The 72089-nt window shown below is 44.1% G+C and overlaps 2 protein-coding genes and 1 pseudogene across 2 annotated transcripts; all 3 read right to left on the bottom strand.

Annotated features, from left to right (window-relative positions):
* Positions 1–25333: 25333 nt before the first annotated feature.
* LOC123107803 (BTB/POZ and MATH domain-containing protein 3-like) lies at positions 25334–26338 on the bottom strand (annotated as a pseudogene).
* A 4891-nt stretch (positions 26339–31229) lies between these two features.
* On the bottom strand, positions 31230–63320 carry LOC123101587 (BTB/POZ and MATH domain-containing protein 2-like). Its single transcript, XM_044522968.1, has 5 exons — positions 62996–63320; positions 58262–58285; positions 45657–45661; positions 43905–44032; positions 31230–31809 (listed from the first exon to the last, which is right to left on the bottom strand). Exons 1-5 carry the CDS (start codon positions 63318–63320, stop codon positions 31230–31232), a joined length of 1062 nt encoding a protein of 353 aa, XP_044378903.1.
* LOC123104971 (uncharacterized) lies at positions 40482–42859 on the bottom strand. The gene is made up of 2 exons (XM_044526929.1): positions 42447–42859; positions 40482–42361 (listed from the first exon to the last, which is right to left on the bottom strand). Coding segments are annotated over exons 1-2 (684 nt in total). The 5' UTR covers positions 42449–42859; the 3' UTR covers positions 40482–41679.
* Positions 63321–72089: the final 8769 nt, after the last annotated feature.

Raw genomic sequence — 72089 nt, 5'->3', positions numbered from 1 at the left:
GAAGAAGATGGGGAACTTCAAAAAGAACTGCAAACAAGTTGTTGCTCAGGAGAAGAAACCCAAGTCTGGACCTAAGCCTGAGACTGAGTGCTTCTACTTCAAACAGACTGGTCACTGGAAGCGGAACTTCCCCAAGTATTTGGTGGATAAGAAGGATGGCAAGGTGAACAAAGGTATATGTGATATACATGTTATTGATGTGTACCTTACTAGAGCTCGCAGTAGCACCTGGGTATTTGATACTGGTTATGTTGCTAATATTTGCAAATCGAAACAGGGACTACGGATTGAGCGAAGATTAGCTAAGGATGAGGTGACGATGCGTGTGGGAAATGGTTCCAAAGTCGATGTGATCGCCGTCGACACGCTACCTCTACATCTACCTTCGGGATTAATTTTAGACCTGAATAATTGTTATTTGGTGCCAGCGTTAGGCATGAACATTATATCTGGATCTTGTTTGATGCGAGACGGTTATTCATTTAAATCTAAGAATAATGGTTGTTCTATTTATATGAGTAATATCTTTTATGGTCATGCACCCTTGAAGAGTGGTCTATTTGTGTTGAATCTCATTAGTAGTAATACACATATTCATAATATTGAGGCCAAAAGATGTAGAGTTGATAATGACAGTGCAACTTATTTGTGGCACTGCCGTTTAGGTTATATTGGTGTAAAGCGCATGAAGAAACTCCATACTGATGGACTTCTGGAATCACTTGATTATGAATCACCTGGTACTTGCGAACCATGCCTCATGGGCAAGATGACTAAAACGCCGTTCTCTGGAACAATGGAGCGAGCAACAGATTTATTGGAAATCATACATACTGATGTATGTGGTCCAATGAATATTGAGGCTCGCGGCGGGTATCGTTATTTTCTCACCTTCACAGATGATTTGAGCAGATATGTGTATATCTACTTAATGAAACATAAATCTAAAATATTTGAAAAGCTCAAAGAATTTCAGAGTGAAGTGGAAAAGCATCCTAACAATAAAATAAAGTTTCTACGATCTGATCGTGGAGGAGAATATTTGAGTTACGAGTTTGGTCTACATTTAAAACAATGCGGAATAGTTTTGCAACTCACGCCACCCGGAACACCACAGCGTAATGGTGTGTCCAAACGTTGTAATCGTACTTTACTAGATATGATGCGATCTATGATATCTCTTACTGATTTACCGCTATCGTTTTGGGGTTATGCTTTAGAGATGGCTACATTCACGTTAAATAGGGCACCATCGAAATCCGTTGAGATGACGCCTTATGAACTGTGGTTTGGCAAGAAACCAAAGTTGTCGCTTCTTAAAGTTTGGGGCTGCGATGCTTATGTGAAAAAGCTTCAACCTGATAAGCTCAAACCCAAATCGGAGAAATGTGTCTTCATAGGATACCCAAAGGAAACTATTGGGTACACCTTCTATCACAGATCTAAAGGCAAGACAATTGTTGCTAAGAACGGATCCTTTCTAGAGAAGGAGTTTTTCTCGAAAGAAGTGAGTGGGAGGAAAGTAGAACTTGATGAGGTAACTGTACCTGCTCCATTATTGGAAAGTACTTCATCACAAAAACCGGTTCCTGTGACACCTACACCAATTAGTGAGGAAGCTAATGATGATGATCATGAAATTTCAGGTCAAGTTACTATCGAACCTCGTAGGTCAACCAGAGTAAGATCCGCACCAGAGTGGTACGGTAATCCTGTTCTCGAAAACATGTTACTTGACCATGGTGAACCTACGAACTATGAAGAAGTGATGGTGAGCCCAGATTCCGCAAAATGGCTTGAGGCCATGAAATGTGAGATGGGATCCATGTATGAGAACAAAGTGTGGACTTTGGTTGACATGCCCGATGATCAGCAAGCCATCAAGAATAAATGGATCTTCAAGAAGAAGACTGACGCTGACAGTAATGTTACTGTCTACAAAGCTCGACTTGTTGCAAAAGGTTTTCGACAAGTTTAAGGGGTTGACTATGATGAGACTTTCTCACCCGTAGCGATGCTTAAGTCTGTCCGAATCACGTTAGCAATTGCTACATTTTATGATTATGAAATTTGGCAAATGGATGTCAAAACTGCATTCCTGAATGGATTTCTGGAAGAAGAGTTGTATATGATGCAACAAGAAGGTTTTGTCGATCCAAAGGGTGCTAACAAAGTGTGCAAACTCTAGCGATCCATTTATGGACTGGTGCAAGCCTCTCGGAGTTGGAATAAACATTTTGATAGTGTGATCAAAGCATATGGTTTTATACAGACTTTTGGAGAAGCCTGTATTTACAAGAAAGTGAGTGAGAGCTCTGTAGCATTTCTAATATTATATGTGGATGACATATTGTTAATTGGAAATGATATAGAATTTCTGGATAGCATAAAAGGATACTTGAATAAGAGTTTTTCAATGAAAGACCTCGGAGAAGGTGCTTATATATTGGGCATCAAGATCTATGGAGATAGATTAAGACGCTTAATTGGACTTTCACAAAGCACATACCTTGATAAAGTTTTGAAGAAGTTCAAAATGGATCAAGCAAAGAAAGGGTTCTTGCCTGTGTTACAAGGTGTGAAGTTGAGTAAGACTCAATGCCCGACCACTGCAGAAGATAGAGAGAAAATGAGAAGTGTTCCCTATGCTTCAGCCATAGGCTCTATCATGTATGCAATGTTGTGTACCAGACCTGATGTGTGCCTTGCTATTAGTTTAGCAGGGAGGTACCAAAGTAATCCAGGAGTGGATCACTGGACAGCGGTCAAGAACATCTTGAAATACCTGAAAAGGACTAAGGATATGTTTCTCGTTTATGGAGGTGACAAAGAGCTTGTCGTAAATGGTTACGTTGATGCAAGCTTTGACATTTATCTGGACGATTCTAAATCGCAAACCGGATACGTGTTTATATTGAACGGTGGGGCTGTTAGTTGGAGCAGTTCTAAACAAAGCGTCATGGCGGGATCTATGTGTGAAGCGGAATACATAGCTGCTTCGGAAGAAGCAAATGAAGGAGTCTGGATGAAGGAGTTCATATCCGATCTAGGTGTCATACCTAGTGCATCGGGTCCAACAAAAATCTTTTGTGACAATACTGGTGCAATTGACTAGGCAAAGGAATCCAGATTTCACAAGAGAACCAAGCACATCAAGAGATGCTTCAATTCCATCCGAGACCAAGTCCAGGTGGCAGACATAGAGATTTGCAAGATACATATGGATCTGAATGTTGCAGACCCGTTGACTAAGCCTCTTCCATGAGCAAAACATGATCAGGACCAAGACTCCATGGGTGTTAGAATCATTACTGTGTAATCTAGATTATTGACTCTAGTGCAAGTGGGAGACTAAAGGAAATATGCCCTAGAGGCAATAATAAAGTTATTATTTATTTCCTCATATCATGATAAATGTTTATTATTCATGCTAAAATTGTATTAACCGGAAACATAATACATATGTGAATACATAGACAAACAGAGTGTCACTAGTATGCCTCTAGTTGACTAGCTCGTTGATCAAAGATGGTTGAGTTTCCTAGCCATAGACATGAGTTGTCATTTGATTAATGGGATCACATCATTAGGAGAATGATGTGATTGACATGACCCATTCCGTTAGCTTAGCGCTTGATCGTTTAGTTTACTGCTATTGCTTTCTTAATGACTTATACATGTTCCTATGACTATGAGATTATCAAACTCCCGATTACCGGAAGAACACTTTGTGTTCTACCAAACATCAGAACGTCACTTGGTGATTATAAAGGTGCTCTACAGGTGTCTCCGATGGTGTTCGTTGAGTTGGCATAGATCGAGAATAGGATTTGTCACTCCGATTGTCGGAGAGGTATGTCTGGGCCCTCTCAGTAATGCACATCACTACAAGCCTTGCAAACAATGTGACTAATGAGTTAGTTACGGGATGATGCATTGCGGAACGAGTAAAGAGACTTGCCGGTAATGAGATTGAACTAGGTATTGAGATACCGACGATCGAATCTCGGGCAAGTAACATACCAATGACAAAGGGAACAACGTATGTTGTTATGCGGTTTGACCGATAAAGATCTTCGTAGAATATGTAGGAACCAATATGAGCATCCAGGTTCCTCTATTGGTTATTGACCGGAGACGTGTCTCGGTCATGTCTACATAGTTCTCAAACCCGTAGGGTCCGCACGCTTAAAGTTCTATGACAATCGGTATTATGAGTTTTTGTGTTTTGATGCACCGAAGGTAGTTCGGAGTCCCGGATATGATCACGGACATGACGAGGAGTCTCGAAATGGTCGAGACGTAAAGATCGATATATTGGACGACTATGCTCGGACACCGGAAGTGTTTCGGGAGGTTTCAGACATATACCGGGGAGTATATTGGGCCTAATGGGCCTTAGTGGGAGAAGAGGAGGGGCGCCCCCCTTTCCTTCTCTCCTTCTCTCCTTCTCTCCCTTCCTTCTCCTCTCCTACTCCTACTTGTAAGGGGGAGTCCTACTCCCGGTGGGAGTAGGACTCCTCATGGGGCGCGTGATATGTCTCCAACGTATCTATAATTTTTGATTGCTCCATGCTATTATATTATCTATTTTGGATGTTAATGGGCTTATTTTTACACTTTTATATTATTTTTGGGACTAACCTATTAATCGGAGGCCCAGCCCAAATTGTTGTGTTTTTTGCCTATTTTAGAGTTTCGTCGAAAAGGAATATCAAACGGAGTCCAAACGGAATGAAACATTCGGGAGCGTTATTTTTGGAACAAACGTGATCCAGGAGACTTGGAGTGGACGTCAAGAATAAATCGAGGAGGCCACGAGGCAGGGGGCGTGCCCACCCCCCTGGGCGTGCCCTCCACCCTCGTGGGCCCCTTGTTGCTCCACCGACCTACTTCTTAATCCTATATATATCCACGTACCCCGCAAACATCCAGGAGCACAACAAAAACCTAATTCCACCGCCGCAACCTTCTGTACCCAAGAGATCCCATCTTGGGGCCTTTTCCGGAGCTCCGCCGGAGGGGGCATTGATCACGGAGGGCCTCTACATTAACTCATGGCCTCTCCGATGATGTGTGAGTAGTTTACTTCAGACCTTCGGGTCCATAGCTAGTAGCTAGATGGCTTCTTCTCTCTCTTTGGATCTCAATACAAAGTTCTCCTCAATTCTCTTGGAGATCTATTCGATGTAACCTTCTTTGCGGTGTGTTTGTCGAGATTCGATGAATTGTGGGTTTATGATCAAGTTTATCTATGAACAATATTTGAATCTTCTCTGAATTCTTTTATGTATGATTGGTTTATCTTTGCAAGTCTCTTCGAATTATCAGTTTGGTTTGGACTACTAGATTGATCTTTCTTGCAATGGGAGAAGTGCTTAGCTTTGGGTTCAATCTTGCGGTGCTCGATCCCAGTGACAGAAAGGGCAACGACACGTATTGTATTGTTTCCATCGAGGATAAAAAGTTGGGGTTTATATCATATTGCACGAGTTTATCCCTCTACATCATGTCATCTTGCTTAAGGCGTTACTCTGTTCTTATGAACTCAATACTCTAGATGCATGCTAGATAGCGGTCGATGTGTGGAGTAATAGTAGTAGATGCAGGCAGGAGTCGGTCTACTTGTCACGGACATGATGCCTATATACATGATCATGCCTAGATATTCTCATAATTATTCACTTTTCTATCAATTGGTCGACAATAATTTGTTCACCCACCGTAATACTTATGCTATCTTGAGAGAAGCCACTAGTGAAACCTATGGCCCCGGGGTCTATTTTCCATCATACAAGTTTCCCATCTACCTTATTTTGCTATCTTTTACTTTCAATCTATATCATAAAAACACCAAAAATATTTATCTTATTATCATCATCTCTATCAGATCTCACTCTTGCAAGTGGTCGTGAAGGGATTGACAACCCCTTTATCGCGTTGGTTGCGAGGTTCTTATTTGTTTGTGTAGGTACGAGGTGACTCACGCGTGGTCTCCTAGTGGGTTGATACCTTGGTTCTCAAAAACTAAGGGAAATACTTACGCTGCTTTACTGCATCACCCTTTCCTCTTCAAGGGAAAACCAACGCAGTGCTCAAGAGGTATCAAGAAGGATTTCTAGCGCCATTGCCGGGGAGATCTACGCCATGTCAAGACATACCAAGTACCCATCACAACTATTATCCTTCGCATTACATTATTTGCCATTTGCCTCTCGTTTTCCTCTCTCCCACTTCACCCTTGCCGTTTTATTCGCCCTCTTTTTCATTCGCCCTTTCTTTTGCTTGCTTTGTCGTTATGGCTAGTCCTTTATCTACTCCTTTATCTCCCGAGAATGAGGTCCTTAATTTTAAACAAAGGGAGGGAGAAAATCTAAAAGATGCTTGGTTCAGAATTTGCAATGCACAAAATAGATCTATTAGGAAGCAATCTTCTTCCGTTCTTCTTCGCAATTTTTATGTAGGCATCAGTCCTTGGAATAGATATATTCTTGATACCATTACCGGAGGAAATTTCTTGGGTAGCCATACTTTTGATTCTTATAATGCTATGATAGATTTGTTTGGCCCACCACCTCTTTTGGTTAATGGAACTATTTTAACTTTGGAACACATGATGCAACGGCTTGAAATTATTGAAAATAAAGTTGCCACCGTAGAGTTGATTGAAAATTTGGATATAAAGATCCATAACCAAATTACCCAATACGGATCTAAGATAGGAGTTGCTCTTAAATTTTTTAAAGAAAAGGAACCTATGGTTAATGAAAAGATAGATAAAGAGTCCACTAGAATTGATAAAATTGAGGATATTATTACCAACCTAGGGTCTGCCTTTTCTTCTGTGAAAAATACTCCTCCTAATGCTAAGATTGACAAATTGATGTATGTTCCTAAAAATAAGGGTGAAACCTCTAGTAAGGGAAGTGCGGATCTCAAATCCATAAGTGTTCACCCCAACATTCTCACTATCCTTAAGGAACCTTTTGCTACAAATGATTTTCTTGATTTCGTGCCTAGGAGTTTGATAATTAATAAAAAGAAAGAAAGTCGTAAGAGTTATAGGTGTCTTCTTGAAGAATTGTCTACCAAAGATGGCAATACCTAGATCTATCCTCGCTTTTATGCCTAGCTAGGGCCGTTAAACGATAGCGCTTGTTGGGAGGCAACCCAATTTTATTTTTATTCTTTGCTTTTTTCTCCTGTTTAGTAATTAATAATTTATCTAGCCTCTGTTTTGGTTGTGTTTTTTGTGCTTAATTAGTGTTTGTTCCAAGTAGAACCGTTGGGAAGACTTGGGGAAAGTCTTTTTGATCCTGCTGTAAAAAACAGAAACTTTAGCGCTCACGAGAATTTCTGCCACTTTTTATTGGAGAGTGATATTTAGTTAATTTGTTTTGCATATGATTAATAGATAAATTCCTCACGTCCATAAATTTGTTTTAGAATTTTTGGGGTTACAGAAGTTTGCGTTAGCTACAGATTACTACAGACTGTTCTGTTTTTGACAGATTCTATTTTTGTGTGTTGTTTGCTTATTTTGATGAATCTATGGCTAGTAAAAGAGTTTATAAACCATAGAGTAGTTGGAATACAGTAGGTTTAACACCAATATAAATAAATAATGAGTTCAATACAGTACCTTGAAGTGGTGTTTTGTTTTCTTTCGCTAACGGAGCTCACGAGATTCTCTTGTTAAGTTTTGTGTTGTGAAGTTTTCAAGTTTTGCGTAAAGATTCGATGGATTATGGAACAAGGAGTGGCAAGAGCCTCAGCTTGGGGATGTCCATGGCACCCCAAGGTAAAATACAAGGACACCAAAAAGCCTAAGCTTGGGGATGCCCCGGAAGGCATCCCCTCTTTTGTCTTCGTTCATCGGTAACTTTACTTGGAACTATATTTTTATTCGCCACATGATATGTGTTTTGCTTGGAGCGTCTTGTATGATTTGAGTCTTTGATTTTTAGTTTACCACAATAATCCTTGCTGTACACACCTTTTGAGAGAGACACACATGAATTGGAATTTATTAGAATACTCTATGTGCTTCACTTATATCTTTTGAGCTATATAGTTTTTGCTCTAGTGCTTCACTTATATCTTTTAGAGCACGGCGGTGTTTCTATTTTATAGAAATAATTGATCTCTCATGCTTCACTTATATTATTTTGAGAGTCCTTTAGAACAACATGGAAATTTTCTTTTAGGCATTATAAAAACTTTCATATAAGTGCATTGAATACTAAGAGAAGTTTGATACTTGATGATTGTTTTGAGATATGGAGATGGTGATATTAGAGTCATGCTAGTTGAGTAGTTGTGAATTTGAGAAATACTTGTGTTGAAGTTTGTGATTCCCGTAGCATGCACGTATGGTGAACCGTTATGTGATGAAGTCGGAGCATGATTTATTTATTGATTGCCTTCCTTATGAGTGGCGGTGGGGGACGAGCGATGGTCTTTTCCTACCAATCTATCCCCTAGGAGCATGCGCGTAGTACTTTGTTTCGATAACTAATAGATTTTTGCAATAAGTATGTGAGTTCTTTATGACTAATGTTGAGTCCATGGATTATATGCACCCTCACCCTTCCATAATTGCTAGCCTCTCTAGTACCACGCAACTTTCGCCGGTACCATAAACCCACCATATACCTTCCTGAAAACAGCCACCATACCTACCTATTATGTCATTTCCATAGCCATTCCGAGATATATTGCCATGCAACTTTCCACCGTTCCGTTTTCTATGACACGCTTCATCATTGCCATATTGCTTTGCATGATTATGTAGTTGACATCGTATTTGTGGCAAAGTCACCGTTCATTTCATACATGTCACTCTTGATTCATTGCATATCCCGGTACACCGCCGGAGGCATTCACATAGAGTCATATTTTGTTCTAAGTATTGAGTTGTAATTCTTGAGTTGAAGTAAAAAGAAGTGTGATGATCATCATTATTAGAGCATTGTCCCAGTGAGGAAAGGATGATGGAGACCATGATTCCCCCACAAGTCGGGATGAGACTCTGGACGAAAAATAAAAAAAATAAAAAAAGAGGCCAAAAAAGAAAAAGAAAAGAAAGAAGGCCCAAATAATAAAAAGGAAAAAAATGAAATGAGAGAAAAAGAGAGAAGGGATAATGTTACTATCCTTTTTCCACACTTGTGCTTCAGAGTAGCACCATGATCTTCATGATAGAGAGTCTCTTATGTTGTCACTTTCATAAACTAGTGGGAATTTTACATTATATAACTTGGCTTGTATATTCCAATGATGGGCTTCCTCAAATTGCCCTAGGTCTTCGTGAGCAAGCAAGTTGGATGCACACCCACTTAGTTTATTTTCTTGAGCTTTCATACACTTATAGCTCTAGTGCAACCGTTGCATGGCAATCCCTACTCACTCACATTGATATCTATTAATGGGCCTCTTCATAGCCCGTTGATACGCCTAGTTGATGTGAGACTATCTTCTCCTTTTTTGTCTTCTTCACAACCACCATTCTATCCCACCATAGTGCTACATCCATGGATCACGCTCATATATTGCGTGAAGATTGAAAAAGTTTGAGAACATCAAAAGTATGAAACAATTGCTTGGCTTGTCATCGGGGTTGTGAATGATTTAATATTTTGTGTGATGAAGATAGAGCATAGCCAGACTATATGATTTTGTAGGGATAACTTTCTTTGACCATGTTATTTTGAGAAGACATGATTGCTTTGTTAGTATGCTTGAAGTATTATTATTTCTATGTAAATATTAAACTTTTATGTTGAATCTTTTGGATCTGAACATTCATGCCACATTAAAGAAAAAATACATTGAGAAATATGTTAGGAAGCATTCCACATCAAAAATTCTGTTTTTATCATTTACCTACTCGAGGACAAGCAGGAATTAAGCTTGGGGATGCTGATACGTCTCCAACGTATCTATAATTTTTTATTGCTCCATGCTATTATATTATCTATTTTGGATGTTAACGGGCTTATTTTTACACTTTTATATTATTTTTGGGACTAACCTATTAACCGAAGGCCCAGCCCAAATTGCTGTTTTTTTGCCTATTTAAGAGTTTCGCCGAAAAGGAATATCAAACGGAGTCCAAACGGAATGAAACCTTCGGGAGCGTTATTTTTGGAACAAACGTGATCCAGGAGACTTGGAGTGGACGTCAAGAATCAATCGAGGAGGCCACGAGGCAGGGGGGCGCGCCCACCCCCTGGGCTCGCCCTCCACCCTCGTGGGCCCCTCGTTGCTCCCCCGACCTACTTCTTCCTCCTATATATATCCACGTACCCCGCAAACATCCAGGAGCACCACGAAAACCTAATTCCACCGCCGCAACCTTCTGTACCAAAGAGATACCATCTTGGGGCCTTTCCCGGAGCTCCGCTGGAGGGGGCATTGATCAAGAAGGGCGTCTACATCAAATCCATGGCCTCCCCGATGATGTGTGAGTAGTTTACTTCAGACCTTTGGGTCCATAGCTAGTAGCTAGATGACTTCTTCTCTCTCTTCGGATCTCAAATACAAAGTTCTCCTCAATTCTCTTGGAGATCTATTCGATGTAATCTTCTTTTGCGGTGTGTTTGTCGAGATCCCAAGAATTGTGGGTTTATGATCAAGTTTATCTATGAATAATATTTGAATCTTATCTGAATTATTTTATGTATGATTGGTTTATCTTTGCAAGTCTCTTCGAATTATCAGTTTGGTTTGGCCTACTAGATTGATCTTTCTTGCAATGGGAGAAGTTCTTAGCTTTGGGTTCAATCTTGCGGTGCTCGATCCCAGTGACAGAAAGGGAAACGACACGTATTGTATTGTTGTCATCGAGGATAAAAAGATGAGGTTTATAACATATTGCATGAGTTTATCCCTCTACATCATGTCATCTTGCTTAAGGCGTTACTCTGTTCTTATGAACTCAATACTCTAGATGCATGCTGGATAGCGGTCGATGTGTGGAGTAATAGTAGTAGATGCAGGCAGGAGTCGGTCTAATTGTCGCGGACGTGATGCCTATATACATGATCATGCCTAGATATTCTCATAATTATTCTCTTTTCTATCAATTGCTCGACAGTAATTTGTTCATCCACCGTAATACTTATGCTATCTTGAGAGAGGCCACTAGTGAAACCTATGGCCCCCGGGTCTATTTTCCATCATACAAGTTTCCCATCTACCTTATTTTGCTATCTTTTACTTTCAATCTATATCATAAAAATACCAAAAATATTTATCTTATTATTATCATCTCTATCAGATCTCACTCTTGCAAGCGGTCGTGAAGGGATTGACAACCCCTTGATCGCGTTGGTTGCGAGGTTCTTATTTGTTTGTGTAGGTACGAGGTGACTCGCGCGTGGTCTCCTACTGAATTGATACCTTGGTTCCCAAAAACTGAGGGAAATACTTACGCTGCTTTACTACATCACCCTTTCCTCTTCAAGGGAAAACCAACACAGTGCTCAAGAGGTAGCAGCGCGCCATAGGAGGCTGGCCCCCTCCCCCTCCTCCACTCCTTTATATACGGGGAGGGGGGCACCCCTTGGAGACACAACAATTGATCATTGATCTCTTAGCCGTGTGTGGTGCCCCCCTCCACCATAATCCACCTCGGTCATATTGTAGCAGTTCTTAGGCAAAGCTCTGCGTCGGTAGCTTCATCAACACCGTCACCACGCCGTCGTGCTGAAGAAACTCTTCCCGGAAGCTCTACTGGATCATGAGTTCACGGGACGTCGCCGGGCTGAATGTGTGCTGAACGCGGAGGTGCCGTATGTTCGGTACTGAGGATCGGTCGATCGTGAAGACGTACGACTACATCAACCGCGTTGTCATAACGCTTCCGCTTACGGTCTATGAGGGTACGTAGACGACACTCTCCCCTCTCATTGCTATGCATCACCATGATCTTGCGTGTGCGTAAGATTTTTTTTTGAAATTACTATGTTCCCCAACATGGTTGGGGGTGATTTCAACATTATTAGAAGGCGAGAGGAAAAGAATAATGATAATTTCGAAGGGAGGTGGTCGTTCATGTTTAATACCATTATTGAAAGCTTGGATCTAAGAGAGATATAGCTTTTGGGTAGAAAATTCACCTGGGCCAACGCGTTGCCAAATCCGACGTTTGAAAAGCTGGATCGAGTCCTAGCGAGTGTCGAATGGGAACAGAAGTTTCCCTTTGTAACGGTCCGGGCACTTTCGCATGGTATTTCGGACCACGCACCTTTATTTGTGGACTCTGGTGAGGCAACTAACATGGGGAACAAAAACTCTTTTTCGTTCGAACTAGCTTGGTTTGAATGAGAAGGCTTCTTGGATCTCGTAGCCAGGGAATGGGCTAAGGATGCAGGAGGCAGAACTGCGGTTGAGCGATGGCAGAATAAGATAAGGCACTTGAGAAGTTTCTTGCGTGGGTAGGCTAAGCATCTTAGTGGGATTTATAAGGTTGAAAAGGAAAGGCTTCTTACACTTATTCAGTCCCTAGATTTAAAAGCCGAATCCACAATTCTGCCAGCCTCGGAGCTTCATGCTAAGCTTGAGGCGGAGATGAGATTGAAAGAGCTTCTCCATGAAGAGGAATTAAAGTGGGCGCTGTGGGCTAAGGTTCGCAAAGTTGTCCAGGGGGACGCGAACACTCGATTCTTTCACATGATTGCCAATGGCAAGCACAGAAAGAAGAGGATCTTTCAGCTTGAACAAGATGAAGGAACGATTTTAGGAAAGGAAAACCTAAAATTATACATAACCGAATACTACAAGCAGTTGTTCGGGCCTCCAGAGGATAATTGTGTATCTCTGGATGAGTCTAGGATTCAGGATATTCCTCAACTTGCTGCTGATGAGAATGATATTTTGATTGCCCCTTTTTCTGAGAAAGAGGTGTTTGAGGCCATTTCACAGATGAAAAACAATAAGGCTCCAGGACCGGATGGATTTCCAGTGGAGTTCTATAAAAAATGCTGGCATATTATTAAGGGGGACTTGTTACCGATGTTCCATGATTTATTCTCGGGACAGCTTCAGTTATCACCTGAACTTTGGAGCGATAACCCTGCTTCCTAAGAAAACAGAGGTTGTGAGAATTGAGCAGTTCAGGCCCATCTATCTTCTTAATGTTAGTTTCAAAAAAATTACCAAGGTTGGGACCAATAGGCTCACGCAGATTGCACATTCTGTGGTGCAGCATTCCCAAACTACTTTCACGCCGGACAGAAACATCCTAGAAGGGGTTGTGGTCCTTCATGAAACGCTCCACGAGATTCACACGAAAAAACTAGATGGAGTGGTTTTCAAGGTGGATTTCGAAAAAGTCAAATGGCCTTTCCTTCAACAGGCCTTACGGATGAAAGGTTTTGATGAATCCTGGCGACGCCAGGTAGAATCTTTCATGCAAAAAGGGAGTGTTGAAATTAAAGTGAATGACGACATATGTCATTACTTCCAGACACATAAGGGCCTGAGACAAGGTGATCCAATGTCTCCTATTTTGTTTAACATTGTGGTTGATATGTTGGCAATTCTAATAGGAAGGGCTAAGGAGGCTGGTCAGGTGGGTGGCTTGGTGCCTCATCTAGTTGATGGAGGTGTGTCTATCCTACAGTACGCTGATGATACGATCATCTTTATGGAGCACGACTTGACAAAAGCGAGAAATATGAAGCTGCTGTTATTCTTATTTGAACAATTGACCTGGTTAAAGATTAACTTTCATAAAAGCGAATTATTCTATTTTGGTAGAGCCAATGAGGAACAAGAGGCTTATAGGAAATTGTTCGGGTGCGAATTGGGAATTTTACCTTTTACTTACTTAGGTATACCCATTCACCATCGTAAGCTGACAAACCGAGAATGGAAGTGTATCGAGGATCGCTTTGAGAAGAAACTGAGTTGCTGGGAGGGCAAGCTCATGTCATACGGAGGCTGATTAATTCTTATTAATTCGGTGCTCACGAGTATGCCTATGTTTCTCTTGTCTTTCTTCAAAGTCCCAGTTGGAGTTAGGAAAAGGCTGGACTTCTATCGATCCCGATTCTTCTGGCAGAGTGATGAACTAAAAAAAATATAGACTCACCAAATGGGATATTATTTGTCGACCAAAAGACCAAGGGGCTCTTTGTTGGGGAACGTAACAATAATTCAAAATTTTCCTACGTTTCATCAAGATCAATCTAGGGAGTCATCTAGCAATGAGGGAGGAGTGGATCTACATACCCTTGTAGATCGCGCGCGGAAGCGTTCAAGAGAACGGGGTTGATGGATTCGTACTCGTCGTGATCCAAATCACCGATGATCCTAGCGCCGAACGGACGGCACCTCCGCGTTCAACACACGTACGGAGCAGCGACGTCTCCTCCTTCTTGATCCAGCAAGGGGGAAGGAGAGGTTGATGGAGATCCAGCAGCACGACGGCGTGGTGGAAGTAGCGGGATTCCAACAGGGCTTCGCCAAGCGCTGCGGGAGGAGGGAGATGTGTCATGGGAGGGAGAGGGAGGCGCCAGGGCTTGGGTTTGGTTGCCATCCCTTCCCCCCACTATATATAGGGCCAAGGGAGAGGGGGAGGGCGCAGCCTTGCCCCTTCCTCCAAGGAAGGGTGCGGCCAAGGGGGGGAGGAGTCCATCCTCCCTAAGGCACCTCGGAGGTGCCTTCCCCCTTTAGGTCTCTCCCCTCCTCTTGTCCCTTTGGCGCATGGGCCTCTAGGGGCTGGTGTCCTTGGCCCATGTAGGCCAAGGCGCACCCCCTACAGCCCATGTGGCCCCCAGGGCAGGTGGCCCCACCCGGTGGACCCCCGGGACCCTTCCGGTGGTCCCGGTACAATACCGGTGACCCCGAAACTTGTCCCGGTGGCCGAAATAGCACTTCCTATATATAATTCTTTACCTCCGGACCATTCCGGAACTCCTCGTGACGTCCGGGATCTCATCCGGGACTCCGAACAACTTTCGGGTTACCGCATACTTATATCTCTATAACCCTAGCGTCACCGAACCTTAAGTGTGTAGACCCTACGGGTTCGGGAGACATGCAGACATGACCGAGATGACTCTCCGGTCAATAACCAACAGCGGGATCTGGATACCCATGTTGGCTCCCACATGTTCCACGATGATCTCATCGGATGAACCACGATGTCAAGGACTTAATCAATCCCGTATACAATTCCCTTTGTCTAGCGGTATGATACTTGCCCGAGATTCGATCGTCGGTATCCCGATACCTTATTCAATCTCGTTACCAGCAAGTCTCTTTACTCGTTCCGTAACACATCATCCCGTGATCAACTCCTTGATCACATTGTGCACATTATGATGATGTCCTACCGAGTGGGCCCAGAGATACGTCTCCGTTTACACGGAGTGACAAATCCCAGTCTCGATTCGCGCCAACCCAACAGACACTTTCGGAGATACCCGTAGTGCACCTTTATAGTCACCCAGTTATGTTGTGACGTTTGGTACACCCAAAGCACTCCTACGGTATCCGGGAGTTGCACAATCTCATGGTCTAAGGAAATGATACTTGACATTAGAAAAGCTTTAGCACACAAACTACACGATCTAGTGCTATGCTTAGGATTGGGTCTTGTCCATCACATCATTCTCCTAATGATGTGATCCCGTTATCAACGACATCCAATGTCCATGGTCAGGAAACCGTAACGATCTATTGATCAACGAGCTAGTCAACTAGAGGCTTACTAGGGACATTGTGTTGTCTATGTATCCACACATGTATCTGAGTTCCCTATCAATACAATTCTAGCATGGATAATAAACGATTATCATGAACAAGGAAATATAATAATAATCAATTTATTATTGCCTCTAGGGCATATTTCCAACAGTCTCCCACTTTCACTAGAGTCAATAATCTAGTTCACATCACTATGTGATTAACACTCAATGAGTTCTGGGTTTGATCATGTTGCTTGTGAGAGAGGTTTTAGTCAACGGGTCTGAACCTTTCAGATCCGTGTGTGCTTTACAAATCTTTATGTCATCTCCTAGATGCAGCTACCACGCTCTATTTGGAGCCATTTCAAATAACTGTTCTACTTGGAGTTATTCTAAATTGTTGCTCCATTATACGTATCTGGTATCTCTACTCAGAGCTATCCGGATAGGTGTTAAGCTTGCATCGTTGTAACTCTTTACGTCGAACTCTTTATCACCTCCATAACCGAGAAAATTCCTTAGTCCACTAGTTACTAAGGATAACTTTGACCGATGTACTGTGATCCATTCTTGGATCACTCTTGTACCCCTTGACTGACTCATGGCAAGGCACACTTCAGGTGCGGTACACAGCATAGCATACTGTAGAGCCTATGTCTTAAGCATAGGGGACAACCTTCGTCCTTTCTCTCTATTCTGTTGTGGTCGAGCTTTGAGTCTTAACTTCATACCTTACAACTCAGGCAAGAACTCCTTCTTTGACTGATCCATCTTGAACACCTTCAAGATCATGTCAAGGAATGTGCTCATTTGAAAGTACCATTAAGCGTTTTTGATCTATCCTTATAGATCTTGATGCTCAATGCTCAAGTAGCTTAATCCAGGCTTTCCATTGAAAAACACTTTCCAAATAACCCTATATGCTTTCCAGAAATTCTACGTCATTTCTGATCAACAATATGTCAACAACATATATTCATCAGAAATTCTATAGTGCTCCCACTCACTTCTTTGGAAATACAAGTTTCTCATAAACTTTGTATACACCAAAATCTTTGATCATCATCAAAGCATACATTCCAACTCCGAGATGCTTACTCCAGTCCTTAGAAGGATTGCTGGAGCTTTGCATACTTACTAGCATCTTTCAGGATTCCTTCCGTTTGTATCACATACAACCTTTCCTCAAGAAAATCGTCGAGGAAACAATGTTTTGACATCCTATCTGCAAGATTTCATAAATAATGCAGTAATCGCTAATATAATTCCAACAGACTCTTAGCATCACTACGAGTGAGAAAGTCTCACCGTAGTCAACTCCTTGAACTTGTCAGAAAACATCTTAACGACAAGTCGAGCTTTCTTAATGGTGACATTTACCATCATTGTCCGTCTTCCTTTTAAAATCCATCTGTACTCAACAGCCTCACGACCATCGAGCTATTCTGTCAAAGTCTACACTTTGTTTCCATACATGGATCCTCTCTCGGATTTTATGGCCTCGAGCCATTTATCGGAATCCGGGCCCACCATCGCTTCTCCATAGCTTGTAGGCTCATTGTTGTCTAGCAACATGACTTCCAAGACAGGATTACGTACCACTCAGAAGTAGTACGCATCCTTGTCATCCTACGAGGTTTGGGAGTGACTTGATCTGAAGTCTCATGATCAATATCATAAGCTTCCACTTCAATTGGTGTAGTTTCCACAGGAACAACTCTTTGTGCCCTGCTATACACTAGTTGAAGTAACGGTTCAATAACCTCATCAAGTCTCCACCATCCCCACTCAATTCTTTTGAGAGAAACTTTTCCTCGAGAAAGGACCCGATTATTGAAACAATCCCTTATTGCTTTCGGATCTGAGACAGGAGGTATACCCAACTGTTTTTGGGTGTCCTATGAAGATGCATTTATCCGCTTTGGGTTCGAGCTTATCAGCCTGAAACTTTTCACATAAGCGTCGCAGCCCCAAACCTTTTAAGAAATGACAGCTTAGGTTTCTCTAAACCATAGTTCATATGGTGTCATCTCATCGGAATTACGTGGTGCCCTATTTAAAGTGAATGTGGTTGTCTCTAATGCCTAACCCATAAAACTATTGTGGTAATTCAATAAGAGACATCATGGTATGCATCATATCCAATAGGGTGCAGTTATGATGTTCGGACACACCATCACACTATGGTGTTCCAGGCTGTATTAGTTGTGAAACAATTTCCACAATGTCTTAATTCTGTGCCAAACTCGTAATTCAGATATTCATCTCTATGATCATATCATAGATATTTTATCCTCTTGTCACGACGATCTTTCAACTTCACCCTGAAATTACTTGAACCTTTCAATAATTCAGACTTGTGATTCATCAAGTAAATATACTCAACATCTACTCAAATCATTTGTGAAGTAAGAACATAACGATATCCACTACACGCCTCAGCACTCATTGGACTGCACACATCAAAATGTATTACTTCCAACAAGTTGCCTTCTAGTTCCATTTTACTGAAACCGAGGCTTTCAGTCACCTTGCCCATGTGGTATTATTTGCATGTCTCAAGTGATTCAAAATCAAGTGAGTCCAAACGGTCCATTTGCATGGAGTTTGGTTCATGCATATACACCAATAGACATGGTTCGCATGTCTCAAACCTTTCAAAAACGAGTGAGCCCAAAGATCCATCAACATGGAGCTTCTTCATGCGTTTTATACCGATATGACTTAAGTGGCAGTGCCACAAGTAGGTGGTACTATCATTACTATCTTTTGGCATGAACATGTGTATCACTACGATCGAGATTCAATAAACCATTCATTTCAGGTGTAAGACCATTGAAGGTATTATTCAAATAAACAGAGTAACCATTATTCTCCTTAAATGAATAACCGTATTGCGATAGACATAATCCAATCATGTCTATGCTCAACGCAAACACCAATCTCGATGGTAGAGGGAGCGTGCGATGCTTGATCATATCAACATTGGAAACACTTCCAACACATATCGTCAGCTCACCTTTAGCTAGTCTCCGTTTATTCCGTAGCTTTTATTTCGAGTTACTAACACTTAGCAACCGAACCGGTATCTAATACCCTGGTGCTACTAGGAGTACTAGTAAAGTACACATTAACACAATGTATATCCAATATACTTCTATCGACCTTGCCAGCCTTCTCATCTACCAAGTATCTAGGGTAATTCTGCTCCAGTGGTTGTTCCCCTTATTACAGAAGCACTTAGTCTCGGGTTTGGGTTCAACCTTGGGTTTCTTCACTAGAGCAGCAGCTGATTTTCCGTTTCATGAAGTATCCCTTCTTGCCCTTGCCCTTCTTGAAACTAGTGGTTTCACCAACCATCAACAATTGATGCTCCTTCTTGATTTCTACTTCTGTGGTGTCAAACATCGCGAATATCTCAAGGATCATCATATATGTCCCTGATATATTATAGTTCATCACGAAGCTCTAGCAGCTTGGTGGTAATGACTTCGGAGAAACATCATTATCTCATCTGGAAGATCAACTCCCACTCGATTCAAATGATTGTTGTACTCAGACAATCTGAGCACAAGCTCAACAATTGAGCTTTTCTCCCTTAGTTTGCAGGCTAAGAAAATCGTCGGAGGTCTTATACCTCTTGACGTGGGCACGAGCCTGAAATCCCAATTTCAGCCCTCGAAACATCTCATATGTCTCGCGACGTTTCAAAACGTCTTCGGTGCCTCAACTCTAAACCGGTTAACTGAACTATCACGTAGTTATCAAAATGTGTATGTCAGATGTTCGCAACATCCACAGACAATGTTCGAGGTTCAGCACACTGAGCGGTGCATTAAGGACATAAGCCTTCTAAGAAGGAATGAGGACAATCCTCAGTTTACGGACCTAGTCCGCATAATTGCTACTATCAACTTTCAACTAATTTTTTCTCTAGGAACATATCTAAACAGTAGAACTGAAGCGCGAGCTACGACATAATTTGCGAAGACCTTCTGACTATGTTCAAGATAATTAAGTTCATCTTATGAACTCCCACTCGGATAGACATCCCTCTAGTCATCTAAGTGATTACATGATCCGAGTCAACTAAGCCGTGTCCGATCATCACGTGAGACGGACTAGTCAACATCGGTGAACATCTTCATGTTGATCGTATCTACCATACGACTCATGCTCGACCTTTCGGTCTTCTGTGTTCCGAGGCCATGTCTATACACATGCTAGGCTCGTCAAGTCAACCTAAGTGTTTCGCATGTGTAAATCTGTCTTACACCCGTTGTATGTGAACCTAAGAATCTATCACACCCGATCATCACGTGGTGCTTCGAAACGACGAACTTTAGCAACGGTGCACAGTTAGGGGAGAACACATTCTTGAAATTGTAATGAGGGATCATCTTATTTACTACCGTCGTTCTAAGTAAACAAGATGTATAAACATGATAAACATCACATGCAATCAAATAATAGTGACATGATATGGCCAATATCATATAGCTCCTTTGATCTCCATCTTGGGGCTCCATGATCATCTTGTCACCGGCATGACACCATGATCTCCATCATCATGATCTCCATCATCGTGTCTTCTTGAAGTTGTCTCGTCATCTATTACTTCTACTACTATGGCTAACGCTTTAGCAATAAAGTAAAGTAATTACATGACGTTTAAGTTGACACGCAGGTCATAAATAAATAAAGACAACTCCTATGGCTCCTGCCGGTTGTCATACTCATCGACATGCAAGTCGTGATACCTATTACAAGAACATGATCAATCTCATACATCACATATATCATTCATCACATCCTTTTGGCCATATCACATCACATAGCATACCCTGCAAAAACAAGTTAGACGTCCTCTAATTGTTGTTTGCATGTTTTACGTGGATGCTATGGGTTTCTAGCAAGAACGTTTCTTATCTACGCAAAACCACAACGTGATATGCCAATTGCTATTTACCCTTCATAAGGACCCTTTTCATCGAATCCGACCCGACTAAAGCGGGAGAGACAGACACCCGCCAGCCACCTTATGCAACTAGTGCATGTTTGTCGGTGGAACTGGTCTCACGTAAGCATACGTGTAAGGTTGGTCCGGGCCGCTTCATCCCACAATACCGTCGAATCAAGATAAGACTAGTAACGGCAAGCATATTGAACAAAATCAACGCCCACAACTTCTTTGTGTTCTACTCGTGCATAGAATCTACGCATAGACCTAGCTCATGATGCCACTGTTGGGGAACGTAGCAATAATTCAAAATTTTCCTACGTGTCACCAAGATCAATCTATGGAGTCATCTAGCAACGAGGGAGGAGTGGATCTACATACCCTTGTAGATCGCGCGCGGAAGCGTTCAAGAGAACGGTGTTGATGGAGTCGTACTCGTCGTGATCCAAATCACCGATGATCCTAGCGCCGAACGGACGGCACCTCCGCGTTCAACACACGTACGGAGCAGCGACGTCTCCTCCTTCTTGATCCAGAAAGGGGGAAGGAGAGGTTGATGGAGATCCAGCAGCACGACGGCGTGGTGGAAGTAGCGGGATTCCAACAGGGCTTCGCCAAGCGCTGCGGGAGGAGGAAGATGTGTCATGGGAGGGAGAGGGAGGCGCCAGGGCTTGGGTTTGGTTGCCCTCCCTTCCCCCCACTATATATAGGGCCAAGGGAGAGGGGGAGGGCGTAGCCTTGCCCCTTCCTCCAAGGAAGGGTGCGGCTAAAGGGGGGAGGAGTCCATCCACCCCAAGGCACCTCGGAGGTGCCTTCCCCCTTTAGGACTCTCCCCTCCTCTTGTCCCTTTGGCACATGGGCCTCTAGGGGCTGGTGCCCTTGGCCCATGTAGGCCAAGGCGCACCCCCTACAGCCCATGTGGCCCCCGGGGCAGGTGGCCCCACCCGGTGGACCCCCGGGACCCTTCCGGTGGTCCCGGTACAATAGCGGTGACCCCGAAACTTGTCCCGATGGCCGAAATAGCACTTCCTATATATAATTATTTACCTCCGGACCATTCCGGAACTCCTTGTGACGTCTGGGATCTCATCCGGGACTCCGAACAACTTTCGGGTTACCGCATACTTATATCTCTATAACCCTAGCGTCACCGAACCTTAAGTGTGTAGACCCTACGGGTTCGGGAGACATGCAGACATGACCGAGATGACTCTCCGGTCAATAACCAACAGCGGGATCTGGATACCCATGTTGGCTCCCACATGTTCCATGATGATCTCATCGGATGAACCACGATGTCAAGGACTTAATCGATCCCGTATACAATTCCCTTTGTCTAGCGGTACGATACTTGCCCGAGATTCGATCATCGGTATCCCGATACCTAGTTCAATCTCGTTACCGGCAAGTCTCTTTACTCGTTCCGTAACACATCATCCCGTGATCAACTCCTTGATCACATTGTGCACATTATGATGATGTCCTACTGAGTGGGCCCAGAGATACCTCTCCGTTTACACGGAGTGACAAATCCCAGTCTCGATTCGCGCCAACCCAACAGACACTTTCGGAGATACCCGTAGTGCACCTTTATAGTCACCCAGTTACGTTGTGACGTTTGGTACACCCAAAGCACTCCTACGGTATCCGGGAGTTGCACAATCTCATGGTCTAAGGAAATGATACTTGACATTAGAAAAGCTTTAGCACACGAACTACACGATCTAGTGCTATGCTTAGGATTGGGTCTTGTCCATCACATCATTCTCCTAATGATGTGATCCCGTTATCAACGACATCCAATGTCCATGGTCAGGAAACCGTAACCATCTATTGATCAACAAGCTAGTCAACTAGAGGCTTACTAGGGACATTGTGTTGTCTATGTATCCACACATGTATCTGAGTTCCCTATCAATACAATTCTAGCATGGATAATAAACGATTATCATGAACAAGGAAATATAATAATAATCAATTTATTATTGCCTCTAGGGCATATTTCCAACACTCTTGGCATTGAAAATCTTGAAGCAAGAACAGATGTCTTCTCAGCAAGTGGCTGTTTAAGTTATCTGTTGATACTGAGGCCACATGGGCGTAGATTCTCCGTAGTAAGTATCTGCAGTCCAAAACTTTGTCCCAGGTGACAGTGAGACCGACGGACTTGCCTTTTTGAAAGGGGCTCATGAGAGTCAAATCATCCTATTTCAATAGGACAAAGTTTATAATTGGTAATGGCACTACCACTCATTTCTGGGAGGATACTTGGCTAGGAGAGACGCCACTCGCACTTCAGTACCCGTCCCTTTATAGTATTGTTCAACGACGTGAGGCTTATGTTGCAATGACACTTCAGTCCATCCCCGTTAATATTCATTTTAGGAGGACGCTTGCCGGCAATCGTTGGGAAGCGTGGCTTTGTTTAGTGAGTAGAATGATGGAGGTTCAGCTATCTCAATAGCCCGATCAGTTGCGCTGGAAGCTCACTAGGTCTGGAGAATTCATAGTTAAATCGATGTATCTCGATGTTATCAACTCTAGCGCCATTCCTACTTCCAAATATGTTGGGAAAGTCAAAGTGCCTTTGAAAATTAAAGTGTTTATGTGGTTTGTACATAAACAAGTCATATTAACTAAGGATAACTTGGCAAAGTGCAACTGGACAGGATCTACTAGGTGTAGTTTTTGTGATCAGGATGAAACTATCAAACACCTTTTTCTTGAGTGCCCGTTGGCCAAGGTTTTGTGGCGGACGGTGCACGTAGCCTTTAACATTACTCCTCCAACTTCTGTCAGCACGTTATTTGGAACGTGGCTTAATGGGATAGAGTCTGAAACAACTAGACACATTCGCGTAGGAGTATGTGCTTTATTATGGGCAATTTGGAACTGCAGAAATGATTTGGTTTTTAACAGAACAACAAATATTCATTTTTTGCAGGTTATCTTCCGCGCCACTGCGCTAATCCGTATGTGGTCGCTACTCACTCCGACGGAGGCCAGTGAGCGTTTGGTTACTGTGTCTATCCGGTGGGAGATGGTAGCACGGGATATCTTCAATCGATTTGGATGGCGGTCATGTAATATGATAGGCAATTAGTTTTCATATCTTTCTTATGCTAGCCGGTTGTGGCCTTTTGGCTTTTCTGTTTTTGGCCCTTTGGCTCTTTGTGAGCTTGCCCCTACTTTTGTTTCAGACTTTAAGACCTTGTTAAACCTATTTGCTTATTTATAAAGTTGGATGTATGTATCGTTCTGATGCACAGACCGAAGAGTCCTCCATTTTCAATAAAAAAAAGGATTGTACTCTAGGGAATGATCGTTTGGGAGTTGTAAAATTGCAAGTTGGATATGGGTAGGCTTATTGGGTGGCCTGTTCCGTCCACGGGCCTTGTGGCTTATTAAATCTGAACTTCATGGTTGCGATGACTCTATTTCAATTCTGGATTCTTGTTTGTAATTTAGACTTTAGAAACCATACTGTTGTTATCTTTTTTGTGAAGAGAAACATTTTCCCCATAACTAGTGGTATGAAGAACTATGAAGGATATATAATAAAAAATTACAAAAAAAATAGCTAGCTTGGGGTTACAAAATTTGCAATGCTTTCGGAAATTGTAGCCTTGTGCGGAAATACTTTAGGCCAAACTTCAGGATTAACCTTCGTATTGGCTTCATATATGAACACTGCCTAGCTCGGGAGTGACTACTATATATGTACTATGTCAAAATATCATGACTAGCGAGTACCGACTACAGACACAAGAAATTTGAATACATGCACTGGTCTCGAAATAATAGTTTTGTATGCATTAAACCCCGGCCCCCGGATTTGAAAAGAAAATCTGTATACCCTCTATGGAATTAACCTCATAATACCCTGGTTTGTGGACATAAGCAATTTAATTTGTATGCATCACCCATATGCAGATGCCGGGGTCATCCTTCATTTTGAAAAAAAAAATGTAAACAGCTGAACCCTTTTACTTTTGGATGTACTCTTGTTTTATCAACTTTATGAGATTGGGGACTATATGATCCTTAATTCGAAAACAAAGAACTTCAGACATAAGACAGAACAAAACAACTTCTGGTTACAAATCTGCAACAACAACAATATATGATATCATAACCTTGCAATAAAATTCTTAAGACCAAACTTCAAAACTTCAAACTGCAGCCATAGAAAAAGTTGAAAACCGGACAAGGCCAATGCCTTTTCAATTGATCACAACCCAGCATTTAAACAAGGCATTGTCTATCTGAAGCTGGTAAATAAATAAGCAGTGTCCTGTACTGAACAAGGGATGGTTGAACTCAGAAAGCAGCGCAATGCTAGTAGCGATTGTGGCACAATGTGAAGCTCAACTATTTGAAATGCTTACAAGTTCTGAAGTAACAGTTCACTAATTAGCACATACAGTTCTTGCTTGGCACATAGCTTGTCGAACCATTAATATTTCTCCGAAGGATACAATGACCAAACAAAAAGGAACTTTCTGGACGGATGATTGCAAATCACATGCAGGACTTGTAATTAACCTCATGTTCATGCCTTTGATTTTCTTTTCCCAAGTAAACTAGGAGCAACGTGGGACATTAGAAGATCCTTAATAACACCAGGGCAGCTCTTGGTTAAAAACTGGAAACCTTCAGACTCCATGGCCCCATCCAGATTCACTGGCGAGCTGAGGAACACCAAGCATGCCGCCTTAAGCTCGTGGCAGTGGTGCTGCTCCGCCAAGGCCAAGATAGTCGCCACGGAGCTCGTATCGATATGATTGCACAACTTATCTTCACAAATCAGCTTCAGCCTCTCCAGATCATACCTATCTGCTGCAACCAGCAAATGCTGAGCCATGGCAGATTCCTCCTGTTGATCCATATCAGGCAATGCATCCGTGTACATGAAAGCAAGCAGAGCCTTGAACACCTCTGCCTCAATGGCATCTATACATATGGGCTCAGTGGTGGTGCTCTCCTTCATGTTCCCAAAGAACTCTGCTCTGAAGACCGGAGACCGTGCCGCGAGCACCAATCGGTGCGCCGAGAATGTCTCCCCGCCGACCCGGAATTCGACATCGACGCCCGCCTTGCTCGACAGGAGATCCCCGAGGTGCCGGTGTATGTCGGACGGTGGCACCACGATGGTTGGTGTCTTCCGTGCGTGGAACTCGCTCATGACAGTGACATCGACCTTGACAGCGAAGGAATCGTCCTTGAGAAGCTCTGATTTCTCCAACTCATCCCTTTTGATGTACTGTTTGAATCCCCAAGTTTTTTCCACGGAGTAGTTTCTGGTGCCGGTTCCCCAGCTATAGGTCGGCGCCGGATTCCCATCTTGGTCGAGCAAGCTGAACTTGGCTTGTGCCTTCACGGCCTCGGCCTCGGCGACGGTACCATCGAATTCGAGAAAGACGGATATGTAATCGATATCTTCGTTCTTGTTCCCGTTGGGATAGTAGCGAACATGCCACGTGCGGCCTCCCACCTGGAACGGGCAAGAGTCGATCCACTCGCCATTGGGGAGCTCCTTGGTGCGCGAGTAGCCGACGATCTTCAGCAAGTGGTAGCCGCTCACGGCGCCGGCAATGATGGAGGAAGCGGAGCCGGGAACGGAGGGGAGACCATTGCCGCTGGCATGCCAGGAGGTCGACATGGTGTATGGCTTGCTCAGTTTGGCTGATCGCGGTGAGACGGTGTCACGGCGAGGGTCTGTCTTATTTTATAACGGGACGGCGAGGGTTGTGGGTGCTGTCTCGAGGGCTACACGGAAAAGGCAACTGCAGTCCGTTCCGGACACAGGCCGCGTACGTACGTACGATGCAGATCCGACGGTGCCATCTTCTTCTTTTGAGATGAGATAGCTAACGTGCCATCTCGAACAAGTATACACGTGCTATACTGCACAGTTTATATTTTGTAGAGTAGCCAAAGGCCCTCTTTTTTATTGGCAATTTAGAGTAGCCAAAGACCAAGGTATTTCCCTAATGCAAGAGCATATGATCGTGGGAAATTTCTTCTTCTTGTATTTACAGTTCTTGTTCATCATCCCCGGTTACATACTAACCGGCGCAGTTTCACTAGAGGACTGCCTCCATGGACGCATGTCCGTTCTGCACCCTTTCTAAAACTTCTGAGCATCTTCACCATCCGTCAATTTCTAGTTTTGGCTGCAGGTCCGACATGCTCTTCACTCAAATGTGACCACTTGCAGCATGGTTTAAGATCTTTGGGACGGCCTTCCTTTTTGTATAGTGGGCTCTACAGTTCTTAGAGCATCTTCAGCCTTTTTTGGCCCTCCGGAGGCGCTAAAAATCGCCGCCTGGAGGCGTACCGGCGCTAACCGGGCGCTCGAAGCGTGATGCTCCCTAGTCGCTGCGTCCATGTTTTTTTTTGAAAAACAAAATCCGGCACAAACAAGACACAAATTCAACCAAATTTCAGCGGGTTCATAATATATTTAAAATATTTTACAAAAGAAGAAAAAAACATTACTAGACCCGCCTTGCCCTCGCCGTTCCTCGCCGCCCGCGCCCGCGAAGCTCTAAATGCCGAGGAGCCTGTAGAACTTCGTGTAGTCGCCGCCGTCGTTGTCGTCATCGTCTCCTCCTCCGCGGCTGCCGTCCCTGCTGCTTCCCTGCCTAGGGTCTCCGACGCGCGGCGGGTTGGATGGTCCGGGGGCGTCCTCGTCCTCGTCGCTGACGAGGATCACGACACCGTTCTCGTCCTCGCGCCCACGCTGGCGGGCGGCTATCTCCTCCAGGGCTCAGCGCTGCCGGACCATCTCGTCGCGGAGGTAGTCATCCCGCGCCCACTTTAGGGCCTCCTCGTCGGAGAAGCCGCGCCAGACTATGGCCTCGTACTCCGCGGGGAGCCCGGGCTCCACCTTCGGCCTGACGAGCCGGGCAGAGGTGGGGGAGGACTCGGCGATGCGAACGCCGAAGCTGCGGGTGCGCTGGCTGGCCGACGCGTCCTGGGGCTCCGGCTTGTCGGGGAGGGGGGAGGGAGAGCTGAACGACGAGGAGGACGCCGGGTCCATGCGTCTCCGGGTCCACGAGCTCCCCGCCGGCGGGAGAAGGAGGGAGGAGTGGGGTAATCCAGCCTGAGCATGTTGCCGCCCTCGATGTACTCGAGGACGGCCTCCAGCGTGTGGCCAGGTACGCCCCACCATCGACGGCGGCCGTCGGAGTTGAGCCTTCCGGAGGGCACGACGTCGTTGGTGGCCTCGAGCTGCTCGGTGTGGCGGCGACGGAAGTACTGCTCCCACATCGGGCCGTCGGGGACGTACCTCGGCCCTTCCCTCGCCGCCTGCGGCAGAGAGGCACGGATGCGGGCGATCTCCGCACGACGTGCTGCCCGGTGGGCGGCGGTGGCAGCGGGACCCCACCGGCGCTGATCCTCCAAGCCCCGGGCACCCGCATGACCGGCGGGACCGGGTACTCGGCCTCATAAAGAAGCCGAGCTTCGTCCTCGTGAAGGTGTCGGCGGCCGAAGCCGTTCGGCGCCGCGCCATCGCCTGGAAAGCGCTCGGCCATTGGGTGAACTGGAGACGGCGAGAAGAGAGAGAGGAACGGGGGCGTCGAGGAACGGGGGCGTCGGCGGTGGAGAGTCTGTGCTTCACCGGTGCGGGAGGGGTCGGCTTATATAGGCGGCGCCGTGTGTACGCGTGGCGGGCAAGGGACGCGCGTCGTCCCGTCTTCACTGCGCCGTCCGTGAGGCACTAATGGAGGAGGCTGACCGGCGCGGCAGCGCACGGCAGTTTTGGCATTGATTCCGCCGCGGGAACCGAGGCGATGAGGACGACGAAGCGACGAGAAGAGCCGAGTCGCTGCCAAGGAGGGCCCGCCGATTTTCGCCCCAAAAATGGTTTGGCCGGCGCCCCCAAGCGCCCCCCAGCGTGCCGGGTTCGGCCTGGGTCCGCCGGCGCCAATTTCGTCCCGAGCCGGTGAAAAAAGGGTCTTTGGGGACGCAACTGGACCGATTTTTTGGCGCCGGCGGCTGAAAAATCGCCCGGGGCCCTTGTTAGGGGCGCGGCTGGAGATGATCTTATCTCTGCATTATGAGATCTGTCCAACCGTTCCGTCTCAAAAAAAAATCTGTCAAAGACGCGCAATTCAAAGGTTTGCTGTAACGATGATTGAGCTTACCTCTGTGGTATTCCATTGTTGCGATGATGACTTTGATGCTTTGGTCCAATTGCTGCTCAAACTATGTTCGCCAATCTTGCCACTCATGTTTAATTTGGCGGCTGTGTAGTGCCGCCTTGTACCTCCTTTCTCTTTGTTCTCTTTCACCTTATAAAGAACTCTGTTTTCTGTCTTCTCCGATAAATGTAAAATGTTTCATGCTGGCTTTTGTGCGCCGTAGTTTCCTCAAGAGAAAACTATATATACTATTGAATTTGGCCCAGAGTAGATCAATGACCCACAAAGTTGATGCTCTAGCTCAAATTTACAGTTAAGGGAAGCGATAATGCGGTTATTTTCAACTATTCAGAACCCAGTGAGATCCTTTGCAGAGCATAAGCAACACTAGGAACAAACATGAAGACACATAGCCCATTATCCCTGATACGTAGTTAATACAGGAACCACATGACACATGAGAAACACAAACTGCTACGTACAATTGTTCATAATCGCCGATTACTATGCAAAGCTCGTTATTGCTAAGTGCTGTCATTCACTCATTTGAAGACATATCCATGGTCATCGTTCCAGTGTAAGGTATGTTCATGTGAAAGATTCCAGCATAGTGACAGACAGTCCCAGAACTAAGAACATCTAGCTGCAAGAAGCGAAGGGAAATTAAGTTCTACTCCCTCCGTTCCATATTATTAGTTGATGCTGATGTACGTAGTTGTATTTCAGTGCATGATACATCCGTTTCAGCATCAACTGATATGGAATGGAGGAAGTATTATACAAGAATTTTGAACATGTAATGAGCCAATTAACATTCAAACTACAAAGCGATGTGTTTATTACAATCACAAGATTATCTGAAATGAACTTCTGCACAGGCACTGACGTCTTGGCAAGTAAACAGCTGAACCCTTTTACTTTGGATGTACTCTTGTTTTATCAATTTTATGAGATTGGCGACTATATGATCTTTTTCTAGAATGACTATATGATCCTTAATTCGAAAACAAAGAGCTTCAGATATAAGACAGAACAAAACAGCTTCTGGTTACAAATCTGCAACAACAACAAAATGGAATGGGACCAAACTTCAGAACATTAATAAGCTACCTTAGCAGCCACTAGCCCACTACTATGTCAGAAATCATCACTACAAACTACAGTCATAATTTTATTTTTTGAAACCCGACAAGACGAATACTTTTTGAGAATAAAAATATAAAGCATGGCAAATTCCTTATACGTCTCCTTTTAATTAATATGCAAATTTGCCATGTATGATCTTCATAGTTTTAAATAGCCGGCTATAGCTCCGCTATAGCCTTTTCAGCAAGGTGCCGCTAAATGGTTGCCTTCACAAATAGCTTGCTATAGTCCGCTTTAACCCGCTATAATTCCGCTATAGCTGATTTGGAGGCCTACCGCTATTTTCCATAGCCCGCTATTTAAAATATTTCTTTCTTTTGTCTGCATTTTTTGGACCCCTGTATTTGTTTTTGTTGGTTTTTTCTTAGCAATTTCATGTTATATACAATGCCAAATCCTTTTATTTTTCTGATGGCATGCATTAGGGCTGCGGGCAGTTGGGTTGCAACGTTCCCTCCCGGGGAACGGCAGCCAGCTATTCAGATTTTCTCTCTCTCTCTCTCTCTCTCTCATTTCCGTTGTTGCTCACCTATTTTTGGGTCTGTCTAGGACACATCCAGATGTGACATAACTATGTCACATCTAAACTGTTGTCCACTATGTTTGTGGTCTATTTTTTTTTGTTCTAGTTTTTTTTTCTTTTTTGTTGCTGCATTATATATTTGTGGGAGCTTAGATGTGACATTCTTAAAAAACATCTAGATGTGAATTAGACAAATTGATCTTTGAAGTAACTCATGGTCTCTGGCAGAATAGTTTTTATTTCAACATATTTGATCAGGTCAGCATAAACCTGCCGAGCACTGTCAAACTTAACCTCAGTTATGAAGCCACAAACTTCTCGCTGTATAAACAGTAGTTTCCAGAACCACAATCCAGCATTTCAACAAGAACCATAGTTTATGCGAGCCTGCTAAGTAGTGAACAGAGTTTGCCTGAACAGATATCAGGAGGCAGTACTATAAAAACATTGCAACTCAAGAAAGCAACAAAAACAAATAAAAGGAACTTCTGAAGTTTCATCTAATTAGCACAAATAGTTCTTGCTTTGCACATGGTTGTCATGCCGTTGAAGATTCTCCACAAATGACACAGTGGCCAAACAAAAAAGAGACCGAGGTACTACATTGCGTTTGTGAGAAAAAGATACAAGTAATACTACTAATACGAGTATCAGATACCATGCAGTCTTTAGTACCTTTCTAGAAATATGATTGCAAATGACATGCGTGCACTGAAACCTCATGTCCATGCCCTTGACTTTCTTCTCCCAAACTATCCAGTAACAGACTTGAACATGAGGAGATCTTTCAGAACAGCAGGGCAGGTCTTGGTTAAGTACTCAAATCCCTTGGACTCCATGACCGCATTCAGATTCGTCGACGAGCCTAGGAACAACAGGCATGCCTTCTTAAGCCCATGGCAGTGGTGCTGCTCTGCCAGTGCTAATATGGTGGCCACAGAGCTCGTATCGATACAATTGCACAGCTTATCTTCACAGATCGGCCTGAGCCTCTCCAAACTATACCTATCTGCTGCGACAAGCAAATGCTGAGCCATGGCATACTCATCTGCTTGATTCGTATCAGGCATTACATCATCAGTGTAGATGAAAGTGAGCAAATTGCTGAACACCTCTGCCTCCATGTCATCTATGTGTATGGCATTTTTGGTTGTGCTCCCCTTCATCGAACCAAAGAACTCAGCTCTGATAACTGGAGAGCGCGCTGCAAGCACCGACCGGTGCACCCGGAACTTCTCCCTGCCGACAAGGAATTCAACATCGACACCTTCTTTGCTTGACAGGAGATCCCCGAAGTGCCGGTGCATGTCAGACGTGTTGGGATTATGTGTTCTTGACATCTAAGATGGCATATAATACTTCTGTAAATGAGCACTTAAACAAGTTGTGTGTGCTGAATGAGGAACTGAAAAATGCTGGCTATCCCATTTCTGAGGAGGTGCAAGTAATGGTGGCTCTGAACTCACTTCCGCACACTTGGGAACAATTTAAAATATCATTCTGTCACTTTGAAAGATGACTGAACATGTGCAATTTGAGGCATCATTTGCTCATGGAAGAAGATAGGAAAACTTCACTAGGGAAAGAGAGACACTCACATCATCAGGAGTTGCACCTTGGTGAAGATAGGAGGCGTTGGCAGAAGAAGCATCAAGGAGGTGATTTGAGGGACAAAATCAACACGAAGAGAAACTGGGATGATCATAATGGAAGAGGTCCAAACTCTAATTTTGATAAGAGGAAATTTAGATGTCATGGTTGTGGAGAGTATGGGCAATTTAGAACTGAGTGCAAGAATAAGAAACCTTATAAACAAGATGCCAAGTCTAAGAAGCAGCACCATGACAAGCATCAGGGCAACAAGAAGGATATTTCTTCTCTTGATGGTACGTATAATCTATTTGCTTGTTCTGAATCATTGTTTACTACTTGATGGGTAGTAGACTCTGGTTACACTTTGCATATTGCAAGGAATAGTGTTGGTTTCACTTTTTTTTAAATCCATACCAAAAGGAACTATATTTATTTATCTAGGAACAACTGCAAAAGCTGATATTTTGGGCATTGGTGATTATACACTCAAACTCCCTGGTGGAGGAAAATTAATTTTGAAAGACACGGTCTATTCCCCTAGCATGACAAAGAATTTAATCTCTGTTTCTAGACTGGAATCTATTGGTTTTAAGGTCTTATTTGGAGATGGTAGAGTTAAAATACTGATGAATGGAAATTTAGTTCAATGAGGAAATAGATTTGATGGTCTATACTATATTGAGGATTTTATGGACATCGATAGGATGGATTGTATGGTGACTGAACAGAACTCGGTAGTGAGGAATATAGATGGGAACAATAATTGTTCAGAGTCATACCTCTGGCATCTTCGCTTGGGTATATCTCAAAGAACAGAATTAAAAGGCTAATTAGTTCTGAAATTTTAAACTTCAAGTGGGAAGACTACGACATTTGCGAGGCATGTGTTGTAGGAAAAATGACCAGGGCGCCTTTTCCTAAAGCGTCAAGGTCTACTGAACCACTTGCTATTGTTCATTCAGATATTTGTGGCGAGATGTTTGTATCTACATTTGGACAAAAGGTCTATTTCATTACTTCTATACATGATTTCTCTAGATACGGCTATGTTTACTTAATTAAGCATAAGTCAGAAGGTTTTGACATGTTCAAGGTATTTAAAGCTGAGGTAGAAAATCAGTTGAACAAAAAGATCAAGGTGCTTAGAACTGATCGTGGTGGTGAATACACATCAGGAATATTAGATGAGTTTTGCAAGGAAAATGGAATTGTTCATCATTATACCTTACCTTATATTCCTTAGCAAAATGGCGTAGCTGAAAGGAGGAATAGAACTTTAATGGACATGGTTAGGTCTATGATGGCATATTCTGATCTTCCTTTATATTTTTGGAGAGAGGCTCTTCATACTGCTGTTTATTTACTTAATCATTCGCCTTCTAAATATGTTAGTTCTACTCATGAATTATGGAAAGGGAGGAAACCTATATTGTTGAACTTAGCAGTGTGGGGATGCAATGCACAGATTAGAGTACCTAGTCAACTAAGAACAAAACTGGAACCAAAGAATTTTCCAGGAATATTTATTGGATATGCTTCTGGTTCAAATGGCTATAGATTTAATGGATCAGAGAAGAAGATGTTAATTGAAAGTAGAGATGCCGTTTTTCTAGATCAAGATACACCTCGCCGTGCCAAACGTGCGAGAGTGGAATTGTTGACAACCCCCTTAGATACTAGTGTTGAAACTGTCTCTAATTAACAATCAGGAAAACCAAGATAATGGCAACACAAATGTTGAGACTCATATACCTAGTTTACCTAGGAGAAGTGGGAGGAATATAGCAGCCCCATCATACCTTGATGATTATTATTATGTATTTATGGGGGAAGTATACTCTAAAACTTCTAGTTTAGAGGAAGAACCAAAATCTTTTAAACATGCCATGTCTTGTTCAGAATCAAAGTTATGGATGGAAGCCATGCACGAGGAACTAAACTCCATGGAAAATAATAAAGTTTGGGAATTAGTTGATCTACCTAATGACCAGAAGGCAATTGGATCAAAGTGGATTTTTAAAAGAAAACTAAATGCTTGGTAATGTTGAAAAATACAAAGCTAGGTTGGTTGCTAAAGGGTACACACAAAGGGAAGGAGTTGACTTTGTGGAAACTTTTTCCTCTGTAGCCAAATTTACTTCTATTCGTATTATTGCTGCGCTGACTACTTATTTTGATCTGGAACTTCATCAAATGGATGTTAAAACTGCCTTCTTGAATGGTCATTTGAAGGAAGAAATTTATATGTCTCAACCTGATGGTTTTATTGAAAAGGAAAAATCAAGGAAACGTGTGTAAGCTAAATAGATCCATTTATGGGTTAGGCAAGCTTCGCGGCAATGGAATATCTTGTTTGATGATGCTATCACATCATATGGGTTTTCTATGATGGAAGAAGATCATTGCATTTATTTTAAATTAGTGGGAGGAAATTTTACACTCTTGTCACTGTATGTTGATGATATACTTATTGCTTCTAGTAGTAAGGAAATGTTGATAGAAGATAAAACTTGGTTATCTTCTACATTTGAAATGAAAGATATGGGAAACACTTCCTATGTTCTAGGAGTGGAAATACTTAGAGATCGGAATAAAGGAACTTTGGTTTTGTCTCAAAGGAATTATCTAAAATCTGTTCTTAAAAGTTTATCTATGGAAAACTGCAAGCCTGCTTCAGTGCCCATGGCTGTAGGAATTAAACTCAGTGAGGGGATGTATCCTATAACTCCCGATGAAAACAAGAGAATGGAAAGACTCCATATGCTTCTGCCTTGGGATCTTTGATGCATGCCATGTTATTCACACGCCCCGATTTCTGCTATACTGTTGGAATGTTCAGTAGATATCAAATGAATCTAGGAATTGGGCAGTGGAATCAAATTAAACATGCTCTTTATTATGTTCAAGCAACACTGGATTATTCACTTTGTTTTAACCAAAATGATCTACAGCTGTAGGGCTATACTGATGCTGATTGGCAGGGTGATTTGGACGACCGGAAGTCTACGTCTGGGTATCTATTTACATTAGCTGGTGGCGCTATATCTTGGCGTAGTAAGAAGCAATATTCGGTGGTGTTATCTTCCATGGAGGCGGAGTTTATTGCTGTGTCAGAAGCTATGAAGGAGGCGGTGTGGCTGAAGGAATTTCTTTCGACTTTGAAGATTGTTGAAAGTGCTAGCAAACCAGTGGTGGTGTATTGTGATAATCAGGTTGTAATAAAGGTTTCCAGATATCCCAAGTTCAACAGCAAGATCAAATATATTGAGGGAAGGTATCACTATATACGTGACGTAATTAATATACTTAAGTCAGTTTCTTTAGAGTTTCTACCTAGTACTGATATGGTTGCTGATCCTTTGACTAAGTCACTTAGTCAGGTGGTATTTGGTAAGCATGTCCAGGCTATGAGTTTATGAATTCTTGAATGATCGTTTTCGACAAGTGGGAGATGTTGGGATTATATGTCCCGCAACTATATTCAAATACTTATTATCATTAATATTCGGAATACCTCATATGGAATTATACATGTGTTTTGTGCATGGAATTATTATTGCTGGAATGTACTTAAGTGTTGCATGCTTAGGGAAGCTGGTCAGTTATCGTTGGAATACAATATGCTTTATATATTGGAAAGACTACCCGGGCACACTGATAATTGGAAGAAACTAGATCGTGTAATTAGATTACAGCCCTAATGTTGATCTACATAATTAGAGGAATTTATACTCTATTATGAGGCATTGCTCACAAGCGCGTGCTTCGGGGACTAGATGGATAGCATCCGCTAATGAACAAATTATATCGTGATTGATAGTTTGATCTGGACTCTATCTACTAGGAATCTTAAAACTGTATAAGACGCAGACTCTTTGAAAATGCAGTATAGAAGATCCTTACCACCTTTTTTTCGAGAATGACGGGGGGGGGGGGGGGGGCACACGCCCCACCAGTTGTTATATATTACTCGGAGGACTTGGCAGTCATACATCATTTTTCATCGAACGGATAAAAAAACTACAAGCTAAGAAGCGAGAAAACAAAAAAAAGAGGGGGGGAGGCTAAAGAACCGAGAGGAAAAAAAGGCGGATCGTGAGGAGACGATCCCGGGAGGGAGCATCGAAGCGGCGGCTCCAGAGCAAGAGATCGTCAGCCGCCTTACTGAGAATGTCGCCGGCGTTGCTCCCGGTCGCGTTGAAGGTGGCGTTGTTGCGAGCCTTCCAAATCTGCCAAAGAAGCACATAGAGGCTGTCTCTCCAGGCCGCCGTCATGGAAACATCTGGCGGCGTAGAGTCAAGAATTCCCCTAATCGTGAGGAAGGGGCCCATCCCCAGCCGGTCCCAAGTGGAGGCCGCCCGACTGCAGAGAGCGAAGATATGAGCTGTGGACTCCTCGCCTGTGCAGGAGGCACATGTGCTGGAGGGGGCGCAGCTCTTCGCGAAGAGGTTCTGCCCGGTGCTCAGGCGATCACGGGTCAGCAGACATGCGAAGATCTTGAGCTTCCGAGGGAGACGGGAGCTCCAAATGTCGACGGAGGTCTGGCAGAGAACCCCGCGCGGGGAAAGGAGATGAAACACCGCACGCGAGCTGAACTCGAGGCGCTCCCCCCATGCCATGAACCTGCAGTCCGGGGCGTCGACCAGCACGAGGTCACGAATGAGAGCCTGCACCTCCACCAGCTGGGCGGCAGCGACGGAGGAAAGGCGCGGCTGGAGATGCAGCCCTTCGGCGGCAACCGCCGCCACTGAGGCATTGTGCCGCGTGGAGTGGGAGAAGAGGGCCGCATAGTAGAAGCAGAGAGAGCCGCCGGGCCGCCACCTGTCGTGCCAGAAGGAGGTGGATCGCCCATCCCAGAGCTCAATCCGGGTGATAGCCCTGTACGTCGGGAGGCCCTGGCGAATGATGATCTCAAGAAACGACGGCGCAGAAGAGCGGTCGCCAACGTCTCCCCTGATGTTGTTGAGGAACCAACTCTTCCATGGCGGGCAGTCCGGCTGATGAAGCTTGTGAATGAAGTTGAGTAGAAGACAACTGTTCTGGCGACGAAGATCATGAACCCCGAAGCCTCCCTCCTGCACATCTGCACACACCTTATCCCAAGCAATTAGACAGCGGGCCCCGGAGCAAGTATCCTTGCTGGTCCAAAAAAAGGCATGGCGCCTACGATCGATCATCTCAACCACACCAGAAGGTAGCAAGTAGGAGCACATAAAGTAAGTAGACATGTTATTAAGGACAGCGTTACAAAGGACCATCCTACCGCCGGACGAGAGAAGGAGGGCTCGCCAACCAGAGAGGTACCGGTCGATCGAGCGGATGAGGGGGTCATAAGCAGATAAGGGGAGTTTAAGCGGGGACAAGGGGAGGCCAAGGTACGGTTGGGGGAAGGAGGAGATAGGGCAGCCAAGAATGGATGCCATGGCAGAAGACATGTCGGGGCTACAGTGCATGGGAATAAACCCAGACTTGTGGAAGTTAATAGCAAGGCCGGTGGCAAGGGCGAAAGCATCCAGGATGTTTTTGAGGTGTGTAACGGAGGGGATGTCTGCGCGACAAAGGATAAGAGTGTCGTCAGCGTATTGCAGGACAGGGCACGGAAGGGAGGGGGAAACGGGGTGGGCGAGCCGACCCTTCGACCAAGCATCGTGAATAAGATGTTGAAGCACATCAGCAACGATGATGAAAAGATACGGGGAGAGGGCGTCACCCTGGTGAAGGCCATTACGACAGAGGATCCAGTCTCCGGGGACATTGTTCAAAAGAATCGAGGTGTGACCAGTGGTAAGGATATCACGGATCCAACCACACCATCTCGAGTCGAAGCCCCAAACGGAAAGGATGGTAAGAAGGCTGGACCAGTTAACCGAGTCGAAGGCTTTCCGAAAATCGATTTTCAAAACAACGGCGGGGGCTTTCCGGTTGTGACATGTGCGAAGGAGGTCGGTAGCGTAGACAATATTTTCCGAGATGCGCCGGCCAGGAAGAAAGCCAGTCTGGTCTGGGTCAACAAGCGAGTGAATGTATTTTTGCAACCGAGAGCACAACGCTTTGGTGATGGCTTTCATAATGCAGTTTTGGAGGGAGATGGGACGGAAGTCCGAAGGAGAGCGGGCGGCCTCAAACTTGGGAAGGAGGACAAGGAAGGCTCTGTTAATGTGAGAGAGGTCAAGGGTCCCCGCATGGAAATCGTGAAAAACCCCTTCGACGTCAGCAACGACAGTGTCCCAAAAATAGACAAAGAACGAGGGGCCGAACCCATCGGGGCCCGGACTGGAGAGGCGGTTCATGGCGAGGAAGGCCTGACGGATCTCATCAGACGTGAAGGGGGCTGACAGATCAACGGGGAGAGGGTTCGCATCTGGGTAGAGAGCAGAAAGAGAGAACCCCCAGCTGCAGGTGGAGGTGATCCCCAAAAGCTCCTTATAGAAGCTCCGAAGAGCAGAGGCTTTGTCGTCGTGCGAGAAAAGATCCACCCCGTCCACCGAGAGGACAGGGATGCAGTTTTTGCGGAACCGGGAGGAGGCAGAGGCATGGAAAAAACCAGTGTTCTCATCCCCCTCAAAGGCAAAGCGAAATATAGCGCGAAGTTTCCAGTAAACGACCCGCTCCTTAATAGAGACATGCAGGGCATCAATAGTAAGAGAGCGAAGAAGACTTCTAGGTGAGAGAGAGGACGCCTTTCCTCGATATGATCGAGGAAACCGATGAGGACCCGGCAGTCCTGCTCCTGGCGGGCCGCCGCCGCAACCCGTTTTGTCCACCGTTTACAACATAACCGAACCTGACGAAGACGAGCTACCAAACGAGCAGTGGGGTCGGGGCGCGAGGCAGAGGCCCAAGAAGCGTCCACCGCTGATCGAAAGGAGGGGTGCAAGGCCCAGGATTTCTCGTAACGAAAAATACGGGTTTTGGGGCGGTGGAGGAGATAGCAGCGAGGAGGGGGACGTGATCGGACGTGGAGCGTGCAAAAGAGGAGAGGATGGAGGTTGGAAACTTGGCATCCCAGGCCACGTTGATCAGGACCCGGTCGAGGCGAGCAAGAATGGGAGACGACTGGCAGTTAGACCAGGTAAAGAGGCGGTCACGGAGAGGGAGGTCAATGAGGGAGAGCGCATTGATGGAATTATTGAACAGACCTGCTTCAGAACGACAAAAGTTAGAGTTGTTGCGATCCTCGGGGGAGCGGGTAAGGTTGAAGTCGCCAAGAAGGCACCATGGAGTGGAGTCGCTGGGGGCATGGTTGGCCAGCTCGGCGAGGAAGCCAGCCTTGGAAGCATGCAGTGGCGGAGCTTCAAAGAAAATGTTGGGCGGGCCAGACAAAGGGAGAGCACCGATTTTTTTTTGAAATTCTGGGTCATATATATGCATTTAGTCTCTAATACAGGTGGAGTGAGAATATATGTATATATCAATTGAATTTTGAAATGATCTTTTTTTCTTTTGAAAACCAAATCAATTCTTCTCTAGGTGTGACCGTGTGAGTGAGCTTGTTTACCATTGCTTATGGCTACCCAACATATGCTGTGATATGTAAAATGCAAAGAACAACTGAGTGGAAAATCAGGATATCTAATGAAGCAATTGCAGGAAAATTAGATGTACAATGTAGTACTATTTGCATCTAATCCATGCCCTCAGTTGAGTGGAACAACCAGGACTATATCATGGACAAAATAAGCATATGGACAGTCTGTATCTAACTACATCGTTGAACTCAGAATTTGGGAAAACAAATTAGATTAGCTGTGATCTCTTGCTGAATCGTAATTACAGGGAAATTAGATGGAGTGGTTGCTTGATTGGCCGATGTCTCTGTCTCCTGCCTGATGCGGCCGTGAGAAACAGCAGGAGCGGCTGCGTGCGAGAAAGCTGGGACTTGCGAGCGAGAGACCTCGAGTGCTTTGGATCGATCGTATCCTTACTAGGCTGCAGGTGGGCTTTCCTTCGATGCATAGGTAAAATCAAAAGTGTAAAAAACCTGGGCGGGCCATGGCCCAGTTTGGCCCCAACAAAGCTCCGCCCCTGGAAGCATGGTCGCAGGGCGCATAGATATTCGTAACACGGATCAGGGTGTTATCGTAGCAAAGGAGGAGATCAACCAAGAGGGCACGAGTAGAGGAGATGTCGTGCACGAGAGAGAAGATGCGGTCATCCCAAGCGGTGCAAAGGCCACCGGACGCCCCACAAGAGTCAACTGGGAGGAGCGAGCGGAGCGAGGGAGGAAGGAACGAGTCGGTTTTTCTTGTAGGGGGAGTCAAGTTTCGTCTCCTGAATCCCAAGGAGAGCTGGATGCATGGCCTCGAAATCTGCACGTACATCACGACACTTGCATGCATTCCCAAGCCCACGCACATTCCACGTACACAGAGAGAAGGTACTAGTCATGGGCATCTAAGAGGCTCCAAACAGCAGACAACAAAAGGAAATACGCAGGCTTGATAAGAAGAACAAGTGGGCCTGAGGCCATTACAAACCCCACGGGGGGAAAAGAAAAAACATTAAAGGATACAGTACTCCGGCAACCCCACAATGGGGCCCACGGACGGGAGCACGAGATCAAGCCTACGTAACTAAAACATGGGGAGGGGAGGCAAGGACATGCAGTGGCCCGATGACAGAGATGGCAGAGATTGGGAGCGGGGGGGCCAAGAGGATGCATGTCGCTCATGGCGCATGGGAAGCCACCTCAGCGCGGGCCCCAGCCGCCAGAGTATCAAGGTCAACACCGCACGATGCCCCCAGGTCTTGAAGAAGATGGAGCGGGAGAGGCGTAGCAGCGCCGTCATCGGCGTCGATGCCGGCCGCCCTGATCGCGGCGCGGAGACAGGGAGACCCCTTGGAGGAGTCAAACCGAGCCGCCTTGACCCGCTCAAGCATCTTCACGTAGCCGGCCGGCTCCTTCCCGGCGAGGCGGAGGCTGCGGCGCCCAGCGGTGAACGACGAGTCAACGGAGCGCTTGCGGAGGCCACGACGCTTGCACGCTGCATGCTCATGCTCGTCGTTGCGGAGGTCGGAAGGCTACATGAGCGGGGAGGGATGCAGCATAGGGACACCCTCCTCGGAAGTAGCCATGGAGACCACGACGGAATAGAGCGAGGAGTCAGAGACGGCACCAGACGCGGGCCCCTCCTCCACGACAAGGGGAGTAGCAGGTGGGAAGAGGGAGCACCAGCGCGCAGGGAAGAGCTCCGAGAGGAGGAAAGAGAGGCGACGCCCGATTTCGCGCCGGAGGCGGGCCACGCTGGTGCTATCGGCAGCGTCGGGGTAGCCAGTGGGAGGCGCCGGGGCTGCAGGAGCCGTAGCGAAGGAGAGGGAGCCAAACCCGCACAGGCTCTCTGTGTCGATGTCGTCCATGGCCGTGGAGCGACGCACACGCGGTGAGGGAGGCGGAGAGCCGTCGGCAGGCTCGAAGTAGTGGGAGGAGACAGAGGAGCCATCTTCATCCACAGTCCAGGAGCGGACACGGCGGATGGCAACGTCCGTGGACAGGTCACCATCGAAGTTGCGGAGGAGGAGTGCATGCGGCACATCATCCGCGTGCTCCAAGCGGATGACGAGGCGCACCGCAGAGAAGTCGAGGTCGTTGAGGCAGTGGGGGTCGATGCATCACACGTTGCCGATGGAGCGCAAGGCATTGCGGATGCCACCCTCATGCCAGTGCTCGAGGGGGAAGCCGGTGGCGGAGAGCTGGGCGAAGCAGGTGTACTCCCAGCCAAAATAGTTCTCGCCGTTCTCTGGGCGCTCGAGCATGATGACGTGGCCGTCGAAGGGGAGGGGGAAGAACTCGCGCAGGGCGAGCTCACGGGCATGCTCCGACGAGAAGATCACCATCATGGCGCCGTAGTGGGAGGCGGCCAACCCAATGGAGGGGTTGCCGGCCCGCTGCTCGAACGCACGGCAAAGGAGGTCCGCCGGGCAATGCGATGGCGGGTCGATAAGCGCATAGGCGAAGCGCCGGGAGTGCGACATGTCCGCCACCAGCGGCATGAAGCACTCCGCATACTCCGGACAGCGACGGCCGCCCCCCGCTTGACTGCCCCGAGAGCTGCCGGGAGCGGAGGTGTGGCCACCCCCGGCTGCAGGCTCAGCAGTGGCCTCCCCCGAGGCGGCATTGGAGGACGGAGGAGCGCCACGGGGAAAAGGCGTCGGCGGACGCGAGAAGAAGGGCACGGTGCGCTCGGCTTCGACCTCGCGGTAGTACCACGTCATCCAGTGCTCCCGGGGCGGGGTGCGAGCGGGGGAGGTGGAGCGGGAGTGGGACGGGGACCGGCTAAGCGTGTCGGAAAGCCTGCAATGCGACAGAGGGAGCGGTGAGACAGGAAGGGAGGGCGAGGTAGGAGAAGGAGGAATGAGGACCAAAGGATCAAACATACATTGTGAGCTAATGTGGCCGGAGCGACCACAGTCCCGGCAGCGGACGGGGTCTCGGCAGTCACGGACAAGGTGGCGCGAGGAGTAGCACTTGTGGCACAGAGTCTTGACCGGGGATGGCAAGAAGGCAAGGAGGCGCCGTTTGTTGGGTGGAGGTGGAGACGGGGTGAGCAGAGCTTCCTTATAGGACCGGGGCGGGATGGGGGCGCCGCTTGCAGCAGAGGGCACCGGGGAAACGGGGGATGGGGGTGCGGCGCCGCAGGACGCATCACGCTGCACCCGGATTCCCGCAGGGAGGGAGGGGGCGGGATTCGCGCCTTCGATGGACGGGTCGGGGGTCTGCAGAGGACGAGCGAGGGAAAGAGGCGAGGTAGGAGAAGACGGAGCAGAGCGCAGGGGTATGGTGGCACCGCGCATGTTGTATCTGGGGCTAGGGATAAGCCAAACGGGAGGGAGGGATGCGTGTCAGCAGTCAGACGCGGGTGGGGCGCCGAGCCGTCCAGAAAAGCAGGCACGCGCGGGGGAGGGCCACGGGTTGCAGGGCAGGCTGACAGGAGGGGAGGGGGTGGGATTGATTGCATGCATGCAGGGATACGGGCGGGAACCAGGGCACGCGCCGCCGCTTCCGAGGCACCGGGGATTGCGTGGCACGCATGCACCCTAGCACGCGCGGCACCATCCACCGCTTCCCGCCGACGGCGATGGAGGATGAGCTCCGTCCTACCAAGGCGCAGACGCACCGTGGCGACCACGAAATTGGCGACGGCCAGCGAGGCGGCCAGGAGCAAAAGCAGTCCGGGCCATCCGCGAGGATGGAGAAGCAGTCCGGGGCATCCGTGAGAAGGAAGTTAAGCACGTTTTTAATGAAGAACACATTGACCCGGGAGGAGGGCACAGCTAGAGTGATCCAGAAGCGGCAAGAGCTAGTCGGGAATAAACGAGCAAGGGGCGAGGCTACCATGGTGTAAAAGTTGAGAAGAACGAAGTCGAGGAACGCCGCACCTGGTCTTTTGAAGGCAACCTGGCCGGGTTTCCCCAGCCGGAATCCTCGCAACAAGGCCTCGAGGTCATCATTGCCGGGAGGCGGCGCGGGGTTGCAGCAGGGCTTGGACGGCGCAGGGGGCGAGACAACGACAATGGTGTCGCCGGCCCGAGGCACGCCTTGGACACGCCAGGGGAGGGAGAGCGGCGAGCACGCCTCCCCAGGCAGGAGGTCGAAGAGGCTCCCGAGGAGGCAGGGAGGGGAGGCGGGCGCTTCGTAGGGCAGAGGCGGCGAGGGATCACCCGGCGGCGACGAGAGGTCGCGGGAGCGAGGAGCTCATCCATTGCTTTCTCTTGCCTACAAGCAATCATTAACGGCGCGCGATCCCTACCACCTAGCCTCGCGTATGTGATTGTGAACGGCACCATAAAAAAGCGTAGAGAAATAGAGATAGAGCACAACATATTTCTAACGAGACGGTGGGATCACTATGCGTGGTGTTTCTTGCGCCTGGAACTCGCTCATGATTGTAGTGACATTGACCTTGACATCGAAGGAATCGTCCTTGAGATGCTCTGATTTCTCTAGTTCCTCCCTTTTGATGAACTTCTCATATCCAAAAGGTGCATGCACCATGTAGTTGTTCGTCATGGTATGTTGAGTATAAGATTATGAGAAAGTATAGGACAGACTAGAATTTTGTCCTACCTTGTCTTATACTTCAAGTTGATCATTGTATTCTTATGTATATGTTCACGAGGCTCAAGTAATACAATGAACAATTCCACCAAACTCCTCTCTCCCTTCTAACATGATATCAATTTCTGGGTTCTAAACCTTAGCCGTCGCCGCCACTTCCGCGCCCGCGCGCCGCCTCCGGGGCAGTCGGCCTTCATGACCGCCGCCGGGGGCCGCGTCTCCCGTGCCTAGGGTTCGTTCGTCGGTCGTGTTGATCGGCTGCCCTAGAGAGTCTTCTTCCTGAGCCCTTGCTCCTGGTTTTTCTCTCTCCCGCCGCTCATCTTGATTTGCGTTTTCTTTTTGGTTTTTCGATCTATGCTTGATCGGTTTGCGTCGCCCGCCGCAGCCGTCGACCCCGTGCGCCTCTACTCCAAAACTGTCATGACCGGCTGGCTCCTTCACCTACACGGTGGCCTCGCGCAACAGGCGGCCGCTCATAGTCGTCGTCTGCGCGCCGGTCTGCCCGTTGATCTACGCCGACCGTCTCTGCCCTCTCCGACCGGGACACGTGCATCACCTCCACCCGATGGCCTCGCGCCATGCAGCAGCCAATCATAGCCGCCGCTCACGCGCCAGCCCGCCAATCGATCCACGTCACCTGCCTCCGCCGCGTCTGCACGGCGGCTCTGTGGTCTACCTCGCCGGCCTCATCCACGGCTGCATCGGGCCGGCTGCGCCAGGCTCGTCGGCTGCCTCGACACGGGCGCTGTTGCAACATTGGTCGCTCGGGCCTCGTTGCCCGGACGCTGGCGCTACTTTCGCAGCCCAGGTGCGGGTGCTAACACGCTCGTCCGCATGACGTCCACCATCGCCGGCTTCATCTCAGACTCCATGGTCACCACGCCTCCACCGAGCGGCGTCCCCGACCTCGCGCGTGATCGGCTTGATCACCCGCTCGACGCCGCGATCCGCCTCATCTACGCCGCGCGACCGACCTGACCCGTTGGTTATACGCGCCTCCGCATGTCCCGTGAAGATCGTCCCCGAGTTCAGTGTGCCCCTCCATCGATCGAGCAACGGGCTGCCGCTACGTCGCCCCGTCGGGCCACAGCGCCGCCGTCCCATGGTTTTCCTCGCGGCTGCATCAACTCGCGCATCGCCGCTGCGTCGCCCCTACGGGCCGTAGGGCCACGATACATGGTCCCAGCCACCGCTCGAGGCTGTCCCCGCGGTTGCACCGATCCGCGCTCCGCCGCTGCACCGTCCCTTCGGGCCATAGCGCCGCGGCCCGTGGTCTCCGTTGTCGCCCTGAGGTCTTCCCACCATCGCCCCGACCTGCATACCATCACTGCGTCGCCCCTTCGGGCCGTAGCGCCACGGCCCGTGGTCCACTCCACCGTCACTGATAATCCCCAAGTGCAGGGAATCATCATAGCAATTCCCTAAGGTGGAAATGATAAGTATGGAGTGTCGAACCCACAAGGAGCTAAAGGTAAGATCAATATTCTCTCAAGCCCTATCTGCCACTGATACAACTCTACGTACACTAAACGTTTGCTTCCAACTAGAAACGAGAAATAAAACTACGTTGTGGGTATGAAGAGGATAACTTTGCATGATATTGGAGAGCTAAAATATGAAAGTAGGTGATGTTATCATAAAGTTAGAATATATTACTAAATATGAATAGCGAGTGTGGAATAATGATGGGTCGGTGTGCGGAATTGTCCTAGGCAATTGTTAACAAGACCGATAGTCGTCATTGCAATTTCATATGAGGGACAGGCATAAGCTAACATACTTTCTCTTCTTGAATCATATGCACTTATGATTGGAACTCTAGCAAGCATCTGCAACTACTAAAGATCATTAAGGTAAAACCCAACCATAGCATTAAAGTATCAAGTCCCCTTTATCCCATACGCAACAACCCCCTTACTCGGGTTTATGCTTCTGTCAAGCAACCCACTATAAGCGAATCATGAACGTATTGCAACACCCTACAACGGGAATCCCTCACGCTTGCGCGACACGGAGGGCACAATAGATCAGCACCAAAATAAAACATACAACTCGTACCAATCTAGATCATCAATCACCCCAAAGACAAAGGATATCTACTCAAAACATCATAGGATGGCAACACATCATTGGATCATAATATGTGGCACAAAGCACCATGTTCAAGTAGGGATTACAGCGGGGTGCGGGAGAGTGGACCGCCTAAAAGAGATGAGGATGGTGATGATGATGGTGATGTTGATGAAGACGATCACCGCGGCGATGATTCCCCTCTCGATGGCACTCCAGTGCGACCAAGAGAGAGGAGGAGAGGTTCTCCCCCTTGTACTTCCTCCTCCATGGCCTCCCCCCTGGATGGGGAGAGGTTCTCCCTCTGGTCCTTGGCCTTCATGGTGATGATGGCCCCTCCGGGATCCTCCTCCATGCCCTCCGGTGATGATGGCCCCCTCCGGCAGGGTGCCAGAGAGGGCGTAGATTGATTTCTCGTGGCTACAGAGGCTTGCGGTGGCGGAACTTCCGATCTAGGTTATTTTCTAGGGGTTTCCGTATTTATAGGAATTTTTGGCGTCGGTTTCACATCAGGGGGGGTCTCCGAGTCGTCCACGAGATAGGGGCCCATGCCTAGGAGGGTGGGGCGCCCCCACCCTCATGGACGGCTTGAGACTCTTCTGGCCCAACTCTTTTACTCCGGGGTCTTCTTTTGGTCCATAAAAAATCATCAAAAATTGGCACGTCAATTGGACTCCTTTTGGTATTCCTTTTCTACAATACTCAAAACAACAGAAAAACAGAAACTGGCACTGGGCTCTAGGTTAATAGGTCAGTCGCAAAAATCATATAAAATAGCATATAAATGCATATAAAACATCTAAGATGGATAATATAATGGCATGAATACTTCATAAATTATAGATACATTGGAGACGTATCAGTATCCCCAAGCTTAATTCATGCACGTCATCGAGTAAGTAAATGATAAAAGAAATAATTTATGAAGTGTGAATGCTAGCAAGTGCATAAGTTTCATCAATGATAGTTCCAACCACTTTTTCTAGCATCATTATATACCATAACAGTAGCTCAACTCATGAAACTTCTCATGATCAAGTAACAAGCTATTCACATGTTAAAGTATAGATCATAAACTTTCTTGAAAGCTAACAAACCGTTCTCTTAGTCATCAAACAATTGCAATTCATCTTATTTTCGGGAAGGGTCTATGTAAGTGCTTTGATTCAGCAAACTCCACATAATCAACTATCATTTAATCTTTCACAAGTGCTAACACTCATGTGATATTTATGGGTTCAAAGTTTTAATCGGACACAGAGAAAGATATGGGCTTATAGTTTCGCCTCCCAACCTTTTACCTCAAGGGTAATGTCAACAATAATAATTTATGAGAACCTACATCCAAGTGGATATATATATATATATATATATATATATATATATATATATATATATATATATATATATATATATATATATCCGGATTGATCCAACACAAAGTGCTTCCCAAAGGAAAAAGTGTAAATAGGAAAGGTGATGACCACCATGACTCTTGTATAGGGGTAGAAGATAAAAGTAAAAGATAGGCCCTTCACAGAGGGAAGCAGAGGTTGTCATGCCCTTTTATGGTTGGATGCACAAAATCTTAATGCAAAAGAATGCCACTTTATTTTTCCACTTGTGATATGGACCTTTATTATGCAGTCCATCGCTTTTATTTCTTCCACATCACAAGATCGTATAAAGCTTATTTTCTACACATTAATAGATCATACATATTTAGAGAGCCATTTTTGCAAGCTTAGGCGCTTGAGTCTTCCTTGAATATTACCTTGGGGTACCTTGGGCATCCCCAAGCTTAGGGTCTTTCCACTCCTTATTCTCCTCATATCGATATCTCACCCAAAGCTTGAAAACTTCAATCACACAAAACTTAACAGAACTTCGTGAGATAGGCTAGTATGATAAAGAGTAAACCATTCACTTTGGTACTGTCAAAGACAAGGTTCATAATTGTTCTCACACAATGCCTACTGTACCATATCATTTCAACAATTTATATTGAGAAATATAAGCCATAGAAACTAGAAAACAAGCAAACAAGCAAACTATGCAATGAAAACAGAATCTGTCAGAAACAGAACAGTCTGTAATGATCTGAACACCAACCATACTTCTGCTACTCCAAAAATTCTGAAATAAATTGGTGGACATGAGGAATTTTTCTATTAATCTTATGAAAAAAGAATCAACTCAATCGCACTCTTCTGTAAAAGATGGCAGCTAATCTCGTGAGCATAAAGTTTCTTTTTTTTACAGCAAGATCACATTAACTTTCACCCAAGTCTTCCCAAAGGTCTTACTTGGCACTTTATTGAAACAAAAGATATAATACATGATTAATACAGTAGCTTAATAATGATAACACACAAAAACTGTACGGGTAAATATTGAGTTGTCTCCCAACAAGCGCTTTTCTTTAATGCCTTTTAGCTAGGCATGATGATTTCAATGATGCTCACATAAAAGATAAGAATTGAAACATAAAGAGAGCATCATGAAGAATATGACTAGCATATTTAAATCTAACGCACTTCCTATGCCTAGGGATTTTGTGAGCACATAATTTACAGGAACAAGAATCAACTAGCATAGGAAGGAAAAACAAGTATAACTTCAAAACTTTAAGCATATAGAGAGGAAACTTGATATTGTTGCAACTCCTACAAACATGTATTCCTCCGTCATAATAATTTTCAGTAGCATCATGAATGAGTTCAACAATATAACCATCACATAAAGCATTCTTTTCATGATCTACGAGCATAGAAATTGTACTACTCTCCACATAAACAAAATTCTCCTCATTCGGAATAGTGGGAGAAAACTTCTTTTAAATCCACTTTAGATGATAGTATTATTCATACTCCAAAAGATATAAGTGAAGTTCATGGAGCATTCTACAATTAATATAGACTAACCAATATCCAAGCTCAAAATATATAAGTGAAGCACACGAAGCATTCTATAAAACCATAATCAAAAGATTTAAGTGAAGCACAATGAGCAATTCTATAAGATCATACTTAAAAGATATAAGTGAAGCACATGGAGCATTCTATAAACCAATGAAGGGTTATCTCATACTAGCATGGAACTTAAAGGAAAAACAAAAACACAAAGGACACAAATCATGTGAACAAAACAATAACCGAGGTATACCGGTAATTGTTGAAGAAGAAAGATGGGATGCCAACCGGGGAATCCCCAAGCTTAGATGCTTGAGTATCCTTAGAATATTTACTTGGGGTGCCTTGGGAATCCCCAAGCTTGAGCTCTTGCCTCTCTTTATTCTTCTCATATTGATAGCTCCCTGATCTTCGAACATTTCATCCACACAAAACTTTAACAAAAACTTTGTGGGATCCGTTAATGTAATAAAGCAAATTACTACCTTTAGGTACTGTTGCACACTCATTCAATTTCATGTTAGACCTATATATACTTGATACGTCTCCAACGTATCTATAATTTTTGATTGTTCCATGCTATTATATTATCTGTCTTAGATGTTTATGGGATTTATTGTTCACTTTTATATTATTTTTGGGACTAACCTATTAACCGGAGACCCAGCCCAAATTGTTGTTTTCTTGCCTATTTCAGTGTTTCGAAGAAAAGGAATATCGAACGGAGTCCGGACAGAATGAAACCTTCGGGAGAGTTATTTTTGGAACGGAAGCAATCCAGGAGACTTGGAGTATACGCCAGGGAACCTTCGAGATGGCCACAAGGCATGGAGGCGCGCCTACCCCCTGGGCGCGCCCCCACCCTCGTGGCTCCCCTGACCGACTTCTTACGCCTATATATATCAATATACCCTAAAAACATCAGAGAGCAAAATAGATTGGGAGTTCCGCCGCCAGAAGCCTCTGTAGCCACCGAAAACCAATCTAGACCCGTTCTGGCACCCTGCTGGAGGGGGGAATCCCTCTCCGGTGGCCATCTTCATCATCCCGGTGCTCTCCATGATGAGGAGGGAGTAGTCCACCCTCGGGGCTGAGGGTATGTACCAGTAGCTATGTGTTTGATCTCTCTCTTGTGTTCTTGAGGTGGTACGATATTGATGTACCGCGAGCTTTGCTATTATAGTTGGATCTTATGGTGTTTTCTCCCCCTCTACTCTCTTGTAATGGATTGAGTTTTCCCTTTGAAGTTATCTTATTGGATTGAGTCTTTAAGGATTTGAGAACACTTGATGTACGTCTTGCGTGTGCTTATCTGTGGTGACAATGGGATATCACGTGATCCACTTGATGTATATTTTGGTGATCAACTTGCGAGTTCTGTGAACTTATGCATAGGGGTTGGCACACATTTTCGTCTTGACTCTCCGGTAGAAACTTTGGGGCACTCTTTGAAGTTCTTTGTGTTGGTTGAATAGATGAATCTGAGATTGTGTGATGCATATCGTATAATCATACCCACAGATACTTGAGGTGACATTGGAGTATCTAGGTGACATTAGGGTTTTGGTTGATTTGTATCTTAAGGTGTTATTCTAGTACGAACTCTATGATAGATCAAACAGATAGAATAGCTTCATGTTATTTTACTACGGACTCTTGAATATATCGATCAGAAAAGGATAACTTTGAGGTGGTTTCGTACCCTACCATAATCTCTTCGTTTGGTCTCTGCTATTAGTGACTTTGGAGTGACTCTTTGTTGCATGTTGAGGGATAGTTATATGATCCAATTATGTTATTATTGTTCAGAGAACTTGCACTAGTCAAAGTATGAACCCTAGGCCTTGTTTCCTAGCATTGCAATACCGTTTACGCTCACTTTTATCATTAGTTACCTTGCTGTTTTTATATTTTCAGATTACAAATACTCATATCTATCATCCATATTGCACTTGTATCACCATCTCTTCGCCGAATTAGTGCACCTATACAATTTACCATTGTATTGGGTGTGTTGGGGACACAAGAGACTCTTTGTTATTTGGTTGCAGGGTTGTTTGAGAGAGACCATATTCAACCTACGCCTCCCATGGATTGATAAACCTTAGGTCATCCACTTGAGGGAAATTTGCTACTGTTCTACAAACCTCTGCACTTGGAGGCCCAAAAACGTCTACAAGAAGAAGGTTGCGTAGTAGACATCAAGCTCTTTTCTGGCGCCGTTGGCGGGGAGGTGAGTGCTTGAAGGTATATCTTTAGATCTTGCAATCAAATATTTTAGTTTCTTGTTTTATCACTAGTTTAGTTTATAAAAGAAAACTACAAAAAATGGAATTGAGTTTGCCTCACACGCTTCATCTTTTTAATATCTTTCGTGAGAATGATGGAAAGGAAAATTGTGCTCAAGTGCTAGAAGAAGAAGTCTATAAAATGTTTGGCACTAAATCTTTGAATGATGAGCATGATTGTAATGTTATTTGTATGAACTATTTGAATATCCATACTACTAATGATCATTGCACTAGTCATGATGAAAATATCTCTTATAAGCATAAGATTTTTGTGGAGTGCATAGAGTTTGCAAGTACATACCAAACAGGAAGATAGATTCTGCAAGAGGCATAAGTATTTGGAAACTAAATGGTTGCAAGAAAGGCTAGATGTTTGTGCTAAAAATTTAAACTTTCTTAGCTGTACTTGTGAACTTTGCAATGAACATGATCATTTCAGTACCCAATGCAAATTGTTTCATGATAGTATCGTGTCCAAAAATTGTGATGACTTGATTTCCCTTGCACATCATAATGAACTTAGTTTGCTCTTGGGTTATGAAGAAATAAAACGTATATCTAAGGTTATTCCAGAATTTGCCCTTGATAGAGTTCTTAATTTTGGTCTAGACGAAATTTATATGTATTGTGAGGTGAATTGCATTGAAAATCCTTATATTGCCAAGTATATAAAGAAAAGAAAACAAATAGAGGATGAAGATAATATTAATGAAAGGGAAGAGGCTTCCCAATATCCTCCTATTATTTCTTATGATGAATCAGGTAATGAGGAGGAGCCTTCTATTCAACCAATCTCATTAATAAGGAGCTCCGAAAAGAGGATAAAACCCACACATGATGTGAAGAAGAAAAATAAAAGACGGAGAAGCAAAGGTAAAAATGTATCCATCCCAAATAATGTTGCTCCTATTACTCATTGTGATGATGATAATTGTTATACTATTGGTGCTATCCATACTATTAATGATGAGAGTGATTATGCTTATGATATGAAAAGGCCCAAGCTTGGGGATGCTATGTTTGATGAGAATGACAAGTTTGAAAATATATTTGCTTCAATTAATGTTTTTCCCAAGCTTGGGGATGCTATGTTTAATGAAGATGATATTTTTAGTCTCCCAAGTTTTAATATGCAAATTTATTATGCTGATAGCATGCCTCCTACTTATGGTGATTATATTGATGAAAGTGGGTTTGGAAGAGTGCGAACTTTAGGGAGTAATGATCCCACTATTTTGGAGGATGTTGAATCTTACTGTGATAATTATGAAAGTGGATTTGGAGAGGTCATGACTTTATTTAGTAATGATTCCACTATCTTGGAAGAGGTTTCAATTGATTACGATGAGAACAAAGTTGCTACTTATGATGATTATTGTGATGACACGTATGCTATAAAAAGTAGTGATGATTATATTAAAACTTGTCATGATTATGATTACCCTTTTACTGAATATTACTCTTTTAATGTGGAACAATTTGTAGTATTCGAGTTTCTTATGATACTCCCACTATTCCGAATGAGAAGAATTTTGCCTATGTGGAGAGTAGTAAATTTTCTATGCTTGTAGATCATGAAACGGATGCCTTATGTTATGGTTATATTGTTGAATTTATTCATGATGCTACTGAAATTTATTATGAGGGGGGAATATATGCTTTTATGAATTGCAATAATATCAAGTTTCCTCTCTATGTGCTTAAAGTTTTAAAGTTGTGCTTGTTTTGCCTTCCTATGCTAGTTGATTATGGTTCCCACAAGTTGTTTGCTCACAAAATCCCTATGCATAGTAAGTGTGTTACACTTAAATGTGCTAGTCATATTATTCATGATGCTCTCTTTATGTTACAATTCTTATCTTTTATGTGAGCATCATTGAAATCATCGTGCCTAGCTAAGGGCGTTAAACGATAGCGCTTGTTGGGAGGCAACCCAAATTTTTATTTTTGTCCCTTGCTTTTTATTCGTGTTTAGTAATAAATAATTCATCTAGCCTCTGGTTATATGCGGTTTTATGTTAATTAGTGTTTGTGCCAAGTAAAGCCTTTAGGATCTTCTTGGGTGATTGTTATTTGATCTTGCTGTAAAAAACAGAAAGTATGCGCTCACGAGAATAATTTTCATTTTTTACCCGAAAGCGATAAATTACCAATTCCAACTGCAGTAGATCAATAAACAAATTTCCTAGGACTTCATAATTTCTCAGGATTTTTGGAGTTACAGTAGTATTCGGAACCTACACATTACTACAGACTGTTCTGTTTTTGACAGATTCTGTTTTTCTATGTGTTGTTTGCTTATTTTGATGAATCTATGAGTAGTATCGGAGGTTATGAACCATAGAGAAGTTGGAATACCATAGATATTACACCAATATGAATTTAGAATGAGTTAACAACAGTACCTAAGTGGTGATTTATTTTCTTATACTAACGGAGCTTATAAGTTTTCTGTTAAGTTTTTTGTTGTGAAGTTTTCAAGATTTGGGTAAAGATTCGATGGACTATGGAATAAGGAGTGGCAAGAGCCTAATCTTGGGGATGCCCAAGGAACACCAATGTAATATTCAAGGACAACCAAGAGCCTAAGCTTGGGGATGCCCCGGAAGGCATCCCCTCTTTCGTCTTCGTTCATCGGTAACTTTACTTGGAGCTATATTTTTATTTACCACATGATATGTGTTTTGCTTGGAGCGTAATTTTATTTTATTTAGTTTTGCTTGATGTTTTAATAAAATACCAAGATCTGAAATTCTTAAATTTTAGAGAGTCTTCACATAGTTGCATAATTATTTGACTACTCATTGATCTTCACTTATATCTTTCGGAGTAGTTTGTTGTTGCTCTAGTGCATCACTTATATCTTTTTAGAGCATGGTGCTGGTTTTATTTTATAGAAATGGATGAACCCTCATGCTTCACTTATATTATTTTGAGAGTCTTAAACAACATGGAAATTTGCATTTAGGAATAATATAAAAACTTTCATAGAAGTGCATTGAATACTATGAGAAGTTTGATACTTGATAATTGTTTTGAGATATGGAGATGGTGATATTAGAGTCATGCTAGTTGAGTAGTTGTGAATTTGAGAATACTTGTGTTGAAGTTTGTGATTCCCATAGCATGCACGTATGGTGAACCGTTATGTCATGAAGTCGGAGCATGATTTATTTATTGATTGTCTTCCTTATGAGTGGCGGTCGGGGACGAGCGATGGTCTTTTCCTACCAATCTATCCCCCTAGGAGCATGCACGTAGTACTTTGTTTCGATAACTAATAGATTTTTTCAATAAGTATGTGAGTTATTTATGACTAATGTTGAGTCCATGGATTATACGCACCCTCACCCTTCCACCATTGCTAGCCTCTCTAGTACCGCACAACTTTCGCCGGTACCATAAACCCACCATATACCTTCCTCAAAACAGCCACCATACCTACCTATTATGGCATTTCCATAGCCATTCCGAGATATATTGCCATGCAACTTTCCACCATTCCGTTATTATGACATGCTTCATCATTGTCATATTGCTTTGCATGATCATGTAGTTGACATCGTATTTGTGGCAAAGCCACCGTTCATAATTCTTTCATACATGTCACTCATGCATCATTGCACATCCCGGTACACCGCCGGAGGCATTCACATAGAGTCATATTTTGTTCTAAGTATTGAGTTGTAATTCTTGAGTTGTAAGTAAATAAAAGTGTGATGATCATCATTATTAGAGCATTGTCCCATGTGAGGAAAGGATGATGGAGACTATGATTCCCCCACAAGTCGGGATGAGACTCTGGACGAAAAATATAAAAAAAAGATTAAAAAAAGAAAATGCCCAAATAAAAAAAGAAAAACAAAAAAATGAGAGAAAAAGAGAGAAGGGGCAATGCTACTATCCTTTTACCACACTTGTGCTTCAAAGTAGCACCATGATCTTCATGATAGAGAGTCTCCTATGTTGTCACTTTCATAAACTAGTGGGAATTTTACATTATAGAACTTGGCTTGTATATTCCAATGATGGGCTTCCTCAAATTGCCCTAGGTCTTCGTGAGCAAGCAAGTTGGATGCACACCCACTTAGTTTCTTTTGTTGAGCTTTCATACACTTATAGCTCTAGTGCATCCGTTGCATAGCAATCCCTACTCACTCACATTGATATCTATTGATGGGCATCTCAATAGCCCGTTGATATGCCTAGTTGATGTGAGACTATCTTCTCCTCTTTGTCTTCTCCACAACCACCATTATATTCCACCTATAGTGCTATATCCTTGGCTCATGCTCATGTATTGCATGAAGATTGAAAAAGTTTGAGAACATCAAAAGTATGAAACAATTGCTTGGCTTGTCATCGGGGTTGTGCATGATTTAAATATTTTGTGTGATGAAGATAGAGCATAGCCAGACTATATGATTTTGTAGGGATAGCTTTCTTTGGCCATGTTATTTTGAGAAGACATGATTACTTTGTTAGTATGTTTGAAGTATTTTTATTTTTATGTCAATATTAAACTTTTGTCTTGAATCTTATGGATCTGAATATTCTTGCCACAATAAATAAAATTACATTAAAGAATATTCTAGAAAGCATTCCACATCAAAAATTCTGTTTTTATCATTTACCTACTCGAGGACGAGCCGGAATTAAGCTTGGGGATGCTGATACGTCTCCAACGTATCTATATTTTTTGATTGTTCCATGCTATTATATTATCTGTTTTGGATGTTTATGGGCTTTATTATACACTTTTATACTATTTTTGGGACTAACCTATTAACCGGAGGCCCAGCCCAAATTGTTGTTTTCTTGCCTATTTCAGTGTTTCGAAGAAAAGGAATATCAAACGGAGTCCAAATGGAATGAAACCTTCGGGAGAGTTATTTTTGGAACGGAAGCAATCCAGGAGACTTGGAGTATACGTCAAGCAATCTTCAAGGTGGCCACGAGGCAGGGAGGCGTGCCTGCCCCCCAGGGCGCGCCCCCACCCTAATGGGCCCCTCGTGGCTCCCCTGACCGACTTCTTTCACCTATATACATCAATATACCCTAAAAACATCAAAGAGCAAAATAGATCGGGAGTTCCTCTAGCCACCTCCGTAGCCACCGAAAACCAATCTAGACCCGTTCCATCACCCTGCCGGGGGGGGGGGGGTAATCCCTCTCAGTGGCCATCTTCATCATCCCGGTTCTCTCCATGACGAGGAGGGAGTAGTCCACCCTCGGGGCTGAGGGTATGTACCAGTAGCTATGTGTTTGATCTCTCTCTCTCCCTCTCTCTCTCTCTCTCGTGTTCTTGAGGTGGTATGATATTGATGTATCGCGAGCTTTGCTATTATAGTTGGATCTTATGATGTTTTCTCCCCCTCTACTCTCTTGTAATGGATTGAGTTTTCCCTTTGAAGTTATCTTATCGGATTGAGTCTTTAAGGATTTGAGAACACTTGATGTACGTCTTGCATGTGCTTATTGATGTCTACTACACAACCTTGTTCTTGTAGACGTTGTTGGGCCTCCAAGTTCAGAGGTTTGTAGGATAGTAGCAAATTTCCCTCTAGTGGATGACCTAAGGTTTATCAATCCGTAGGAGGCGTAGGATGAAGATGGTCTCTCTCAAGCAACCCTTCAACCAAATAACAAAGAGTCTCTTGTGTCCCCAACACACCCAATACAATGGTAAATTGTATAGGTGCACTAGTTCAGCGAAGAGATGGTGATACAAGTGGTATATGGATAATAGATATATGTTTTTGTAATCTGAAAATAAAAAAACAGCAACGTAACTAATGGTGAAAGTGAGCACAAACGATATTGCAATGCTAGGAAACAAGGCCTAGGGTTCATACTTTCAATAGTGCAAGTTCTCTCAACAATAATAACATAATTGGATCATATAACTATCCCTCAACATGCAACAAAGAGTCACTCCAAAGTTACCAATAGAGGAGAACAAACGAAGAGATTATGGTAGGGTATGAAACCACCTCAAAGTTATCCTTTCTGATCGATCTATTCAAGAGTCCATAGTAAAATAACATGAAGCTATTCTTTCCGTTCAATCTATCATAAAGTTCCTACTAGAATAACACCTTAAGACACAAATCAACCAAAACCCTAATGTCACCTAGATACTCCAATATCACCTCAATTATCTGTGGGTATGATTATACGATATGCATCACACAATCTCAGATTCATCTATTCAAACCAACACAAAGTACTTTAAAGAGTGCCCTAAAGATTCTACCGGAGAGTCAAGACGAAAACGTGTGCCAACCCCTATGCATAGGTTCATGGGGAGAACCTGCAAGTTGATCACCAAAACATACATCAAGTGGATCAATAGAATACCCCATTGTCACCACGGGTATCCCACGCAAGACATACATCAAGTGTCCTCAAATCCTAAAAGACTCAATCCTATAAGATAACTTCAAAGGGAAAACTCAATCCATTACAAGAGAGTAGAGGGGGAGAAACATCATAAGATCCAACTATAACAACAAAGCTCGCGATACATCAAGATCGTACCACCTCAAGAACATGAGAGAGAGAGAGAGATCAAACACATAGCTACTGGTACATACCCTCAGCCCCGAGGGTGCGCCGGGATGATGAAGATGGCCACCGGAGAGGGATTCCCCCTCCGGTAGGGAGCCGGAACGGCTCTAGATTGGTTTTTGGTGGCTACGGAGGCTTCTGGCAGCGGAACTCCCGATCTATTATGCTCCCCGATGGTTTTAGGGTATATTGGTATATATAGAAGGAAGAAATACGTTAGGGGAGCCACGAGGAGCCCACGAGGGTGGAGGGCGCGCCCCCCTGCCTCGTGCCTTCCTCGTTGCTTCCCTTACGTAAACCCCAAGTCTTCTGGATTGCTTCCGTTCCAAAAATAAGTTCCATGAAGTTTCATGTCAATTAGATTCCGTTTGATTTTCCTTTTCTGCGATACTCTAAAACAAGGAAAAAACTGATACTGGCACTGGGTTCTAGGTTAATAGGTTAGTACCAAAAATCATATAAAATAGCATATAAATGCATATAAAACATCCAAAGTTGATAATATAATAGCATGGAACAAACAAAAATTATAGATACGTTGGAGACGTATCACTTATCTGTGGTGACAATGGGATATCACGCGATCCACTTGATGTATGTTTTGGTGATCAACTTGCGAGTTCCGTGAACTTATGCATAGAGGTTGGCACACGTTTTCATCTTGACTCTCCGGTAGAATCTTTGGGGCACTCTTTGAAGTTCTTTGTGTTGGTTGAATAGATAAATCTGAGATTGTGTGATGCATATCGTATAATCATACCCACGGATACTTGAGGTGACATTGGAGTATCTAGGTGACATTAGGGTTTTGGTTGATTTGTATCTGAAGCTGTTATTCTAGTACGAACTCTATGATATATCGAACGGAAAGAATAGCTTCATGTTATTTTACTACGGACTCTTAAATAGATCGATAAGAAAGGATAACTTTGAGGTGGTTCCGTACCCTACCATAATCTCTTCGTTTGTTCTCCTCTATTAGTGACTTTGGAGTGAATCTTTGTTGCATTTTGAGGGATAGTTATATGATCCAATTGTGTTATTATTGTTGAGAGAACTTGCACTAGTGAAAGTATGAACCCTAGGCCTTGTTTCCTAGCATTGCAATACCGTTTACACTCACTATTATCATTAGTTACCTTGCTGTTTTTATATTTTCAGATTACAAATACCCATATCTATCATCCATATTGCACTTGTATGACCATCTCTTCGCCGAACTAGTGCACCTATGCAATTTACCATTGTATTGGGTGTGTTGGGGACACAAGAGACTCTTTGTTACTCCCTTCGTTCATCAATATAAGATGTATTATTTTTTCAAAATGTCAAACTTCTCTAACTTTGACCATGTTTTTAGACAAAATTATCAATGTCTAGAACACCAAATCATTGTCACTAGATTCACTATGAAATATATTTTTATATTTTACATATTCGGTATTCTAAATCTTTATAGATTTTGCTATAAAGTTGGTCAAACATAGACAATGGTTGACTTTTTGAAAAACTAATACACCTTACAATAAGGAACAGAGGGAGTATTTGGTTGCAAGGTTGTTTAAGAGAGACCATCTTCAACCTACGCCTCCCACAGATTGATAAACCTTAGGTCATCCATTTGAGGGAAATTTGCTACTGTCCTACAAACCTCTGCACTTGGAGGCCCAACAACGTCTACAAGAAGAAGGTTGCATAGTAGACATCAATACTGTATTCCAACTTCACCATGGTTCATACCCCTCGATACTACCCATAGATTCATCAAAATAAGCGATCAACACATAGAAAACATAATCTGTCAAAAACAGGTCAGTCTGTAGTAATCTGGAAGTTTAGTATACTTCTCTAACTCCAAAAAATTCTAAACAAATATGAAAATTTAAAAAATTTGTACAGAAGTAATGTGCAAAAAGTTTCAGACCCATTTGACTTTCCAGTAAAAAAATGTAAAATCACGCGCTGCAGCCAAAGTTTCTATTTTTGTACTGAACAAAGTAAACAAGCAATCTAATCATCCTAAAACCAAGGCTTGGTACATTATTTTTATAATACAATGGATATATACAAGGGGATAATTATTTTCAGAGAAGCTTCCATGAATTTTTTTTACATTGTTTCCATGAGCATGAACACAAGTGTTCAAGGTTGACCCTCACTTCTCCAATGCAAAACCTTCCAATCAATTCTCTTATTGAAAAACTTCTTAGGAATGAGAGGCAAGTAATTTTTTTGTATTTTCATTATTTCATTTTTTTGTATGTTTCACCCACAACTAGCAGAAATAAAAAGGGAAAAACAAAATCTACTTAGTGAAGAAAGAAAACAGGCATACACAAGAATATCAACCCCACGCTATTGCTCCCCGGCAACAGCGCCAGAAAAGAGCTTGATAATCCCCAAGTGCAGGGAATCATCTTAGCAATTCATAAAGGTGGAAGTGATAAGTATGGAGTGTGAACCCACAAGGAGCTAAAGGTAAGATCAATATTCTCTCAAGCCCTCTCTGCCACTGATACGACTCTACGTACACCAAACATTTGCTTCCAACTAGAAACGAGAAATAAAACTACATTGTGGGTATGAAGAGGATAACTTTGCATGATATTGGAGAGCTAAAATATGAAATTAGGTGTTGTTATCATAAAGTTAGAATATATTACTAAATATTATAAACAATGAGTGTGGAATAATGATGGGTCGGTGTGCAGAATTGTCCTAGGCAATTGTTAACAAGACCGATAGTCGTCATTGCAATTTCATATGAGGGAGAGGCATAAGCTAACATACTTTCTCTTCTTGGATCATATGCACTTACGATTGGAACTCTAGCAAGCATCCACAACTACTAAAGATCATTAAGGTAAAACCCAACCATAGCATTAAAGCATCAAGTCCCCTTTATCCCATACACAACAACCCCCTTACTCGGGTTTATGCTTCTATCACTCAAGCAACCCACTATAAGTGAATCATGAACGTATTGCAACACCCTACAATGGGAATCCCTCATGCTTGTGCGACATGGAGGGCACAATAGGACGACACCAAAATAAAACATAAAACTCGTACCAATCTAGATCATCAATCAACCCAAAGATAAAGGATATCTACCCAAAACATCATAGGATGGCAACACGTCATTGGATCATAATATGTGGCATAAAGCGCCATGTTCAAGTAGGGATTACAGCAGGGTGCGGGAGAGTGGACCGCGTAAAAGAGATGAGGATGGTGATGATGATGGTGATGTTGATGAAGACGATCACCGTGGCGATGATTCCCCTCTTGATGGCACTCCGGTGCCACCAAGAGAGAGGAGGAGAGGTTCTCCCCTTTGTGCTTCCTCCTCCATGGCCTCCCCTGGATCGGGAGAGGTTCTCCCTCTGGTCCTTGGCCTTTATGGTGATGATGGCCCCTCCGGGATCCTCCTCCATGCCCTCCGGTGATGATGGCCCCCTTCGGCCGGGTGCCAGATAGGGCCTAAATTGAGTTCTCGTGGCTAAAGAGGCCTGCAGCGGCGGGACTTCTGATCTAGGTTATTTTCTAGGGGTTTCTCTATTTATAGGAATTTTTGGCATCGGTTTCACGTCAGGGGGTCTCCAAGTCGTCCATGAGATGGGGGCCCACACCCAGGGGGTGGGGCGTGCCCCCACCCTCGTGGACGGCTTGGGACTCTTCTGGTCCAAGTCTTTTACTCCGGGGGCTTCTTTTGGTCCATAAAAAATCATCAAAAATTGGCACGTCAATTGGACTTCGTTTGGTATTCCTTTTTCTGCAATACTAAAAAACAAGGGAAAATAGAAACTGGCACTGGGCTCTAGGTTAATAGGTTAGTCCCAAAAATCATATAAAATAGCATATAAATGCATATAAAACATCTAAGATGGATAATATAATAGCATGAATACTTCATCAAATTATAGATACGTTGGAGACGTATCAGTCACCGCCTATCGACCTCCCGTGGTATGCGCTGCGCCGTATCCCTTGGCGCGGGAACACCACCGTCCGCATCGGTCTTCGTCATGCAGTCAGGGTTCTTCGCCTACTTCGAGCACCGCCACCGCACTCCTAACCTAGCCGCCGCCGCTCTTCTTTGGCCGTCGCCGCCGCTACCCCCGTAGATGCCACCGCCGCCCGTCCACCTTCATCGTCTTTGTCCAGCACCAGCCCGTCGCCAGCGTCGCCGTCATCTACCCCGAGCACTTCTTCTACTTCGACACCCACGGGAGACATCGGCCCCGCGCTGATTGGCACCACAACTGTCATTGAGTCCTTCTCTGCTGTCTTCTCCGAGTTCCTCTAAATGACATACAGCTCGTGCAGGTCCCAGTCTACGCATGCCCGGTGCTGGCAACACCAAAGCGTGCCTTCGTCCATGATGTGTCCCCGAGCCTGGTAAGCCTGGTGCGGTGTTTCGTCAACTTCTTCTTCGTCCGTCTACGCATGCTCGGTGCTGGCAATACCGGTGCGTGCCTTCGTCTACGATGTGTCCCTGAGCTTGGTAACCCCGACGTGGTGCGTTGTCAACAACGTCTTCTTTCCGGCGCACCACTACTTCGACACCACTGCGCCCATGTTAACTCGGCGCCTCCTTGTGCCCGCGGCTTCAGAAGGACTTCCTCGACACTGGTCACCCCGAATCGACATCGACCACGGCATTCTTCGCACGGCTACCTCGACCACGGCTCCACCACACACACTCTTGGCTACCTCGACAAACGGCACAAAGGGCTACCACCTTGCTTGAGCAATCCCGTCAGGTTTCCAATCCAGCCGCGACTTCCGCGATGCATCGACCGTTATGACTGTGGGGGGTGTCCGTCGGCTTGCCTTCGGATTCTTCTCCAGTCTCACCGTCTGCATCGCTACCGTTGTGACTGCGGGCGGATATTGAGTATAAGATTATTAGGAAGTATAGGATAGACTAGGATTTGGTCCTGCCTTGTCTTGTACTCCAAGTTGGTCATTGTACTCCTATATATATGCCCACGAGGCTCAAGCAATACAATGAACAATTCCACCAAACTCCTCTCTCCCTTCTAACATGGTACTATGGGTATAGAGCGGCACCGGCTTCCCATGTCGGTCGAGTAAGCTGAACTTGGCTTGTGCCTTCATGGCCTCGGCCTCAGTGATGGTATCAGCGAGTGTGAGATACAAGGATATGTAATCGGTGTTATTGGACTCGGCCCCGTTGGGACTGTAACTCACATTTCTAGCAAGGCTGATGAAAGTCAAAGACTTCTTTGTTGCCCTTACGAGGAGAGAGGTTGGGAATGGGGTCAAAACTTTGTTCTGGGAAGATGTGTGGATCGGGAATAGAAAACTTGCTGAAGTTTTTCCCATACTATATAGTATTACCTTTAGTAAAATGGTGACTGTGAAAAGAGTTGTGGAGGAAGGTTGGGATACTATGACTTCCAGGAGAGCTATCCATGAGGAAATTTTGGCATAGTGGGAGGAGATAAAAAGCTTGGTGGGGGAGGTTGAGCAGAAAGATGAGAATGACAGGGTGATTTGGATGCTTAATAAGAAAAAGAAGTTTGTGGTGAAGGAGTGTTTATGTTTCTCAAATCATATCCCCTTGCTGGGTTTAGAGGGATTTGGAAACTTAGAATGCCATTAAAGATTAGAATCTTTTTATGGTTGATGATCAAAAAGAGTATTCTGACGAAAGATAATCTAATGAAGAGAGGATGGACTGGAAATGAGGAATGCCACTTTTGTGGTGGCAAAGAGAATATTGATCGCCTGATGTTCCAATGTAGTTTGTCCAGATACGTATGGCAAGTGATGATTTGTGCCTTTGATTTGTCTAGACCTCCTGATGGAGTGGCCGACATGCTTGGCGATTGGACCAGATCCTTCCCTAGAAGTCAAAGGCGTCTGGTGCTTATTGGGGTGTGGCGATTTGTTGGATTTTGTGGAAAACTAAAAATAGAGCTTGTTTTGATAAAATATTCCCTGATGATCCTTCTTCTATGGTTTTCAAACTCTGCTCTTTGTTGACATCTTGGAGTATATTGCAGAAACCCAAGATAGAAGCGTAAGTGAGGACGGCGTGCTAAAGATGAGGGAGGTGCTGTGGGGGGTCTACAACAGAAGATTTGGAATTTTGGATGGAACCTTCTAGGCAGAAGAATATGTGGGTGATGCCCCTGCAGCGAGAGCGTCTGAGGCTTTTGCTTTGGGTGGTGCCTAGTCCTATTTTGTGTGTGTTAGTAGGCTGTCATTTGCGCTGGGAGGAACACCTGACCTGAATAGCATATCTGCGTGTAAGATAGTAGTTCAGGGAGTGAATTGCAAAAAAACATAGACATTGAAGGCCAGGGTTGCAGAAATGACAAGTCTCTAGTTTTGTGCCCAAAACACTAATTACCAGGCTAATTTTTTTGCAGAAACCACAAGTCGCTCGGTTCGGTCATTTTAAGTGGGATTATGACAGGTGGGACCCGCTTTTGTCGATGTGGCATAACTGTTCATCCGTTTGACTCGTTAGACACCATTAGACGCCGTGCGCGGGCCGGTTCGAGCTGGAACCCTTTTGACCGGTCCCTCCCAGCTAGCTCTTCTCCATCTATTTCCCTCCCCCGCACCCTCTTCTCTCAGACATGGCGACGGCGAGTGGTAGCGGCGACTGCGGTGGGCCTGCCGGTGGCGGAGATGACATGCCACTAGAGGCGGATCTCTGCGACAGCTCAAACCCCGGTGCCCCTTCGGACAGCCCCAACCCCAGGCCCCAGCACTCGCTCGAGTTCATGGCGGCTAGATCTTGGGCTAGGGCCGTGAAGGCGGATCCGACGGAAAGCCAACGGTGGGGCTCGTCATTCAGCGGCGTCTAGTAAGTTTCCCTCAATTTGTACAGATTCTAGGGTTAGGGTTAGAGTTAGGGTTAGGATTCAGCGGCTAGATCTTGGGCTGTATGTATGTGTGGTTATTTTGATTTGCACTATTAAACCCTAGCTTGGGTACTGAAACACTATATCGGATTTTGGGGGAGGGGGAGGGGAATAGCCCACTGTCATAGACTCATATTAATTTGTAATGTCATATTAATTTTTTTAAGTTGATATGTAGCTTTGTAAGGTTAATTAGAGCAGTGCCAATAAGAGCAAAATATTATACTTTTTGTTAATATGCAGTGTTAGTTAGAGTATATTACTATGAACTTTTGTATAGTAATTATGCAATGTTAATTAGAATTGTTGTATTATCTTGTTGTCTAGTTTGGACGATGCTATTTGGGAAGTTAGAATGCACTTCCATGAAAGAGACAACTTGGAGAGATCCCTCTGCATTTCAGACATCACATATCACAATTTGGTAGCATTAATAGAGACAGAGGGATATGGGCTGAATGATTACATTTACTTTGTGAGGGAGCCTGGTGTGGGTATTGCAGGATTGGAAGAAATTTTTGATGATGACAAGGTGGATGAAATGCTTGACCATATTGCTAATAACGATCAGAATGTAGTGAATTTGACAGTGATTAGGGCCACTGATCCAAGACCTGCATATTTGAATTCAGGATATTTGTATGAGGAGCAGGTTCCTTTGAGTCAATTAGGAGAAAAACCTGTCTATGAAGTCAATCCTTCTGGAGTTCTATTCAGATCACCTGAGAAATTAAATAAAAAGAGGCAGTGAGAGCCACTTCAGTTCTTTTCCACACAACAGAGCACAAACTTAGATATTGCTAGGGAGCAAGATGAGCAGGAGACACTAATGGAGCTAAAGAGGAGAACCAAGATTGAGAACTTTAGGAAACATAAGGAGGCAGCTAAGCATGTTCAAATGGTTAAGTAAAAACTACCAGTGCTTTTAACTGAAGATGGTTCTGATCTGGATGGAGATGAGGACTTTCTTAACAGGCTTAATGATTTGAGAGGCAGAGAGAGGACCCGCTCCTTCATTTGAAGGAGACACTGATGTGGATGAAGTGTATGGGGAATATGAGTGATATGTCTCTGTTGTATCTACTTTTCCAAACACTTTTGCCCTTGTTTTGGACTCTAACTTGCATGATTTGAATGGAACTAACCCAGACTGATGCTGTTTTCAGCAGAATTACCATGGTGTTATTTATGTGCAGAAACAAAAGTTCTCGGAATGACCTGAAACTTCACGGAACAACTTTTTGGAAAATATAAAAAATCCTTGCAAAAGATGAAGGCCAGGGGGCCCACCACCTGCCCACGAGGGTGGGGGCGCGCCTGCCCCCCCTAGGGCATGCGCCCCTACATCGTGGGCCCCCTGGAGATCCTCCAACTCCAACTCCAACTCTATATATTGTGTTTCGGGGAGAAAAAAACCAGAGAGAAGAATTCATCGCGTTTTACGATACGGAGCCGCCGCCAAGCCCTAAAACCTCTCGGGAGGGCTGATCTGGAGACCGTTCGGGGCTCCGGAGAGGAGAATCCGTCGCCATCATCATCATCAACCATCCTCCATCACCAATTTCATGATGCTCACCGCCGTGCGTGAGTAATTCCATCGTAGGCTTGTTGGATGGTGATGGGTTGGATGGGATCTATCATGTAATCGAGTTAGTTTTGTTAGGGTTTGATCCCTAGTATCCACTATGTTCTAAGATTGATGTTGCTATGACTTTGCTATGCTTAATGCTTGTCACTAGGGCCTGAGTGCCATGATTTCAGATCTGAACCTATTATGTTTTCATCAATATATGAGTGTTCTTGATCCTATCTTGCAAGTCTATAGTCACCTATTATGTGTTATGATCCGTTAAACCCGAAGTGACAATAATCGGGATACTTACCGGTGATGACCGTAGTTTGAGGAGTTCATGTATTCACTATGTGTTAATGCTTTGTTCTGGTACTCTATTAAAAGGAGGCCTTAATATCCCTTAGTTTCCGTAAGGACCCCGCTGCCACGGGAGGGTAGGACAAAAGATGTCATGCAAGTTTTTTTCCATAAGCATGTATGACTATATTCGGAATACATGCCTACATTACATTGATGAACTAGAGCTAGTTCTGTGTCACCCTAGGTTATGACTGTTACATGATGAACCGCATCTGGCATAATTCTCCATCACTGATCCATTGCCTACGAGCTTTCCATATATTGTTCTTCGCTTATTTACTTTTCTGTTGCTATTGCTATCATCACTACAAAATACCAAAAACATTACTTTTGCTACCGTTACCTTTTGCTACCGTTACCACTACTATCATATTACTTTGCTACTAAACACTTTGCTGCAGATACTAAGTTTCCAAGTGTGGTTGAATTGACAACTCAGCTGCTAATACTTGAGAATATTCTTTGGCTCCCATTGTGTCGAATCAATAAATTTGGGTTGAATACTCTACCCTCGAAAACTGTTGCGATCCCCTATACTTGTGGGTTATCAAGACTATTTTCTGGCGCCGTTGCCGCGGAGCATAGCTCTATTCTTTGAGTCATTTGGGATTTATATCTGCTTATCATTATGAAGAACTTGAAAGATCCGAGAACTAAGATTTATCCCTCAACTATGAGGGGAGGTAAGGAACTGCCATCTGGCTCCGCACTTGATTCACCTTCTGTTTTGAGTAAGCTTGAGACACCTAAACCTGCTTCTGCTATTCGTTCTGATATGTCGCATGTTATTGATGATGCTACTTCTGTTGTACATGATACTTATGATAAAACTACTTCTATGCTTGATACTACTGTGCCACTTAGTGAATTTCTTGACGAACAACTTGCTAGGGCTAGAGAGATTGAAAATATTGAATCTGATAATACTGATGAAATTGATGATGAAGACTTGCCTGTTTATTCCTCAGGGTTATGTTTTTGATAAAGAATCTTCTTTAGCTATTTTAGCTTACAAAGATATATACGAACTCAAGAGGTTATTAGCTAAATGGAATCAGCAATCTCTAAATGCTAGAATGAAACCTGACCCTGCTTTTGCTACTTTACCTATCCGATAAGGATTATGAATTCTCTGTTGATACTGATATAATTACTTTGGTTGAATCTGATCCTTTTCATGGCTATGAATCTGAAACTGTTGTGGCACATCTTACTAAATTAAATGATATAGCCACCCTGTTCACTAAAGATGAGAGAACTCACTACTTTTATATCCTTAAAATATTTCCGTTCTCATTAAAGGGTGAAGCTAAGATATGGTTTAATTCTCTTGATCCTGGTTGTGTGCGTAGTCCCCAGGATATGATTTATTACTTCTCTACTAAATATTTCCCTGCTCATAAGAAACAAGCTGCTTTAAGGGATATATATAATTTTGAGCAAATTGAAGAAGAGAGTCTCCCACAAGCTTGGGGGAGGCTTCTCCAATTACTTAATGCTTTGCCTGATCATCCTCTTAAGAAAAATGAAATACTTGATATCTTTTATAATGGACTAACCGATGCCTCCAGAGATTACCCGGATAGTTGTGTTGGTTCTGTTTTCAGGGAAAGAACACCGGATGAAGCTGAAATTCTATTGAATAATATGTTGACAAATAAAAATAATTGTACACCTCCGGAGCCAATTCCTGAGCCTACTCCTAAACCAACTCCGAAGAAGAGGGGTATTCTATTTCTCAGTCCTGAAGATATGCAAGAGGCAAAGAAATCTATGAAAGAAAAAGGTATTAAAGCTGAAGATGTTAAGAATTTACCTCCTATTGAAGAAATACATGGTCTTAATTTACCGCCTGTTGAAGAAACATATGGTCTTAATCCTTCACCTATTGAAGAAACTCATGGTCTTGATAACCCGACACAGGTAGTAAAGGTAAATTCTCTCTATAGATATGATAAAGCTGAAATCCCATTTAGTAAATTTGCTAGCCCATGCTTAGATGAGTTTGATAAATTTATGGCTAAGCAAGAAGATTTTAATGCTTATTTTGGTAGACAATTGAAATACAATTCAAATATGCTCGAACACTTGGGTGATTATATGGCTCATGTCAAAGGTGAACTTACACTTATTAGTAAACATGCTTCTATGGTTACCACCCAAGTAGAACAAGTACTTAAAGCTCAAAATGATTTGCTCAATGAATTGAATAGTAAGAATAATGATAATGTTGTTAGAGTTATGATTAGAGGTGGTAAAATGACTCAGGAACCTTTGTATCCTGAAGGCCATCCTAAGAGAATTGAGCAAGACTCTCAGAGAAATAATGTGGATGCACCTAGTCCTTCTAAAAGGAAGAAAAAGAAAAATGATAGGACTTTGCATGCTTCTAGTGAACCTATTACTGAAACACCTCAGAATCCAAATGATATTTCTATTTCTGATGCTGAAACACAATCAGGTAATGAACCTGAAACTAGTGATAATGTTAATGATAATTTTCATGACGACGCTCAACCTAGTAATGATAATGATATAGAAATTGAACCTGCTGTTGATCTTCATAACCCACAATCAAAGAATCAACATTATGATAAGAAAGACTTTTTTGCTAGGAAACACAGTAAAGAAAGAGACCCTTGGGTTCAGAAACCCATGCCTTTTCCTCCCAAACCATCCAAGAAAAAGGATGATGAGGATTTTGAGCGCTTTGCTGAAATGATTAGACCTATCTTTTTGCGTATGCGATTAACTGATATGCTTAAAATGAATCCTTATGCTAAGTACATGAAAGAATTTGTTACTAATAAAAGGAAGATACCGGAAGCTGAAATTTCCACCATGCTTGCTAATTATACTTTTAAGGGTGGAATACCAAAGAAACATGGAGATTCCGGTGTACCAACTATACCATGCTCCATTAAAAGAAACTATGTTAAAACTGCTTTATGTGATCTTGGATCCGGTGTTAGTGTTATGCCTCTCTCTTTATATCATAGACTTGATTTGAATAATTTGACACCTACTGAAATATCTTTGCAAATGGATGATAAATCAACTGCTATACCTGTCGGTATTTGTGGGGATGTGCTTGTTGTAGTTGCAAACGTTACTATTTTAACGGACTTTGTTATTCTTGCTATTCCCAAGGACGATAGTATGTCTATTATTCTTGGAAGACCCTTTTTGAATACTGCAGGGGCTGTTATTGATTGCATTAAAGGCAATGTCACTTTTCATGTTAATGGTAATGAGCACACGATACACTTTCCAAGGAAACAACCTCAAGTTCATAGTATCAACTCTATTGGAAAAATTCCATCGATTATATTTGGAGGTTTTGAATTTCCTCTTCCTACTTTCAAGAAGAAATATGATATTCTTATTATTGGGGATGTGCATATCCCCGTTGAGGTAACATAGTGTTATTCGGAATTTTTCCGGTTCCATGTTATTCGGAATGAGTTCGTTAACAAGACTTGATCAACCTTGTTAGTGGATTCCTTTTGATGATCATGAGATGGATGAAACTAGAAGGCACAACCTTCTGTACCCCACTTTTACTTTCTCTTATTTATATTAAATAAAATAAAAATAGCATTTTTCTGTCTGTTATCTGATTATCCGTGCAATATAAAAATACCCCAAAAATAAAAGTTCTCCAAATGCCCTGAAATTTAAATATGATTTTTTCTAGAATATTTTAGAATATTTGGCACTGAGAACATAGCAGGGGGGTCACCCACCTGCCCATGAGGGTGGAGGGCGCACCCTACCCCCTGGGCGCGCCCCCTGCCTCGTGGGCCCATGGTGGCCCTCCTCCACTTATCCTTTCACCCACACACTCTTTCTTCCTCCCACAAACATGAACAACTAGCTCAAACCCAAGTCCAAGCTCATTTTGCTGCCATTTTTGATCTCCTTGCTCAAAGCACCTCTCACAAAACTGCTTGGGAAGATTGTTCCTTCATATGTGACTCCTCCATTGGTCCAATTAGTTTTTGTTCTAGTGCTTTATTCATTGCAAATTTTTGCTGTTTAGGTGACCCTGTTCTTGAGCTTGCATGTCAAATTTATATGGTTCCAAGTAGTTTTGATGCCTCATATAGGCTCTAGGCACTTGTAGGAGTAGTTGCTATCAATCTTATTAAGTTTGGTTTACTTTTATTTTGAAGTTACTAAAAATTTCAGAATTTTTCAGAAAATGACGAAGAGACTTTTGAGGGGCTCATCGAGCCGAAGCTCGAAGGAAAAGGCACATAAGCCTAAGTATAATCTGCCTCGTACCGCGGAGGTTCGGTCGTGTGCATGGCCTTGCGATGATTTCTTGAGAGCAGCCGGGATTTATGAAGATTTTTATGAATTGGCTAAGAATGCAGGCCTCACCGCTTTCCTCCACGACCAACGCGATCAGTATCTCTTACTCACAATTATCTTTGTGCAAAAATTTCATTTCCATTCTAGGAGCTCACCACCTACGGTGGAGTTTCATTTATATGATGAGCATAAGGAAATGTCACTTTATGATTTTTGTCGGGTTTGTTTAGTCCCTTTCGAGGGCAAGACAGAGGAACCACATTGTGAGGATGTGGATGGGTTTATTGATACTATCACTGTAGGGGAAACAAGGAAGGTTTCCGATGCACGAATCACTAGCATACATTTTCCTGTTTTACGCTATTTTGCATTATTTGCTAGTCATTGTTTAATCGGTCGCGGAAATTGTGGAAACCTTAGTGTTCCTGATATTATTATTTTGCTCCACGGTTTATTCGGTGATAACTCTGTTAGTATGGGCGGCATTATTGCTAAACGGTTAAGTCTGAACCGTACAAAGGGGCCCATCTTTGGAGGCATCTATGCTTCACGCCTAGCTACACATTTTAACATACCTATTAGGCATTATGAGAAGGAAGAAAAAGTGCTGCCCCGTTTTTATTTAGATTATAAAAGTATGGTGGCACATGATTTTATTGTTAAGAATAGGGAAGGAGAGCTTAAATACAAATTGTTCTTTGATAAACATCATCCTGAGACTATTACCCTGCCTGCTCCTTCTTTGTTTGATTTATCTGCAGGCCAGTACCTTGTTCCGTTAAAGGCTATTCACACCTACCGGAACCCTGCACCAGCCATGGAGCCAGAGACGGAACCACAAGTTGATCCTTCACGACCGTCTAATTACCAGTGGGATCCGGAGATGATTGCCAACCAGTGGCAATCGGAGTCTTCTTCTTCTTCGCAGTATGACCCCAACTATTATTATGGATATCCGTCAGGCCA

This window comes from Triticum aestivum, chromosome 5A, assembly GCF_018294505.1.
Source record: "Triticum aestivum cultivar Chinese Spring chromosome 5A, IWGSC CS RefSeq v2.1, whole genome shotgun sequence".
In the NCBI taxonomy this organism is placed as follows: domain Eukaryota; kingdom Viridiplantae; phylum Streptophyta; class Magnoliopsida; order Poales; family Poaceae; genus Triticum; species Triticum aestivum.
The sequence above is the reverse complement of the archived record's forward strand: the minus strand, read 5'-3'. Positions and strand labels throughout refer to the sequence as shown.

Bases quoted from the DNA above. Each gene is read 5' to 3' on its own strand.
- LOC123101587 (XM_044522968.1), bottom strand. From the start codon at position 63,320: ATGGGAAAAACTTCAGCAAGTTTTCTATTCCCGATCCACACATCTTCC. The intron at 58,286-62,995 runs GTGGAATTGTTC...TTGGAACGGAAG, and splicing joins AGAAGGGAGAGAGGAGTTTG to CAATCCAGAAGACTTGGGGT. The intron at 31,810-43,904 runs GTCTCGTTAGAA...TTAGATGTCAAG, and splicing joins CCACGCATAGTGATCCCACC to AACACATAATCCCAACACGT.